This window comes from Tachysurus fulvidraco, chromosome 10, assembly GCF_022655615.1.
Source record: "Tachysurus fulvidraco isolate hzauxx_2018 chromosome 10, HZAU_PFXX_2.0, whole genome shotgun sequence".
NCBI classification, from domain to species: Eukaryota; Metazoa; Chordata; class Actinopteri; order Siluriformes; family Bagridae; genus Tachysurus; species Tachysurus fulvidraco.
This window is the reverse complement of record NC_062527.1, coordinates 20,475,907-20,547,995: the sequence shown is the minus strand read 5'-3', so window position 1 is coordinate 20,547,995 and position 72,089 is coordinate 20,475,907. Positions and strand designations below refer to the sequence as shown.

The window sequence follows — 72,089 nt, the reverse complement described above, 5'->3', positions numbered from 1 at the left end:
AATCATTTAACTCAAGTCCGAGTCAAATCTCAAGTCATGAATGTCGAGTCAAAGTCGAGTCGAGTCTTTTTTTTAATAATTGTCAAGCAAGTCTCAAGTCTCAAATTTGTGACATAAGTCTGACTCGAGTCAAGTCGAGTCCCCATCTCTGAATCATTTAACTCAAGTCCGAGTCAAATCTCAAGTCATGAATGTCGAGTCAAAGTTGAGTCGAGTCTTTTTTTAATATTTGTCAAGCAAGTCTCAAGTCTCAAATTTGCGACATAAGTCTGACTCGAGTCAAGTCGAGTCCCCATCTCTGAATCATTTAACTCAAGTCCGAGTCAAGTCTCAAGTCATGAATGTCAAGTCAAAGTCGAGTCAAGTTTTTTTTTTATATTTGTCAAGCAAGTCTCAAATTTGCGACTTAAGTCTGACTCGAGTCAAGTCATATGACTAGAGTCCCCCATCTCTGCAAAGAGGCTGTTAGAATGTCTATTAAAATAAACACATACAATGTTAACAAGATACTGCAAAGCATAAACTTCTGTTGTAAAGACATTTATGTGTCAATAAAATGTAGAGCTTTCTCTGTGACGACGCTTTATAACTGACACTAAGGACTCACCACATTATGTAACTCCGTGGTACACTGTCATAGAAAACTAGTCACCCCATTCTGACCACTCACTCACTCATTTTCTACCGTTTTATCCGAACTGCCTCGGGTCACGGGGTAGTCCACTATCTCAGGCGTCATCGGGCATCAAGGCAAAGTGCCAACCCATCACAGGGCACACACACACTACGGACAATTTTCCAGAGATGCCAATCAACCTACCATGCATGTCTTTGGACCGGGGGAGGAAACCGGAGTACCCGGAGGAAACCCCCGAGGAACGGGGAGAACATGCAAACTCCACACACACACAAGGCGGAGGCGGGAATCGAACCCCGACCCTGGCGATGTGAGGCGAACGTGCTAACCACTAAGCCACCGTGCCCCCCTCCCCCATTCTGACCAATCAGATTTAAACATTCAATGGAATATAAACAAAATTAAAGGAAGTGACTGAAATATTTTTTTCCCACTTCACGCTCCAGATCATAGAATAAACTGCCACAGAATAAACTGCCTTAGAACATAGAATAAATCATCTTTCAAGATAAAACAATCTCTCTGTCTCAAACGCATTTATTAACACATTCATGAACCATTTTTTGTCTGTGTCCCAGATTCGGGAGACAAACTGATGTTTTGATTCTTATTATCCAGTTCCTGGATTGATAATGTCCTGTAGTGCCAGTGGCGTTGTTGGATTAAATTCCAAACAATACATGAAACGATAAATCTCACATGTGGCATCTACAGTTTCTCCATTATTGTTTCTTGAGAAATTGACAGAGAGAAAAACGTTATCGGGTCAGTGAAAGCTGGGTTATATGTGGAACACCTGAGACACACTGGTGCATCTCCTTAATGCCCCTTTAACTAACAGATACATCTGAGTGGCATCGAGTCTGTGGTCCTTTCATTAACATAACATATTGGAAATTGGTGTCATGACCTTGGAGATGGGGACACACAGAGAGAGAGAGAGAAAGAGAGAGAGAGAGAGAGAGAGAGAGAGAGAGAGAGAGAGAGAGAGAGAGAGAGAGAGAGACTCATAATAGAGCAAATATTATAATAGTGTCCTGTTCAACAGTATTAAGCCTAAAGAGGATGGATTATTTATCCATAGTTCAAAGTAGCATGATAAGGCTGATCTAAAGTCTAATACCATTATTCATTCACTCATTCATTTCCTACCGCTTATCCGAACTTCTCGGGTCACGGGGAGCCTGTGCCTATCTCAGGCGTCATCGGGCATCGAGGCAGGATACACCCTGGACGGAGTGCCAACCCATCACAGGGCACACACACACTCTCATTCACTCACACACTCACACACTACGGACAATTTTCCAGAGATGCCAATCAACCTACCATGCATGTCTTTGGACCGAGGGAGGAAACCGGAGTACCCGGAGGAAACCCCCAAGGCACGGGGAGAACATGCAAACTCCACACACACAAGGCGGAGGTGGGAATCGAACCCCCAACCCTGGAGGTGTGAGGCAAACGTGCTAACCGCTAAATCACGATTGATTTACGTGCAAAGCCATTGCTAATAAACCTGTTTGATTTTTTATTATTTTCCATGTCTGGTTACATTTGTTAAATTCTTACAACCATTTTTGTTCTCTATAAGAAACAAAATAAACCTCTTGCTTGCTGTCTGTGTGTTCTAACTATGGCAAAACACCAGGCATTAGTTTAGTATTGGTGCCCTTTTAATTGCCAAGCATTTGTTGGCAGGAAATGAGCATCAGAAATAATGAACAAAAAGACTTCTAGCTCCAGTTTTTAACTAATCAACATTCTTTCAGCAAAACCAACATGGAAGAAAATACAGTTTCTTCTCTTTCTTTGTATCTATTCTGTAATAAGGAGATATATTCTGCAAATATCAGGAACTGCCAATCCTTGTGCTGGGTCTGATTCTCTTCTGGGAAATCCTGAATGTGTGGGTAGATGGAAGGTCTGACTGAGAGAAATATGCACACGAAAAGGAAAAGAAAGAAAATGCAAGAAAACATTGCAGAAATATCTCCACGGATGGAACATTAAGTAAAGTAGGTATTAAGTAGGTATTAGATCATTTTGCAGGTGTAGATTACAGTATATTGATTCATGTATGAGAAATGAATATTTTACTGAGCTTTCTCTCCATATTGTTATAAGAGAAATGGTGAAAGGGAAATGCAGAAATGTTTGGATGTACACAGAACATAATGTTTAAACATAAAAAATACAACCACACAACTTTCAAAGGTACACGTTACAAAAAAGTGTGGATTCTTCAACATGCTGAAATGCAAATTCTACATATATGAACCTATTATTGTGGTAGCGAAATCCAGTGGAATTTTGCCCTCTGGGCAAAATCTTGGTGGGTCTGCAGGCTCCCTCAAGGCGTTTCCTTCATTATTTAAACAATGTGGGCCACCTTGAGGCAGCTGGTTAGAGATACAGTATGAATACAGTGTGATATCCAGTTTATAAAATAAAGTGCTAATTCATTCATTTCAATATTAACTAAATTTGTAAAGTTCGTCGCGACTAACTTTGATGTTGGCTTTGACAAAGCAAGAATTTGCAAAGGTCGGTGGTTTTTGGAGGTGAGTGGACATAAGGATCCGTGTTGTTCCGTTCGTACGTTCATCAGTGTTACGTTTGGAGGCAAGTTGACAGAAAGCTAGGGTGCCAAAACATTTGGAGGCAAGTGGAGACAAGCATGTGACGTCATCCGAATACTCTTGAGGAAGTTCCCCACATTGGGCTGAGTGTCTTGAAATGTCACACACTGTGCTAATTTTTTATTTTCACGTGACGTCACATCATGTCATCAGAATACCAGTGAAGAGGTTCCCCTCATTGTTCTGAGTGTTTTGATATGTCACATGTCAATGTTGTAAAAAGTTTTTTTGATTTTGCATATGTTAGGGCCGGGGCTGCGAGACAACCGAAAGGCCAGTTGGTACACCAATTTAAAACTTTGTACAGAATATCACCCTAAAGGATCTGGCTTAGTTTGGTGTAGATAGTTCTAAAGCTTGCTGAGTTATAAACCTCCAAAAGTTTATAACTTTCTGAAGTACCGGAACTCGGATGGCTTAGAAAAGTAATAGCAATTTGTCGGATAGCAATATCTGAATTTGTTGTATGTGGCTCGAAAACCCTAGGAGGAGTTACTCTTCATAAATTTTTGTCTAAGCTTAAATAGGAAAACAGAATGTCGGCTTCGACAACGGCAACATAATTAAACTAGTTTTGTAAACTAGATTTGTAAAGACGAATGCAAGTATTCGCAAAGGCTGGTGCTTTTTGCAGGCGAGTGGAAATAAGGGTATTACTTTTGGAAGCAAGTAGACAGAAAGCTAGGGTGCCAAAACATTTGGAGGCAAGTGGAGATGAGCATGTGATGTCATCCGCATACTCTTGAGGAAGTTTCCCTCATTGGGCTAAGTGTTTTGATATGTCACATGTCCATGTTGTTCTAATTTTTTTTTTCATGTGACGTCACGTGACGTGACCAGAATACACATGAGGCAGTTCTCCTCATCGTGCTGAGTGTTTTGATATGTCACAAGTCCATGTTGTAGAAAGTTTTTTTGATTTTGTATATTTTAGGGGCCGGCTGCGGGACAACCGAAAGGCCAGTCTGTACACCAATTTAAACCTTGGTTCAGAGTATCACCCTAAAGGAGCTGGCCGAGTTTGGTGTAGATACTTCGAAAGCTTGCCGAGTTATAAACCTCCAAAATTTATAATAGGAGTCTATGGGGAAAAAAGGCCACTCTGAGACCCGGTACCGGAAGTACCGGTACTCGGATCGCTTAGAAAAGTAATAGCAACAAACTTCAGACCAGGGTCTACGACATATCCGAATTTGGTTCTTGTGGCTCGAAAGCCCTAGGAGGAGTATCTAAATAAGCAGGTTCTCCGTCCTTGCAATCTGGAACACTTACAGTTCAGTTTGATGCTATTTATGTTTATAAGGAAATATACAATAGGAAGTATCAAGTATCTACGTTTATCAGTGAGGTAATAATAACCTTTATATCTATAGAGAATGCTATGTGGCTTTAGTAGATACTAATCCCCCTGTCCTCAAGGTTATACTAAGATAACAAAGTATTCAAGCATGACCTATTACATAGTGACAGTAAAACATATCATACTCCCATCTATCTCTGATCTCAGAGAGAGAGAGGACTGATCATGGTTGATTAAGATGATGTGGCTATCTTATCCTTTCCATCATCTGCCCTTGCATTCTCTCGGATTCCTTCCTGGAAAATTCCAGTGAAGTGTGCACTCCTCTATTAGAATGCACTCAACCAAAAATAGCCAAGAGCGAGGATATGGTGGAGAAGGAAAATGACCGATAAGAGAATATATATTAAACTGGAGATGGCAAGATAAGGGCAAATATAGAGGTATAATATTCGTGGTGGTACAAGCCGTGTTTATTCGGCCGAGTGTCTATTTATCATTTGGAACTGTTGAGCTCGACATTTAGCAGGAGTGTGAGAAAAAAATTGACAGGGTCCAGCAAGTTAAAAATCGTGACAGGGAGTTTTTTATAAACAATTGTGTAAGTTATATTATTTTTCTATATCTATCTAAAGCCCTATTTGGACTGGATTAGTTCTACGTGGGGACGTGGAGTAATGCAATTTTACCTCAGGACGTCTGTAATATTAATTGGCCAATTCGCACGGGACAAGACATCTCAGTAAAACTAGCAGAAGTGGGAGGGGTAACTCGCTTTACGCACCACAGTAACCTCCTTGTCGTCATGTGCGTATGATGTCGCTTCCTGTTATCACGTGAGCAAACAGACAACATGGCACCTCCATGCTTGAAAAACGCGCCAAAAACTGCTTTTAAACAGGAAATGACGGAATTTTACCGTACATATTTACAGCGTGTCTATTCGGACGGGATTAGTATTACCTGAGGTCATTTTTCCGGACCTTTTTACCTTTTTACAGAAGGTAAAAGTCGCCGTAATCTTTACTGACATTGTCCGTAATGATTACTGAGATGGCGCATTCGGACGGGACTTAAATCACAGAGAAGCTCTGGTAATAATTACTTTAACCCCACGTCCCCACGTAAAACTAATCCCGTCCGAATAAAAAGATGCTAAAGATGTGTCAGGAAAACAATTATGAGAGTCGCATCTATCCATCCAACAATCCTTCCATTTTCTGTATTGCTTAACATACACACGGTCCCAAGGAACCTGAAGCTTTAAGGAACTTGCGGGACAAAGCAGGAGAACAACCTGGACAACGGGAGTCACACACATTCTAACACACATTAATTTACACAATACAGAGTGATAGTCAGCCTACAACATACAGTACAGTATGTCTTTGAGCTGGTGGAGGAAATCGGAAAACCCAGAGGAATTCTCTGAGAACATGAAATCTCCACCCACACAGGACAGAGGCACAAATCAAACCCTGGAAGTGTTTAATATTAGACCACCATGTATAAGTAACAAAACCCAATGGAATCCCAGTGAACACGTGTCAGATAAATAACTTTAAAACAGTAATAAAAGCTACAGAGTCTACAGCAGATAAATACTGTATGCCGTCTGTCACGGTGAGCTTTAACTACACTCGAAAGTATTATCTTAACATGCTTATAAAGTTAGATACTTTTGCATTCGAGTATAAATCCATAACATGTATAAAAACATACATTGTTCATTCACTCGACCTTGACTTCGCCTGGACACGTTTAACAATCATCATATGTTTGCATCGTTCGAAATTCAAGAAATAACAGAAGAAAATGTCTCTCGTTCTCTCATCTTTTATTTATTTATTTATTTAAGTTACATTGTGATATTGATTTTTGCTATCGATTTGTTTATCGGGGCGCACGGTGGCTTAGTGGTTAACACGTCCGCCTTACACCTCCAGGGTTGGAAGTTCGATTCCCACCTCCTCCTTGTGTGTGTGGAGTTTGCATGTTCTCCCCGTGCCTCGGGGGTTTCCTCCGGGTACTCTGGTTTCCTCCACCGGTCCAAAGACATGCATGGTAGGTTGATTGGCTTCTCTGGAAAATTGTCCATAGTGTGTGAGTGTGTGAGTGAATGAGAGAGTGTGTGTGTGCCCTGTGTTGGGTTTGCACTCTGTCCAGGGTGCCTTGATGCCCGATGATGTCTGAGATAGGCACAGGCTCCCTGTGACCCGAGGTAGTTCGGATAAGCGGTAGAAAATGAATGAATGATTTGTTTATTGATTTTTGTTCATCCGTGTTACTGAAATGGTTGCAGAGTAACTTCATTTAGTGCATTTAAAGAATGCTGTAAAGAACTCCATCCTGTTACTCAGCATGAAGCCGGTTGTTGCCTGAGATGGGTCATGTTTTTTTTTAGTTTATTTTGAGGTTAAATGCATTTTTTTTAGCTTCAGTGTTGAAAGAGTTATGTTATAAAGGTTAATGCCACCCAAATCTTTGGAATTACCCCCAATTTCTTATGCCACAATCTAAATTACATCCAGGTTAAGTGAATTGTTCAAAGTGCAAATTAGTACACGAGTAGAGTGCCATTTCAGTAATCTGTGTGTGTCAAACACAGAGAAAATGCCAGGGTTTAACTGCCAACTTTACACAGGTTAAAGACTTGTTCAAATAGCCAGAGCCACCCACTTGTCTGTTTGGATAGAGAAGTTGCTGTGATATAAAAAGGCCACTTGTGCTGCAGCTCTGAAGGGGCCGTTAGTCTTGCTGATGGACCCGCAGTCATGGGTAATGATGCGTTGTGTAGCACAGACTTGAATAAAGTGGATGCATCAGCAGTAGAGTCGGATGCGCTTCTGCTTCTCTATAAAGACAGGACGGGATGAGAAGGTTACTGCTTAGAAACTTGGGTTTATTCACCGTAACCTTACTGAGCCATATTCAGTGTCGTGTAGCATGTACAGAGTTAGTGAGGATATATGACTGTATAACACTGCTGATTGTATAAAGTTTTTAATTTTCATTCATTCATTCGTTCATTCATTCATTTTCTACCGTTTATCCGAACTTCTCGGGTCACAGGGAGCCTGTGCCTATCTCAGGCGTCATCGGGCATCGAGGCAGGATACACACTGGACGGAGTGCCAACCCATCGCAGGGCACACACACACACTCTCATTCACAAACACACTCACACACTACGGACAATTTTCCAGAAGTGCCGATCAACCTACCATGCATGTCTTTGGGTCGGGGGAGGAAACCGGAGTACCCGGAGGAAACCCCCGAGGCACGGGGAGAACATGCAAACTCCACACACACAAGGTGGAGGCGGGAATCGAACCCCTGACCCTGGAGGTGTGAGCCACCGTGCTTCCTTATTATTTTCAAAATTTATTGAAAAAATAAATAAATAAACACAATGCAAAATAGTATATGCTGGATAAGTGGTATAAGTTGCTGGGTGGGAGTCATATTCTGTCATCTTTACCTTTTAATGTCAGTGTAATTCAGATTTTTTACTGCATGTGACAAAATAAAGGATGTGATTTGCTTCTATTAATAAAGTGGTCGTAAGTCATTATTTGTGTTTTTTATTTGTATTAAGTCATTGTTTGTATGTCATGTGTGCCCCATGTTCATATCCATACTTCCGATTTTAAAGGCACGTGCTCATATTTAATATCGGTGGTCTAGACACTCAGAAAGCCGCCTCTCTATCGCCTCTACTCGAGAAAACTCTGAGACGCGAATTACATAAGAGCGTGATTTGAATCATTTGAATAGGGCACTCAGAAAATCAGCTAACAGTGAACACAAGTAACTTTCTCCAAGTAAATATTGACATAACATTCACATTGAAGAGACTGATTCATTCTGATCAGCAGAGAGGAGTAAGAAGATAAAGTTCTTCCTCTCATTATTTCCTCAGGAATTTATAACCTCGCCGTTTTCCCTGTCTGTCGTTGTCTCTAAATATACTGTAAATATACTGTATACTGTATACATCAGACAAAGGTTTTGTTTCGCTCTACATTTAGTATGAATGAGTGATTTTTACTGTTCTAGCTGAGATTCATTTATTAATCCATTTGTAAATGTAATAAAAACAGACTACTAATAATGACATATATCAGCTTCCTATATTCTCTGGTTTGGGAAATTACTTAGTCACAACATAATAAAGGTTGTCTTGTGCAACAGGGTGAAATGTCATATACAGTATGATGTCACGGTGGCGGTGAAACCCAGTGGAAACGGCAGCCTCTGAGCAGTTCTCCACAGTGAGCAGAACCACGCTGAGGCTGCGGGCTGCCTCGGGGTCTCGGCTTCACCATTTAATCGGTGTGGACAACTACGGGGCAGAGGGTTAGAGAGGAACTCCAACACAGAGCTCCAGTACGCTTCCCTGCCCGCTCTCTAGATAATAAAACAAAGTGCTAATTAAGACCCCGTCCCTGAAATCAATTACTTATTGTAATGCAAATACAGCATAATTGTTCCCTCTCTCTCTAATTCTGGGCTCTGTGAAATTTAAGGCTTCAGTTATTAACGATAGTGCTGGTACTCCTCAGGTGGGCAATTGAACCAGAAATGAACCAGCTGAGAATGGAAATCGGTCTCGGGATGGTCTTTAGGACAAAGTTAATGAGGAACTGGAGGAAGAGCAATAATGTGAACTAAAACTCAGTCCGAGGATATTTAGCACATCCCTCAAACTTTTTTTTCCCCCAACCTAATTACTAGTACTACTACAACCTAATTAGGAAAATGCTCTTGTTTAGGGACACGTTAATATGGAAACAATGAAGGATGAATTTTGTTCGTTTTTTTTTGTCGTCATTCGTTTATGATGGGGATTTGAGGCAGTCTGGTAAGTAAGTATTTTAAATTGTGGTAAGGTAAAATAGATATGGCTTGAACTTGAATATAACATAATATAATATAAAAAAATTAAGTTTAAATGGAAATTTGAACAATACAAATGGTGGAACACAGTATTGGAAACCATCAGAGAGACTTTGTCATTCTTTTCATTCAAAAAGAATGCAAAAAAAATGGCTTGTAGGGAGCCAAAACTGTGGGCACTAATTCTTTGTGTGTGTTTATATATTTATAATTATTTTTACATGAATTGTATTTGCTAACAGGATGCACGGTGGCTTAGTGGTTAGCACGTCCGCCTCACACCTCCTGGGTTGGGAGTTCGATTCCCACCTCCACCTTGTGTGTGTGGAGTTTGCATGTTCTCCCTGTGCCTCGGGGGTTTCCTCCGGGAACTCCGGTTTCTTCCCCCGGTCCAAAGACATGCATGGTAGGTTGACTGGCATCTCTGGAAAATTGTCCGTAGTGTGTGAGTGTGTGAGTGAATGAGAGTGTGTGTGTGCCCTGCGATGGGTTGGCACTCCGTCCAGGGTGTATCCTGCCTCGATGCCCGATGACATCTGAGCTCCCCGTGACCCGAGAAGTTCAGATAAGCGGATAATTGTGATTATTTTTCAGGTTGCCCATTTTACATATTAGCACTTTTGAGCAAACTCGGGTACATTTACATTATTGTAATGTTAATTAATGTACATTGTCCTCTTTTAAAGAAAGAAAGAAAGAAAGAACGAAAGAAAGAAAGAATAGCAGAGTTCATGATAATCATCTGTTCAGAGACATTGACATTGTAGATTTGGACCTAAGAGCTGCTGCTGTAATCAGAAAAACTGTCCAGTTCCCAGCCCGGGACTTGGATGAGGACAAATTGCTCATATTGAACATCCTGTAAATACACTGTGTACCGTTATGTCTGTAAAATCCCGATATCTGGTTTCACCCACTTGAGTTTGATTCCTCTAAAGATTTCATCCAGCATTGTATCTCAGACTGAAGTTGCTTTGTGACAGTGTCTATTGTTAAAAGATCTATACAAATAACCCGAACTGAAGAAATGAGTAACCATCAGTCTGGAGATGTCACTTCAATGCCACATGGAGGGATCATCGTCTGGGCATCATGAGTAATGAAGATCACTTCATGCGATGTAGAAATGATTGCATGATATCTCGGTGTCCGATCTAACCCAGAAAGGACTGGTGTAGGTTCTGACTTTTATTCCAAACAAGCAGAAGCAACACATCGGTCTATCGGATGCCAAGATCAACCAATCAGGTGTGGCTCCTGCATGCTTGGAATAAAACCTGCATGCTTGGAATAAAACACTGGAGCTTTGTGGATCATTTTGGTCACTAATGTAGAAAGCGATACTTGAGTAAAAGTACAAGTATCGTACTAGAAAAAGACTTCGGTAGAAGTGAAAGTCACCTTTTAGAATATTACTCAAGTAAAAGTCTTAAAGTATCTGATATTTACTGTACTTAAGTATCAAAAGTCATTTTCTGATATTTAATGTACTTAAGTATTTGAAGTAAAAGTAAAAAGTAAAATTTCAGTGATTTTCCGTAGGCATAAGAGGCACTAAATCCGGTAGGAAGAATCTTTCATTCCAATGTACAGAAACTTTCTTGCAAATACGGTCACTGGTGTATAACGTTATCTTCTTCACCCTGTTCACCGAGTTCACCACTATCGTCGGGGTGGTCGTCTACAGCAGTGGTCCCCATCCTTTTTTTCGCCGCGGACCGGTCAGTGTTTGATCATTTTACCGCGCCCCCTGGGGGTGGGTGGTGGCGGCTATACAATTAAATTAAAATAAATAATTTTAATTTAATTGTATTTAAACATGCCTTTTTAACTCACTACAACGCTAAATCAATGAGAACCCTGAGCTTGTTTCTTTACAACGAGACGGTTCCATCTGGGGTAACAGTAGACAATGACACCTGAAGTGTGTTGCTTATGTCCAGTTTATTCCTTTGTTTTGTTTTGGTTGCCATCACTGCAGAAATCCCCGCTTCACACAGATAGCATGTCGGAAATGGCGACAGGGATTTAAGTGCTGTGGTGACAATCTCAGGGTATTCCGCCATGTCTTTAGTTTCTAACTTTCTAACGACGTCTGTTTCGTGCTCATTTTTGCTAATTTGTGGGTTAAATTTGAGCAAACACAATATACACGTACACCAAGCACTGTTAAACATGACAAAGTACCGGTGAACAGAGAAAAGAGCGATACACACCTTCTCTCTCCACCAAAGCTACAACACCACTGCCGCTCGCAGCCGCTCAGCTCCAGACGTCACCTAAACCCGGCCCGATATCATGATATTTTGCGCATGCGCGGTATTGGTGCGGCTTTAGGTGTCGTCTCTCAGCTCCCGGTTAACCTCTCGTCCAAGGAAAGTCGCACAAACCCGAGAGAGATTCACCACACTAAATAAAATGGAAATAATTTAATGTTCCTTGGGCGGCCCGGTACCATTTGGTCTACGGACCGGTACCGGTCCGCGGCCTGGGGGTTGGGGACCACTGGTCTACGATAACGGGAGGTCCTCCAGCAGGCACTTCCATGGCGGTTTCAGTTGTGCTTCCTCCTCCTTTTCCAACATTATGCTGAAATAGAGTGTGCGGAGCAAAGTTTTAATGTAACGGAGTACAGATCCTTCGTTACTGTACTTAAGTAGAAATTTCACGTATCTGTACTTTACTTCGCTATTTAAATTTATGTCAACTTTCACTTTTACTCCACTACATTTCCGAGATAAAATGTATACTTTTACTCCGTTATAGTTCCACTAAGCGTCTTCGTTACGTAGCTGCGTAATGTAATCTAGGAGCAGTGATTGGCCAAACCTCCCTTATTACAGTCGCACACATTTCTTCTGATTTTATTTTGTAGTAACGACTAACGAAGATGCTTATTGGAAATATAACGGAGTAAAAGTATACATTTTATCTAGGAAATGTAGTGGAGTAAAAGTGAAAGGTGACATCAATTTAAATAGCGAAGTAAAGTACAGATACGTGACATTTCTACTTATTTCTACTTAAGTATTTGTACTCCGTTACATCACAACACTGTAAATAATGCAATATCCAGGAGAGACTTTGAATATACTAATCTACGATTCACCCCAGATATGAGCTTGCTGTCACTTCTGTTTATTATAATCACCTGTTTTCTGTTAGCCTTCATTTACACCTGTGCATTTATACGAGATCATTCAGCAGCTAGGTTTAAGAGGTTTTATTATGTCAGTGAGAATTTGGTTTGCTGGTTATTATTCCTCAATTTATCCACTTCACTCCTTCTCTTCATGGTGAGATTTATTGCTCTGTATTGAATAGCTAGCCTCAGCTCTAACCTCTGTCCTGCCTTTGCCCAGTCGTTCTGTTGATTTGGATCCCCATCTAACATCCAACGTTTTCCTCAGAACTGTGTAAAATGTATAACGTGTGTGATACGGTTCAAATCCAAGTTAGTAAAGCTCCTCTCAGCGTCGTACAATGCAAATTTACACAGCAGACATCGTATGTACTGTATTACAACCTTTAAGCAAAATCCAGACAGATTTCCTTCAGTTCATTAGTTGAATTCCTTTATTAACTTCCCACATTGAGAAAGTTCACAATATTTAGGAGCAAAGAGCTTGTGATCGAGCCTGTTTGACTATAATTATAATCTCATTCAGAACTTTGAATTACAAAAGCTCTGTCACAATGCACGTCTAGGTTTGTGTTAATGAATGTGAGTTTTATTCATGCCGTGTGAATTAGCTGCAGTGAGACGGCTCTAACACGGCCCTGTGATTTACCGAGGGCCGGCCGAGCGCCGGAGTTTAATGAGCACTCGGGGCGAACTTTTAATCAGCTTCCTCTTACAGCCAGGAAGAGCAGATGAAAGCACTCTTAAGTCTGTCTGTTCAATTAATCAGTTAAGTGACGGGTGGCAATTACACCCACACGCAGACGTATCGTATACATGCTGATACTGCTTTAATCTAGAAATATTAAGTGATGTTATAGTCAGCTGACGTACTGAACCGACATGTTAAGTTTTAACCACTTTCTGTTCTGACTGAGGTTCGGGTCGCAGGAAGCACACGACTCTGCAGTCTCTGCAAGATGGCTGTGGGCCAGTTAATGGAGCTCAGAAGCCAAAAAGCTCTTTGGATTTGATGTTTAGTGGCAAAATGGACAAACACGTTGCCTTCTTAATAATAAACTGCGCTTGCTGGGTGATTACAAAAAAGCTTTTATGGCTGATTCGGATTTCTGCCATTTCCTCATCTGCTGCAATCACCTTAAATATGATATGGGCCGAGCGGGACCAGGGGACTGAGGGACATTGGGGGGGGGGGGGATGAGCTTGCATTACATGATTTGTGACAAACTGACCATAATTTTGGAAAATTGAGCACTCATATTCCCCTTGATATATATCGTTTGCTCAACCGCTAAGGAAAGCCAGCAGGCTTTTGAAGAAATTAGTTTTAAAATGGTTCTTCTGGAGCTCTGGCTGTCACAACATATACTGTATAATATTTTGCTTTTAACCCCCTATCTACCATGTCCTGAACTTGTCCTGAACTTGGCAGCCACTTTGTTCTAGTACTTGTTTGGCTTGAAATATCACAGAACACGGAACTAAACGTTTTGACTCTATGCCATTATACACCATTTTAGTGCGTGCAGTCACGAGATGGCCTCAAATACAAAGGCTATTAAGAGACTTTTAAGACAAAATTGGTCTTGACAGAGCAGTGGGACATGTGTGGTGAATATCTAATATAACTTTACTGAGGCTGTATGAACTCACTCTGAGAACTATTGTGACACTAATGCATGAATTAGATCAACATTATCTTACTTAGTAAATAATGTCATTTTGTCTTTTATACTGAGCTAAATGGGATTCTGTCGATTTAATACTCGACCATCAGTAGTAGTACTAATTTGCGTACGCTTCCTGAAAAATCTTCCCTTAAAAGTAGTTGCCCGAGCCACTATACTGTATATAGTCTATGATATAAAAATGTCCCTTTCTACAGGAAGTAGTGTGCATTTATGCAAATAAGACAGACGGATCTTCAAACACCTTACACAATATTTTTAATTAGATGATATATGATATGGGGGGGGCACTGGCTTAGTGGTTAGCATGTTCGCCTCACACCTCCAGGGTTGGGGGTTCGATTCCCACCTCCGCCTTGTGTGTGTGGAGTTTGCATGTTCTCCCCGTGCCTCGGGGGTTTCCTCCGGGTACTCCGGTTTCCTCCCCCGGTCCAAAGACATGCATGGTAGGTTGATTGGCATCTCTGGAAAATTGTCCGTAGTGTGTGAGTGTGAATGAGAGTGTGTGTGTGCCCTGCGATGGGTTGGCACTCCGTCCAGGGTGTATCCTGCCTCGATGCCCGATGACGCCTGAGATAGGCACAGGCTCCCCGTCACCCGAGTAGTTCAGATAAAGCGGTAGAAAATGAACGAATGAATTAATGATATAGAGCTTTACAGACCATACAACTGTCACGATGAGACACGGTGAGACAAAGGTGAGTGAGGATCCAATTGCAGTTTAAAGTTTTAATAAACAAAACACAAATGAACAGGCAGGCAACACGGAACAAAACGGGGACACGGACACGCCACACACCAACAACGACTAACACCAGGGAAGTGAACAAACAGAGTAAATGTAGTAAACAGGAACCAATCACAAAGCGGAGACAATCAGAGACAAAGACAAAAGACCTGGGGAAGAGATGGAGTGCAATTAGTGTCCATGGTAACAAATGAGTGGGCGGAGCAAACAATTAACAGGGCAAGGCAGCAGACAGAAACAAAGGCAAACTCAGACAGACTCATTACTGACATTCAACAAACAAAACCCAGGCATTTTAAATGTATTCATTCCTTTTTGATTAAACTGCTTTATCTTGGTTCTGCTTGTAGTATGTCCAATGGCTTCATCTGGTTGCAGTAAGGGTGGAGAATCCTGCATGGATGCTGCACCATTTTTTGCCGGAACAGCATTTTCTAAGGCTTGAACGCTACATTTGTTTGCTACGAGCACAAAGTTGTGATGTTTCGGCTCCTGCCCTCTTACTGGGCTCAGAAGGGGTCAGTAATGGGAGAGCTGTCATTACCCTGCTTTTAGCACTGCCCTTTAAATGTTTTTTATCCATTCTTTCACCTACACCTACCAATTAAGACCAATTATCCTGCCATTACGGCCAGACGTGCCTTTTAATTCTGCTTTATTTCTGGTTGTTATTGTTGATCTTTTTGCCCTCCACACAAAACAGCATAATTTATTGTTTTCCATTACAGAACACCAGCAATTAATGGCAGCTTATGCCCCCCCCCCTCCGTACTCCATTTGTCAAGATCAAAGCCAAATGATAAATATGTCTAATTAGCGGGAGATAAAGATGATGACGTCACAGTAAGGGAGTTTGGGGTCTAAGCCACTAGGTGGGGCATCGGAAACATGAGTGCCAGCTTGACATCCTTAAGTTTAACATGTTAATCAGTATATTCACTACAGAAGAATTATAGACGATACCAGGCACACAGTGGACCCATGCCAGATCTATAATACCTCAATGCCTTCTTTAAAGAAATAGTTAGGACGTGTCCTAACCTAAGTATCTGTTAGAATAACTATTAACTATTACAATCCCATAGAGTGCCATTGCTAAAAATTGGCAGCACATTGTGAAGGCTCTTTTTTCAGCAGGGACTGGGAAATCTGTTTGATGGCAAGATGGATGGAGCCTAATATACAGAAAAAAACGTTCTAGTAAGCAAGAGATGAGCTTCAGATTGTGGAACTGAATGGTGAATGGTGTTGTTTATTGTACCTTACCCATGTACAATAGTGCTATTTTCTGATTGGCTATTGTGTAGCCTCTTTTTCTTTTTGATTGGCTGATACAGTAAGTGTCAGGCTTGACTAAGAGCTCCAGGGGAGACGCGCTTGATTCCTGCCCGGTTCCATATAGACAGCGGTGCAGACTGATACATTTAGGGCGCTGCGGCTTATTAAATATATGATTAATAGTCATAAAGTTTTTCTGCGTGAGAAATACGATGTGTGACTGGAGAACGTGAGAAAAGACCGAAATGCGAAGAAAATGGTCTTTATAGAACCTTAAAGGGTTCCATTGGCCACTTCATGTTCGGAGCCCGTATATGACAAAACAGCATTTTTGTATCTGCTTTTGCTAAGTAACATTTTACTCATTATAATAATATAAAAATATCTCAACTCTTGTTAGGGGACCAGCCTCATACACAAGGCTTCAGACCATTTTCCATAAATGGCTTCCATAAATACTATCTACAGTACCATCATGTGATGTCTGTATTCAAGCAGTAACCAGTAACCAGTAGGGCAAAGTGGCGTTATAGCACTTACTGAGAAGATTCATGATGCAAGATTTCCTTTAAATGTCCTGAACCCAGTCACACCGTACATAGAGTCCCTAGCCAAGCATGCCCTTTGTATGCATCCTACCTGGAAAAGCTTGCATGAAGTAACATGGAGTGAGTTCACATCTCTTTCACACTGATTCTCTATGGTGGTCCTGCAAGACTCAGTCATCAGGCCTCCTCTCCATTTCCCTATACTCAGTATATTTTGATGATGTACTTTCCTCACATTGCTTGTTTTACCTTAGTCCTTCTCAAGATATCCAAAACATCTTCTTCTTCTTTCCATCCAAAGAAGGTCGCTACCTATAATACCTCGGCAGGTTTGTCAGACATCTACGGTATCATTTGTATAGATTTTTCACTAAAGCTGAATCCCAGAGAGACTGAGCTGAGGTATATTTATTGTATGCTCAAACTTTGATATTGTCATCTCCACTGATGCCCCTTTACCACCGAGGCAGTTTGAGTGCAGGTTCGGAGCCTAATTTAGAACCAGTCTGTTTCGACCGCCAAAGCACCGGCTCTGAACCAGGAAAAGTGGTTCTTAAGTAGCACCAAAACATTGCTGGTCTAGACTTAAGAACCGCTTGCGTCAGGAGCTGGGGGCGGGGCTACTGTTACTTAAGGTACATTATCAAATGCGCTAACAGTAGCCCCGCCCCCAGCTCCTGACTCAAGCGGTTCTTAAGTCTAGACCAGCAATGTACTTAAGGTACATTAAGGTACATTATCAAATGTACCTTAAGTATACTAATGTTTAATACACTTTTACTTTACCGCGATATGATACATTATCAGCACACATGATAGTAGGTAGCTACATGCTAAGGCTAAATTTTTTTCTGTGTTAACGATAAAATAACGTTATGTACTTTATCGATTACAACCTCCGTTTATACAGATTACACGGAGCCGCACGTACACGTTTTATTCGCCGCGTTTGGATGCCAATGTAGGTTCGCAAAGCCATGAGCATTAACAGTAAAGCAACATCCGCCATTGTTGTTGTGCTTGTGTTTGCCGCTGCTGCGCTAACGTTGCTGGGACACGTGACACGTATACAGTGACGTCACACTCGGCGCTGTGATGCTCTCTAGCCGGTGGAAAGGCAAACCGGTTCTTGGAAGGTTCGCCAGTGGAACCAACTTTGAACCAGCACCAGCACTAGCTCTGAACCAGCACCCGGTTCTTTTTGGTGGAAAAGAGGCATGAGACCAACCTTGTCAAAATTTCTTCAAAATCTTGGTATGGAATTGGATGATTAGCTAGCATTCTCTGCACACATAACAAGTTTAACTTCGTAATGCAGGTTTATCTAAATTGCACGAACTGTTTCTTTCCTTTTGTTTGTTCAAATCTACACCTGCATTAGTATGAGTTTTTCCAAGTAGAAAGAAAGTCTCAGTGGATAAAAGCATCAGACAAATGCTGTAAATGTGGATGTTATTTGTCAACACAAGACACATAAGTAGCTTTCTGTTCCATTTAGAGAGCAGTCTGTTCGCTATAATTCACACGACAGCGTAGCTGATAGATCCAGGAAAGGAGATTGATAATGATTAAAGAAGGTAGTTGCTACAGCAGCAGCAGAGAGAAATGAAAAGGATGCAGAGGCAAGCAAATATCCTGTATTTTTCCTAGACCCAGCAAGCGACTAACTAGGACGACAAGCAGGACCTTTTCCATTTGAAATGACTAAGAACTACCATTATCATTTTCTGTCTTGCCTATCTTATGCAGGGTCTCAGAAAACCTGCAATCTATCCTGGGGTATGTGGGGTCCAAGGCAGCGCACACTCTGGATGGGGTGGCAACTAGAGGTCTTCACGGGTCCACTTGAATCCGAAAACCCGAGGTCCGACCCGAGACCTGAACAGGTTTGGGTCTAAAAGTTTCACGTGTACCTCGGTCACGGATCGGGTATAATAATAGCGGCGTCGGGTCTCGGGTAATTTAAAATGGATGTGTTTTTACTGAACGGAACCGAGAAGACCCGAACTACTGTATCTCGTGTGTGTGCATCGACTCGAGTCCTTTTCCAACCTCTCCTCTGTTTGCCAAGACCGCTTGCGACATGTGGGTGGTGACGTGTGACTGGCGGTAAGATACTTTTCGTTGAAACAGACATGTCAATCAATTTTGAATCCATGCTGTAGCGGTTACTTTAGTGTAGAGTTATGCAACATTTGGGTCCAGTCGGGTAAAAAAAAAAATTGCCGTCGGGTCGGACTCGGGTCTAATTTTTTCAGGTTTGTCTCGTGTCGGGTCTTTCTTAAAAAAAAAAAATAATGCACGTCGTGTTCGGGTAAAAAGTGATTCGGGTCACTTTGAGTCGGTTACATGCCAACCCATCGCAGGGAAAAATCGTGCACGCTCACTCATTCATACACAATTTAGAGATGTCAGTCAGCCTACAAGGCATGTGTTTGGGCTGGGGAAGGTATCCAGTGTACCTCAGAAAAGCCCTCAGAAGAAATGGGAGAACATGCAAGCTCCATGCACACAGGTCAATTGACAAATAAGTATCAAACCTCCCAACCCTAAAGGTGCAAAGCAAGCGTGAACATTCTTAAATGTCACAATTTTCATAAATCGGTTTAAAATTCCATTTTTATGCAGACGATACTCCGATCTATATTCATTTTAAACCTAATGAAACTGTGCTTATGGATTATTTTCTTTCTGAATGCATTTCTAAGATGAAATAATGGATTTCCTTTGCCTTAACAGTGAAAAGACTGAGATCATGCTTGTTGGTTCACACCACCGTCTACACAAAGCCGGGTCAGTCAAGCTAACTCTTGATGGTTCAAATGTGGAGATTCAAACAAAATCGAGGAATCTAGGGGTCATTTTTGATACCAATTTAACATTTGAACCACATATGCAAAATACGGTTAAAACGTCTTTCTTTCATCTCAGAAATATTGTCAGATTGCGACCAATGCTGTCGTTTTGTGCTGCTGAGAGACTGATCAACACTTTTGTTTTTTCCCGTATCGATTACTGTAATGTCTTGTTGGCCGGGGTGTCAAAAGCTACCTGAAACAAATTGCAGGTAGTGCAAAATTCGGCTGCTAGAATTCTAACTAGAACACAGTTAAGAGATCACATTACTCCTGTTTTGGAGTCCTTGCACTGGCTCGCCGTTAGGTTTAGGGTTGATTTTAAGATTTTGATGCTTACCTACATGGCTTAGTGGGTAGCACATTTGCCTCACACTTCCAGGGTTGGGGGTTCGATTCCCGCCTCCGTTTTGTGTGTATGGTGTTTGCATGTTCTCCCCATGCCTCGGTGGTTTCCTCCGGGTACTCCGGTTTCCTCCCCCGGTCCAAAGACATGCATGGTAGGTTGATTGGCATCTCTGGAAAATTATCCATAGTGTGTGAGTGTGTGAGTGAATGAGAGTGTGTGTGTGCCCCGCGTTGGGTTGGCACTCCGTCCAGGGTGTATCCTGCCTCGATGCCTGATGATGTCTGAGATAAACAAAACACAGGCTCCCCGTGACCCGAGAAGTTCGAATAAGCGGTAGAAAATGAATGAATGAATGAATGAATGAATGAATGCTTACCTACAAGGACTTACATGGGTTGGCTCCTCAATATCTGACCGAGACGATGGGAGATAAGGCTTTCTGTCACTGAGCTGATCAACAGTCATCAAAAAAAAGAAAGCCATCTTCCCACCCAGTATGCAGGAGCATTATAATCGTGGCTTCAGAATAAAATAGTTAGCAAGCTCGAATGTTTGTATAAGTATATTGTAAAATTTAATTAAGAAGAAAGAGACTTTTTACCCCAAAAGGATTCCTAAAAGCATATTGGTTTAGCAGGACTGCTCTGGGCTATTCTCCTTTGCTGAAATGTAAGCAATAGCCAGGCTAGTAAAAAAAAAAAAAAAAAAAACCTTAAGGAAGACTGAAGCAGGTTAGCGTCAGCATGTGTGTCTTTTTCTCCCTCACTCACTACCCGAAGCAACATTTCCAGCACCAGAGCGCCTTCATCCTTCCGTGCATATCTAATCATAGCTCAGGAACTGCTATGTAAGGAATTCTGTTCACTATTAACAATGAAGAACGAGAGCTTCAGCCGTTCTCACAGAGCTTAAACTCATCACTTAATTAGTGCCAAGTGTAGGGAGAATAAAGAAACTCATATTAAAGTGAATGAAAAGATTTGAAGAATTTAGTGCATGATGAGGAATAGCGGCAGCAATATATTTCTTATACATTTACTCAAGACATCGCAATTACAGAGAAAAAACATATTTCTGTTAACTTACATGGACACCCTATATATATTCTTTGTCTCATAAACATACCTTCAGGCTAATTTCGTTCAAGAATTATTTTGTCTTCCAAAATAAGGAAATCCAGTTGATTTGTTGCAGAGCAAAATAAATCATCACCTACAGTGCTCTTTGGAGAAAAGTAAAGAGCCATATGGTTCTATATACAATGATTATTGGCCCATATTCAAAGATAGATGAAGGAATGGAAGGAAAGAATGATGGATGAATGGGTGGAATGAGGATAGAAGGAAGGATTCATGGATGGTAGAAAGAAAGGATAGAAGGAAGGAAGGAAGGAAGGAAGGAAGGAAGGAAGGAAGGATGGATGGAGGGATAGAAGGCAAGAATGATGGATGAATGAATGGAAGGAGGATAGAAGGAATGATACATGGATGGAAGAAAGGAAGGAAGGAAGGATGAAAGGAAGGAAGGAAGGAAGGTAGGATGGAGGGATATAAGGCAAGAATGATGGATGAATGGGTGGAAGGAGGATAGAAGGAAGGATACATGGATGGAAGAAAGAAAGGAAGGAAGGAAGGAAGGAAGGAAGGAAGGAAGGAAGGAAGGAGGGATAGAAGGCAAGAATGATGGATGAATGAATGGAAGGAGGATAGAAGGAATGATACATGGATGGAAGAAAGAAAGGAAGGAAGGCAGGAAGGATGAAAGGAAGGAAGGAAGGAAGTTAGGATGGAGGGATATAAGGCAAGAATGATGGATGAATGAATGGAAGGAGGACAAGATGGATGGATGGATGGATGGATGGATGGATATATAGATGGAAAGATAGCATTAATTCCGATGTTTTAGCAACAGCATATGAAATAAGGTACACATGATCATGCTGAAGACTAGAGGTGATTGACCGGCCGCCTGCTCTCTCCAGAGACAATAATGTTTGTAATTTGTCACAGTGAGACGGCTGATAATGAATCCATTTTCTTCATGCATATATTAATCACTTTAATTATGGGATGCGAGACCGACTTACATCAGCAGAGATTCGGAGATGCTTTAGAAAGTCCTAGATTTCTTTTTTTCCCCTAACTGTCTCTCTGCTACCTTTAACAGTCTCTATATAATCTCTGTTTATACTGAGCAGCCTGGAACTTCGGCTCAAGGTTACCGAACAGCCCATTCTATTTCTGCTCTATTCTCAGAACGATTTGTTACGCTTCTGCAAAATCTGAGGCTTTCAGATGATCTGCAGTGAGAAGAGAAGAGAAGAGAAGAGAAGAGAAGAGAAGAGAAGAGAAGAGAAGAGAAGAGAAGAGAAGAGAAGAGACAGGTACTCGATTGGCTGCTGTCTCAGCTGTGCAGATACTCTGAAGCATTCATACGAAGCACAATGAGATGGTAATTAACAAAAAAAAAAAAACATGCCCGTCAACTCTCTCTCCGTTTTTCACTGCGTAAATAATGGCTTCTGTTTAAACGATGGATCCGGTAATGTGGTCTATCCTGAGGGGGTCTGGTATTTGACAATGGAATATAGCGAAATGAATCAATAGTTGAGAGAGATGCAAGCACTTGTGAAGCCTCCATGTCCTTTGTGTGTGAGGAAACAAAAAAAGGACAAGAGCGTTCTATTGTAGCTCAGAAGTGAAAGTGTTGCCTACAGCAGTGTTGAGCATCATTGTTAAAGCAACAACAAAAAGCCTCTAAATTCAGCAGTACACAATAAACATTCCCGGTTGTGTTTAAAGCTCCATCTGTTGTGCCGGTAACAGCTTGTGGTGCTCACTTCTTGGTGTTGATCAGATAATCTTTATCCTGGTCCTCACATATGGTGACGAGATACAGTATGGGTAGTGGTCGTAAGAGTAACCTCAGGTGAAATATGACTCCTCCACAGAGTTCCTGGGATTATTCTTCATGAGGATTCTGGGCTTGATAATGCTACAGTGCACGATCGAGCTTGATCAGACACTGAGGCATATGCTACTCGGACCTGCTGGAAAGATATGGGGGGTATGTCGTAGTCTAGTGTTTATGGTTAAGTGTAGGGCTACCAATCAGAAGGTTGTGAGTTCTATTCTTACATTCACCAAGCTGTCACTGCTGGGCCCCTGAGCAAGGCCCTTTAACCCTCAATTGCTCTGTTGTATAAAAATGAGATAAAATGTAAGTCGCTCTGGATAAGGGTGTCCGCTAAATGCTGTAAATAAATAAATAAATAAATAAATAAATAAGATCTCACACTTGGCTTGGGGAAATCTGCTGAACTTTTAAGGGTGTCAAAAATTAGGCATGAGATTGTAAGCACTAATTTTGCTGGAATTAGACATCTAACTTTTTAAAAAAAAAGGGAAAAGGAGAGAGAGAAAAAAAGAAAATTGTTATTATTATCTGAAAACAAGCTTTCTTCCAATCATATTGAACACTGGATTCTTATGGATTTATTTTTTTTAGATCTCTCTCTCTCTCTCTCTCTCTCTCTCTCTCTCTCTCTCTCTCTCTCTCTCTCTCTCTCTCTCTCTCTCTCTCTCTCTCTCTGTTTTTGTGCACAATTAAACATATTTCTAATTGTTTTCTTTCTTAAAAGTAAATAAATAAATAAATAAATAATCTTTGTCAATTGACATTTTTTTATTTGGCATTTTTCTTTTAATTTAAAAATTAGAGAGGTTTTCATGTTGTATTTTCTCAGAGACCCCCCCCCCCCCGTTCATTTCAGTTTCTCTGCACAGTAAGAAGAGCATTCAGACTTCTGAACCATTGCAGATCTTCAGCTCTACAAATCATGATCAGAGTACTGTATGTTTTTTAAGGTCCTACACACTGTAGTTAACAGACCTTCTTGGTGTGCTTGCAGAAAACATTGTGCTTTTCCAAAAATGACTCAGCTGAAAGTGGACGTTTGATGATGCTTACGCTCTGAAAAGCCGCAACCTGTAAATGTACAAGGACGAAGGGATAAAGAGAAAGGCATTAGGATGTGCCTTCACAAACATGAACAGGCTTACTGATTTTACGCCTTATTGATCAGCCCATCACTTTTACTTTCTTATGGATTTTGTATCTGTGTTCCTCTCTCTCTCTCTGTGTCTCTTTGTCTTTCTCTCAATTTCTCTCTCACTCCCTTGTTTTCTCTCTTCCATAACTAATCACATGTAAATTGTAATGGTGAGCCCTTCCCACTCCTCACACTACTACAGCAGAGGTGCTGAACGGACAGCGACACTTCAGTACCTCTTACATATGTTGTGGATGGCAACAGAGCACATGGCTGTGGAGAGGGGCGTCAATAACTCACCAAGAACGAAGCAGCTGATTAGAGCGGCGCTATTACCTCTTCACCTTCCGGTAGAAAAGAGGAGAGGAGAGAGGGGTACAGCATTTCAGCAGGAGGCAGGGGTTCGGCTGCACACAGACTCATTAATGGTATAGATGGATGATGCACCCTAAGTCTGCTGAGACCCCCTGGCCTCCTGGGTCCTGCATCATTCCATCTTCTACCCTGCAGAAGCTGCACCCCATCGAGCAAGAAAGCTAATAGCTAAAAAGCAACTTAATTTATACTTCTGCCTAAGGGTTACACCTTTCACAGATTTTTTGTACTTTGATAAACCTGCTCTTCAGTCTACATATATATGAGGAGCTCTTTTCCAAAACGGTATAAATGCATTTTAATAGTTTTTATGAAAATGACTTTTTTTTTTTTTTACCTAGACCCACACATTTTGTTTATATTCAATTTATCCTGTTAAAATGGTCTGTTGGCTGAACAGTCTGAACATGTTAAACAGTGATTGTTAAATGAAACAACAATTTTGTTGAATATAAATTCAAAGTTTCTTTTTATTTTTTTCCAAAACGGTATAAATCCATAATTTATTTTAAAAATGTTTATTTATTTATTTATTTATTTATTTATTTATTTATTTATTTATTTATTTATTTATTTTAAATAGAGACATAAACCAAATAAAAATTATAATAAAATAAATAGTAACATAAAATAAATAGTAAAAAAATAAATATTTTCAATTTCAGGTTTCAATATTGTCCACCACATAAAACAAATAATTTAAAAATAACACACATACAAACAACACTGATTAAATAAATATACAACAATGTTAACGATACATTCCAATCACTTAGTAACACATTTAAGCTAAACTGTAGAAAAAGTAACGATAGTAATGATAACAATATTCAACAGGCAACTTAATACATTAAATAAAGTAATACATTCAAAGTTAAAAACACTCATTTTGAAGACTGCGCACATACAATCATCTCTCCACACAGCCACCATGTTGGATTACGTCGAGCGCTCACCGAATTCTGATTGGTCGAGAGGACATATAGCGTTTAGGCAAAAAACAGGTTTGGCGCTTATCGCGGTTTGGAAAAAACTGCATCTTGCAGTACATTTTAAACAAGGAAATATAGCGTTCTGGCATGACACATTGATGGAGCAGTATATAGGTTCACAACACAGCAAAATGACATGACAAACTCGTTTTTTTTTTCATATGTGAAGAGCTCTTTTCCAAAACGTGATAAACGCCAAAATAAAACTATATATATAAATATATATGTGTGTATTATGTATATATTTGTTAAAAGAAAAAAGTAATGGAGAGAGGAAAGAAAGAAAGAAAGAAAGAAAGAAAGAAAGAAAGAAAGAAAGAAAGAAAGAAAGAAAGAAAGAAAGAAAGAAAGAAAGAAAGAAAGAAAGAAAGACAGGAATGGCGTGGATCTACTTGGACTCGGTGATTAACAGTGATGAAAGCAGTATTGTTCCTTTATCAGAAGGAGCATCTGCTCTAACGTCATGCTGTTCATCAAGGTTCCTCTTCATGTAAATTATCTCCACATCAGTGAAATTCTAATAAAAAGTGAGTGATTGCTTCAGTCCTGAAAGCTCTGTCTCCTTTTTTTGCTCTTTGGATTTGTCCTTTATCGAGTTGCTCCAGCATCCTGCAGTACAAAAGCGAGTGAATGCACTTTTGTTGCACTTCTGTCTCTGTCGTTCACAAAAGACAAAGTGAGATAGTTCCTTTATTCACCGAGACTAGACCTCGGACATGGGACTGGGTAGAAAAGGATTGAAGAGGTAGAGAGAGAGAGAGAGAGAGAGAGAGAGAGAGAGAGAGAGAGAGAGAGAGAGAGAGAGAGAGAGAGAGAGAGAGAGAGAGAGAGGGAGAGAGAAAGAGAGGGAGCGAGAGAGAGGTTTTTTTTATCCACTTCATCATTTTGTGCTACATGATTTCTGCTTTAACATGAAGATGGAAATGACCATCTCAGCTGAAGCCCCATCTACTTCACCCTTTTACACGCATGTAGCCTTTAGGCTTCCCTTTAAGCAATACAGGAAACATCACAGGAAGTAACTCTGAAGTCTGTGAAGCTGGAGGCAACCAGGCTGAAGTGCACAGGTTCAAAGTGGACATTAACTCATGATTCTATCAAAATGTGGCTGTGTTTCACGTCCTGTCATAAGGTGGGATTTGGGGCACAGAAATAATTACAAAGCCTTGTCCATACCTAGAAAAAAATACATTACCGTGACAACCTCTTTCTAACATCCATGAAGGAATGATTAAATGTGGCTGCAGCTTTTTTCCCCAAGCATACTAAAGCAGTGATTACAGTACTAAACAACTCTCTATTTACACAGATGTGGTCTTCTCATTGCCCTCCGTTACAAAGCTGTACCCAGAACAGGATACATTTATCTCATTTTTCTTACAATACAAAGCCATGCATGTTGCGTAATTATCTCATTATTTTGTGACGCAAAGCGGTGGCCACGACATATTTATCTTCTTATCTTGTGATACAAAGTCGTGCCATGATCATGACCGTCATTTCTTTCCTTTATATTACGACATCATGGCTATGACATTATTATCTCATTTCTCTGTGTTATGACATCATGGTTATGATATAATTATCTCGTTCCATTGTACTTCAAAATCACGAATGTGACATACAGTAATTACCTCATTCTCTCCTCATACAAACTCATGACATCATGGTTATGATATAATTATCTTGTTCCCTTCTGGTACGAAATCATAGCCACACCATTCTGTAATTATTGGTTCATTGATATGAAACCATTGGCATGACCTAAATATCTTGTCCCCTGCTCTGACATAATTACCATGAATTATCATGAGTTAACTCATTTCCTGCACAACGACATCATGGTCATGACATAATTCTCTCGTTCTGTTGAATTTAAAATCACGAACGTGACATAATTACCTCATTCTCTCCTGATACAAAATCACAGCCACAACATTGGCTGCAATTCTTGTTCTTTCGATATGAAGCCGTTGGCATAACATAATGATCTTGCCTCCTCCACTGTGACATCATGACCATAACATACTGTAACTATCTCAATCTCTGGCATTTTGAATTCATGACAATGACATAATTATCTCATTCCCTTGTATGATGAAGTCACAACTGATATATAATTATCTCATTCCATTGTATGATGAAGTCACAACTGATATATAATTATATCATTCCCTTGTATGATGAAGTCACAACTGATATATAATTATCTCATTCCCTTGTATGATGAAGTCACAACTGATATATAATTATCTCATTCCCTTGTATGATGAAGTCACAACTGATATATAATTATCTCATTCCCTTGTATGATGAAGTCACAACTGATATATAATTATCTCATTCCATTGTATGATGAGGTCACAACTGATATATGATTATCTCATTCCCTTGTATGATGAAGTCACAACTGATATATAATGATCTCATTCCCTTGTATGATGAAGTCACGATTATGATATAATTATCTCATTCCCTTGTATGATGAAGTCACAATTATGATATACAATGATCTCATTCCCTTGTATGATGAAGTCACAACTGATATATAATTATCTCATTCCCTTGCTTGCTGACATCATGGCAATGACATAACTCTCTCATTCCATTAGGACACAGTTGGCCACAACATATTGTTTGCCTCATCATCGCCATGACGTAAGTATCCTGATCCCATAAAAATTCTACCTATGATCTTAGAATTATAAGATTATCATCAAAGTTTAGTATCTATAGTATTTTTTCCTGCTTACTATAATTATTTATCCACCCAATTAATAACCAGATTCTCTGTATGCCTTTATAACAACCAGGTTTCTCTCACGATCATGATCGTGATCCACTACAGAACAAACCGAACTCTCCTGCTGCCTACACTGTTATGTAGTAACACACTTTGCCTTCTTTACTTTCTAGCCCACGGGACATGTGGCAGAAGATCCGGCATTCACATTTAATATATTTGTCGATATAAAATATAACAGGACAAACAGGATACAGAGATACAGCAGATAAAATACAAAGTGCTGATACTGGAGACCAGTAGTGCCATAAATACAGCAGAATCTCTGTACCGAAAAGTTTAATCGGTGCTTTAACGTGTCTGTTATTAATACGTGTGAATGGCGCCGTTCTTCAGCACCGCACTGTAAATGTGACACTTACAGCCACTCGGTTATGTTTATGCTCGCAAACACACACGGTGCTCAGTCTGGCGTATAGGAGAGTGTGTAAGGCGGTGATGGATTGAAGGAGGACAGATGGCATAAAGTGTACAATATCACACAGTGCTGAGGCCAGTGCACATGAACACAAGACAAACGATGGTGTATTATCACTTCTGTTGTATTGAATAAGAAAACACGCACACACACGCACACACACACACACACACACACACACACACACACACAAAATCCTGACTGTAAACCACTTCAGAAATAAACTGATGCGATTATCACTAAACAGTTCAATATTCCTCATGAATATTTCTTCATTAAGCTTTCATTTATACATCAATCGGTCCTTTCCTTGTCGGATAATTGCCAGGGTTCGCTTCGACAATTCTCTTCAGGGACACCAGGGGGCGATCCGGCAGTGTTTTATGTTTGTGTGCCATATGTACCTAGCCTTAATTCCGTCCCCGCCTCGGCACACTTGATCCTTATGTTTCTCTGGCTACTTTTCTTACTTACTTATGTCTGTGTGTGCATTTTTATGGTAGCCTGGCGTGTGGTAGCCTAACGGTTATGGTGTTGGGCTACCAATCGGAAGCTTGTGAGTTTGATCCCAGGTCCACCAAGTCACTGTTGGGCCCTTAAGCAAGGCCCTTAACACTCAATTGCTCATTTGTATAGAAATGAGATAATGTACGTCGCTCTGGATAAGGGGCGTCTGCTAAATGCTGTCAGTGTACTAAATCCTCATCGTCTTTTGTCTCCGGGTCTCGTTTCCTGTTTTTCGGTTATGGGTTTTTTTTTTGTTTTTGTGTATATATCTACAGTATATCTGTAGTTCCTGTTGCTATATATGCATCTGGGTCTGATCTTGTTCCTGTTTCCTGACAGGCACTAAACATCACATCTCTCTAATTTATTTATAGCATACGTCACACTCATAGATCATGTGTTATAATCCTAACTGAATAAACGTGACGTATTTCCGTACGTCTTTCCTTCTTTTAAAATACTTCCTTCTTGGATAATGTAGCATGGAGAGAAAATAGACTTAAAGGAAAAGGAGTAAACCACAAGATCAAAACTGCTAATGCTGCTACGGTACAGCGCTACTTTCAGTGTTGATTATTGGGAAGAAGCAAAAAAATCCTTGATGTATTTAGTTTCTGGGTGAAAGTCAGAGAAATAGGAAGTGCTCCCAGTCTCCTAAGTCCTTTAACAGCTCACTTGCCAAAAATGAAGGTACTTCATTTTGCTAACATTTGCTTCTAGCTGCTAGTCAGACTAAAGAATGCAGACTCATGTCTCCTGGCATGCTACGCTACGCCTGGCCCTGCTGGAGCCCTATTAGCATGCTAATCACAATCAGTGGAGGAAAACATGCACTCATGCAAAGACAACTTTGCATTGCATTAGGAAATTGCTTGTGAAGACATTTTTATTCAAGCTTAACTATAGCGTAGCTTCCAAAGCCACGAGAGGGCAATAGGACTTTACTGTGCAATCGGTGATACAAGACGTCCGGCTGCTTTGTACGGCGGTGAATGATCTTATAGACGTTTGTGGGAAACGGGAGGACTCTAACAACACACTGCAACTATTATAACATTTGAATTCAGCCTTGCAAACGATGTCATTCCCAGCAGACATACGTTCGAGTGCGAGTGCGTGCAAATGAGCCCCAGCAGTGACTCGTGAGGGATTCGTGAATTAAAAATGAAATGCTTACCACACAAATATGTTTACCGCCGGAGAATTAAGCATTCAGACACGGAAATGCGAAGGGAAAGGAAAGGATATGGATTCGATCCCGCTGGGTTCGATAGAAATATCCGTCAATCGATACGACACACGTTTCGGACGTGTGCGAGTCAAAGGATGTTATACCACAGAGCTCCTGAGAAGAGTTTGTTAATGTGCAGCAAAATCTGAGAGTAAGAATAAAAAAAAAAACATTTAATCAGGGCATCACGGACCTCCGGGAACGGGGGATCAATTTCAATCTCCACACTGTGTTGGTGTTCTCTCAGTTCTTCTGGTGTTTCCTCAGAGTTTTCCGGTTTCCTCCGCAGAACAAACACGATTGTTCTAGGTCGATTGAAAACTTTAAACTGTCTGTACAGTATGTGTGTGACGTGTTAGCACATCGTCCAGCGTCTCGTCCGGCTCGTACCCCGAGTCCTCTAGGGATAGACTCCAGGTTCCTCTGAACCGTGTGTAGGTTCCTCACATAACAAATAATGGATGAATTGTAGTGACATTTTCTGTGAGAAAACGATCGTCTTCATGTTCAGGTTTCTAGAAGGAGTCTTCGTAAAGTTCAGGTCTACCATTTTTTTTCCTAAAAAAAAAACAAAACAAACAAAAAACAGAAAATGAGAATAAAAAAATAAATAAATAAAAAAATCCTGGCAAGAGAAGAACTGTTCATTACTGTAAAAATGTAATATTAAATATACTATATAATAGATAAAAAGTCAAATTATTTTTTAATCATTATTTAATTAATAACCCAAAATATTAATCTGCAAAATCTGCAAATTAGTGTTTAAATAGTGAAAATAAAACACTTTTATTAAAAATAATCAACGGTAGCTCCGGACCATTCGACGCTTCTTTCTCTGCATCACGTTTTTACACTTTTCACTCTGAATCCATCCACACGCCAGGTTTATCTTTTTATAATATTTATATTTATTATTATTATTTTTTTTTTTTCCATAAAATTGCATCCACCGGCAGAGCCACTTTTCTGATGAGACGATATGCAGTGAAGATGCCATGATGGGTTCACCGTGAAGTCAGGATTGAATAGAAAATAGCTTTCACAACATAAAAATTGTATTTTTTTTTTTTATAAACTAGAAAAAAAAAAGAATTCAGGTTCAATTTGTCAAAGCAGCGGTACAGATAAGAGCTAGCAGCTGCAGGAACAGAGGACCGTTCGGCGTCTAATGTGCTGCGATCGAGATTTTTAATGAGTTTGCACTTCGATCTTCTCTAATTTGATGCATCTTTTGTGCCGGGGTCTCTAGGGGCCTCAGCGTGATGATACTGTAATGGCATTTCCATTATAGACTCTGTAAATCTCTGCTCTTTTCTTCACCGAGTGTGGGAATCCTGCTGAAAAAGCGGCAAAGGAATCACGTGGAGAAGATAATGAAGTGCAGGAGATTTGAGCAAATTGTGGATAAGAAATGCTTTTTAACACGATCCCGACTTAAGACCTCACATCGGGAAGGGATTAGCTAATAGAGACAGTCATGTGAGCGATGACTGATGAGTGCTTCTGTCTTTCTCTCCTGGATTCTTCTCACTCATTTGTGACTGTGGGCTTAAAAAAAAAAGGTCTTTATTTCTGCAGTGCTGCATTTCTGTGAATGGAAGCTTTGATGGTAGAGAAGATATCTATACTGTAGCGTGTTTGTATGTACTGTACATTCACCGGTTTTACCTTCTCATTTGTGCGATTATAAGATCTGCCGATCATCAGCACAGTACAGGACATCATGCAGATATGAGTAAAAGATGGTGACTTAACGTTCACGTCGAACAGAATGGAGAAAATCATCTCCGTGACTTGAACCGTGTGTGTGACTGGTGACTGTTGTGTCTATTGAGTACTTGTGTTCAGGTCTGATTCCCAGCCAGAGTTTCTGGCCTGCCCTGATCCTGCCTCCACCTTGATGACATCATCACCGGTGTTCCTGTTAAAAGAAGAAGAAGAAGAAGAAGAAGAAGAAGAAGAAGAAGAAGAAGAAGAAGAAGAAGAAGGGAAGCACAGTGGAGAATGGTAGAAGTGGTGTGGTGTGTTCGGAGTAGATTGGTTGTAGTCAGTGTTGTGCTACAGTAGTTACTAAGGAATAGTAACTAATAAGAGTTACTAGTTACTTCATTCAAAAAGTAACTCAATTACTTTGTTGATTACTTACACCAAAAAGTAACGCATTACTTTTAAAAGTAACTTCTTGGTTACTTTTTTAAGGAAATAATGAGCATATTTCCACTTTGAGAAACTCGTCTTGCTCTCGCCTCGACTCGCCGTTACTGCCACACATACTCGAATAAACGGAAACATCCCCGCAGCGCGGCGTCTCCGTGGTTACAGGTCGGCATCCACCTATCGTACAATGCGTCGCTGCTGTAAAGAGGTTAGTCTGGTGGCTACACTTTAGCCTAAATGAATTCATTTAAAAAAGTAACGAACAAACGCACCGTTTGGTAACAATAACAAGTTACTTTATTTAAAAAGTAATGCGTTAGAGTATTAGTTACTGTCAAAAGTAACTGTGTTACAGTAACTAGTACTAGTAACGCGTTAATGCACAACACTGGGAAAATCTGATAGGAATGACATTAAAAAGGTTTGCTATAATTATTTTACAACATAATAAACTGACATCGGAGATTTACGTAAATGTTAAATAAGAAACAGAAGTAACGTGAATCCGACCAATCAGAATGGAGAATGCAGCAGCACTGCGGTATAAACAAATATACCTGCCGACGATCATGCTACAAAGTTAATGCCAGCTCCATTATTGCAGTACATTAAGGTTGGAAAACATAAGATCGAAGCGAATGGATAGTGTTAGAGTATTAGTTACAGTCAAAAGTAACTGCGTTACAGTAACTAGACACTGTACCAGCTCCCAACGTCCTCTGTGGGACGAAGCCTTCGGACGTCCACTGAGCCGAGGCCGACTCTAAGAATCCTGAGACATCTCCAGTTAGACTCTGTGATACTAAGGAGATCCGAAGTCCTTGATCCTTACACCAATACAACATTTAACTGACTGTATATTACAATCACACCCCCAGTGTCACCCATATGAGGATGAGGTTCCACCTTGAGTCCGGTTCCTCTCAAGGTTTCTTCCTTTACCAATTTAAGGTAAGAGTTTTTCCTTGCCACTGCTGCCTGAGTCACCTCAGACTTGCTCATTGGGGATAAATACATACAGATTGTGAACTATATATATCTAATAATAATCTAGAATTTTTTATTCTGTCAATTCTTTTACTTTTATTATTCGTTATTTCCTTTATTATTAATTATGTTTACCTTCTGCTCTATGTTTATGTTCTGTAAAGCTTTGAGACAATGTCTATTGTAAGAGGCGCTATACAAATGAATTGAATACTGCACAACACTGGTTGTAATAGTGATCGTTGTGTTGAGGTTTCTGTGCCTGTTTTCCCATGTCTCTGAGTCTGGTTTCCTCTTTGGATCTGTCAGCTTTGTGTGTATTGTTATAACCACTACTCACTCTAGGCTTGAGTTATACATCTAAAAGAAAGATCCATGAAGGTGCCTTGAATACTGCGATGAATACATTGGTATAAATAAGAGAGAATAATCATAAATTCATGCTTAGGCTCAGAAATCCATGCTTCACACCGACAAAGGCACATTTACAAATGCACCAAATAAAGACAAGAAGAAGAAAAAAAAAATCCGACATAAAAATAACAATAAGCAACAATAAATGAAGGAATACATAAATAAATAAATGAATTGGGTGGAGGGACGCAAACACGAGGCGAATGGGACAAACGGAGATGGAAATGAGAGGAATGTAGCTGCTGTGACGTAAGGGATAAAGAACTCATCTCACATCGAATGTAACTGTAAACGAATAAAAAGCGTGATGTTATTTTTGTTTTAATATACAGTATAATTATTACAGTTAAACAGTTACACAGTAGTAGGGACACGGTGGCTTAGTGGTTAGCACGTTCGCCTCACACCTCCAGGGTTGGGGGTTCGATTCCCGCCTCCACCTTGTGTGTGTGGAGTATGCATGTTCTCCCCGTGCCTCGGGGGTTTCCTCCGGGTACTCCGGTTTCCTCCCCCGGTCCAAAGACATGCATCGTAGGTTGATTGGCATCTCTGGAAAATTGTCCGTAGTGTGTGAGTGTGTGAGTGAATGAGAGTGTGTGTGTGTGCCCTGTGATGGGTTGGCACTCCGTCCAGGGTGTATCCTGCCTCGATGCCCGATGACGCCTGAGATAGGCACAGGCTCCCCGTGACCCGAGAAGTTCGGATTTATTTATTCCGGCAATTTACGCTAATCGATCGAAAGGAGAAAAGACGAACATTCACCTAAAGTTGAAGCGAGAAGCAGGGCAGCGTCGTCATTAGTAGCAACTTGATTTCGATTAGAACTGAAACTCATCTAAAAGACTATTCATCTCCACCGAACATCTACTCACCTTCCTCTGATATACCTGAGCTTCAGATATTCTGATACGGGTTTAAAATGACAGAACAGCTGCTGGGAATTTTTAATTTCACCTAAATTAAGTTTGAAATAGATCGCACTTTTCTTTTTGCTATTCAAGTTTCGACGAAGTCACCGCTGACCTCAAGTTTTTTCCACCTAGCAGCATATTAGAAGGTAAATAGCTTCTTGTGATTCATACGGCGGTGTCTAAATAAATACCGCATATCTTCTCTGCCCAGACATTCTAATCACATTTTGGTATCAAGTGAATCATTATTAATTGTCTCAGTCCGACTAGTCCAGGATTTTATTCAAAATAAAATCAATAACCTCATCTGTGGCATGAATTTGTTCTGCTGCTGGAGAGAACCAGCGTGCAGCTTGTCGGGATCAATTTACAGCTTTTTAGACGCTTGTGATTGGTCCTGAGGGAAATTGAAATTGGGAAGATCGATCCATCGGGCATATCTCCTTTTACACACACACACACACACACACACACACACACACACACACACACACACACACACACACACACACACTTGTCATGATCAGGATGGACTTGTTTAATATGGCAGGTGCACTTTTGTGCTTTTCCAGCTTAACTACTTTGCTCAGCTCCAACTCTTTTCCTCCTCATTAGATCCTGTTGTAGAGGTTGCTGTGTCAAGTTCTTCTCATGAATAGCGGCTCCAAGATTTGTGGATTTGTCTAGAGCTGCCGGTGTGTCGTCAGAATCTATGAGCTTTAATGAGAGACTGGAGCTGGAGGACACAGAGCTTGTTTGCTGAAACGGTGGGTTTATGGAACATCAGTCATAGAAAGTGGCAGTAAAGTAGAGACGAGCAGGAAGAGATGGATTGCTTCTAAGTAATTTGGTCTATATTTCTATATTTCTGTAAAGCTTTGAGACGATGTCCGCTGTGAAATCTGCTACACAAATAAAATAAATTTAAGTTAATTAAATTCAATTAAATATGGTACGCTTTTGTTTATTTTTCAGCACATTTTGAGTTGGCACATCATTTTTATGATGTTAATTCAGGCATAATTATTTTTTATTTTTTTTATTATCCAAATAATAGGTTATTATCAAAAATTATTATTTAAATAGTTTTTTTTTATTAAAAACCTATATTAAAAAAGAAATCGATTAATTATTGAATTAACCTTTATGTTTTTAGAATTAATTATTTTTATTTGTTATTTAAAATGATTATTCACATTTTGTAAACAATGATTTATAAAATTATAAATTATAAAATTTATATTAAATTATAAAATTTAATAAAGGACCTAAATTATTATTTAAGTTCTTAATTTATAAACTTAATATTTTAGAAACTTTCAAACCATCACCGACACCAACAGTAATGTGACAGTAACAGTATCACACTGAGTAGAATGAGATGATGATGATGATGATGATGATGTTGACGATGATGACGATGATACCTTGCACCAAGATGCACAGAAAAATAAGTCATAATGGAAAACGACAGAAAACTTTAACCACTGTTTTATTTTGCCCCACAGTGGACACCAAGAGACTTGAAAGACTGCTAGTACTGACAACATCCCTGAGCAGGTGATCAAGTGACATCTTAATATCTCCCTGAGCCAGTTGCAACCCTGTGCCAAAGATATTACCTGTCCCCTGATCTTACCATACAGAGAGGATATGGAACAATGAAATCTATCTCTCTATTTCTGGGGAAAAGGCTTAATAGCCTGAAGTTCACCTCGACCATAACGCTATGTGCTTAGCCAAGAAATCTCAGTTGCATTGTCACTTCCTGTAGAGTATAATGAGAACAACTTCCCCCTTCTCAACTTTTAAAACGTATTCAACACCTAGGGTTAGGGTTAGGGTTAGGATTAGGGTTAGGGTTAGAATAGAATAGAATAGAATAGAGGGGGGCACGGTGGCTTAGTGGTTAGCACGTTCGCCTCACACCTCCAGAGTTGGGGGTTCGATTCCCACCTCCGTTTTGTGTGTGTGGAGTTTTCATGTTCTCCCCGTGCCTCGGGGGTTTCCTCCGGGTACTCCGGTTTCCTCCCCCGGTCCAAAGACATGCATGGTAGGTTGTTTGGCATCTCTGGAAAATTGTCCGTAGTGTGTGAGTGTGTGAGTGAATAAGTGTGTGTGCCCCCTGTGATGGGTTGGCACTCCGTCCAGGGTGTATCCTGCCTCGATGCCCGATGACGCCTGAGATAGGCACAGGCTCCCCGTGACCTGAGAAGTTCGGATTAGCTGTAGAAAATGAGTGAAGAATAGAATAGAACAGAATAGAATAGAATAGAATAGAATAGAATAGAATAGAATAGAATAGCTATTCCACCAATGAATTTTGGAGGAAACAGGAGAACCCAGTGGAAATCCACTGTGAAGACGTGCAAAACTCTAGAGAGGCCAGAGGCAGCAGCACTACACTCTGCACTGCCATGTTCTCTTGTCATAGCTACAGTAGTTACTATGCACTATCCTGTGCATTTGTGTATCAAGGTCCACAGTGTTGCTTTAGTAAGGTTGAAATAATGAAATAAAATAAAAAATGCGTCTTTAATAATCATGATCATGAATGTTCACATTGGCACACATTACTGATTCACGTTACGGTGCAGGTGACACTGATCAGGTTCCCGTGATGGACACTGAGTGTGTAAATGTTCTGCCTTCACACATCCTCCCCACGATGCCTCAGATCCTGACGAGCTTTTGAAGAGTCTCTGTGTTAGTGTGTGTCTGAAAAGCCCGGCTCTGATACACGAGCTCGCCTTTCTGTTTGAAGCCGAAGAAACAACAAAGTCTCTGCAGTGTCACAGCTCTGAGGCTCAGTAACCGAGTCTGTGTGAAATGTGAGACACAAACATGTGGAGATCAGAACATCTGGCTTTGCACTCCTGCGTCTTTGTGTCTCGTATCCCTGTTTTCTCCTAAAGTTCTGTAGCCCATGCCAAAAGCTTGTGAAGTTTGCAAAGCTAAAATCTCAAGACTTGAACTTGAATCAGAACTGGAATATTGAGAATCTGCTTGTCGGTAGACTTTCATGAGAATGTGCTGAAAAGTGCTTGGTGAAAATAAGCAAGAAGTTTGGCACTAAATAACAAACCTTCCTGAGTCTTCCTTCACACACTGACAAACACATGATGTCTAAGAAGAAGCAGCCTCGATTTGTCACATATACGTTACAGCACAGAGAAATGCTCCTATTTTGCATAACCAAGTGTAACATTATTTGTTGTGTTCTGTTAACAAATGCAAACTTGTGATTAAGTTTATTTTGTATTCATACAGTAGAAGGGCCTTTTGTGTCCATCCCATTTCATATACAAGTTGTATATGTATTGTATACCGTACAAGTAACAATATTGTAAATGACCAATACAATCTGGCTCTGTTAAAATCTTTAATGGAATCGTTTTTAATCTTTAATGGAATCTGTTAAAACTGAGTGCTTCTTATAGCATTGTTTGGGGGCGTTGATCTCGTTTGCATAGCCCGCGTCAGGTAATTTCCATATGAATGGTGCGCACGCGGTAGGTGGGATCACATTAGCGCTGATAAGGAAAACTGTACCTCTCTTTACTTACATACAGATTACACAAAAAGACAATATTTGCTTTCGATTTAAAAGTAGACATTTCAGGCTTTCATTAGACATATGTATCATGTCCGTGTGATAACTATAGGCGGAGTTATCAGTTCATGTCTGTAACGTGTTTCAGGAAGATGGTCAAGGAGACAGAGATGTCTGAATGCACACCCTGGGTATTTTCTTTACTTGCCAAAAGCACAGCGTTTTGTTGTTATTATGAAGGCAGTCAAAAAAAGTAGACACTTCACAGTTTCGAATGATGTATTACATGTGTGTGTATGATTACGAATGATGGAGTATTTTATGTGGATTTCACGTCGAAGAGGAAAAAATGCGCCAAAGACGCGCCGGCATGCCTGTCGACCCCAGAGGGTTAAAGCATAATACGGACAATGGATGGAAACTGGGATGGCTTATTTGAGTTGGAAGAATGTAGCTACCTTATTTAAGTGTCTGTCGATGGAGATGCTTTAAGTACACGGAGAAGATTCGACTCAACACGGATAAACACAAACAAGACTTCTTTACAAGAATTAAGCTTCGCGTTAGTTCTGGCAGGCTACGTCATCAAGCGTGCATCAGCTTGTAATCAGCTGTCCATGACGTGCACCAATCCGGTTACGTCATCGATATTACCCGACCATTTAAATTCCCATTCATTGAGCCGCTTTCTAGCGCATTGCTGCTGCTGCTGCGACTTAAACTCCCTCCTCCAACCCCTACTCCACCATGCCGGAACCTGTGTTCGTTGTACCAGTTTACGTCTTAAATCTCCACTTATTTTTCTCTTTCTCTCCATCTCTCTCTAATTATGTAATTATTTATTTATCCATTTATTCGTTTTTTTTTTCATTTGCAAAAAAAAAAAAATAAACAAAAAAACTTCTATGCATGATTAATGGTTCTGTTATATGGGGGGGGGGGGGGTCCTATTCTATTTTCTAGTTGCTGCTCTACCCGCTCGGCCCAAGCTCTACCGACCGAAGTCGTTCATTAATAGAAGTGCAATGTACTCTCAGTACTGTAGTCATTCCATATTTATTTTGTGTTATTTTTTATACACTGAAACATCATGTGTCTTATATTTTGTGACGATCCACTTTTCCCACTATATCTGCCAGGATTTTGTTATCGATGTTGCCAGCTGCAAATACACATTACCGAGTCATGGCATATTTAATTGCTGTATGGAAAGGTGTGTGATTGTTTCTTGCAAACAAGATTCATGAAAAGCTGAAGACAGGTTGAAGATAGTTTTGATTCAAAATTGCCTCAACCTTGTTATATGAAAACACAAGGCAACGGTGACGATTATAATGCATACGAGGAATATCGGAAGAGACAATTTTGCGATTTAGCATTATTTCATCACTTTTTTGAAGCTTGCCAAGTCCTGTAGTTAAGTGAAAATGGCTTTTTCAGCACAAGGTCATAAAGATAATCTAAAAGCTGCCAGACTGATAACTTATCTCCTGCAGTACCTGGAAAGATGTTTAAACAGATATGTCCTATTGAATGAAAACCGACTTAATGTAATGCCGACTTATGCTGAAGTATCTGTTTTGGCTTCTGGGTGAAGCTTGGGTAATATTTTTCATCTCTCTCTTCTTCTTCTCTCTCTCTCTCTCTCTCTCTCTCTCTCTGCACTGACCCTGTAGATGACAGAAGAAACATTTTGCCCTGGATGAATAAGCGATAAGAAGGAAAGTGCTGTGGCGAAATCATTTTAAACAAATGAGCTTTCATACGATTGTTTTTTTTTTTCACATAAAGCAATTTTTTTTTATTATTTTATTGAATCATTAACCCTAAAGCAAAGCATTACAATTCCAAATAATGCAGCAGGAGTTTGGTGTAAGACCTTCTGAAACAAGACAGAGTTGATCTTTCGTATATAAATGTGTTTGCGGTAACTCTGATCTACGAGCCGACGTAGGGTCTATGACTACGTTACTCGAGCTGGAGCGTCGGACTTTCTCTGATCTTTCTGAGCAGACACGGAAGGAATTAAAGGGAGACGTTGAAGATCCCTTGCACATATATGATATTGATTTCCACACCACCATCTACTTTCTCCCTTCTTCAGCCTTTTGGCAGGTGAAGGACCAATGCCAATATATATATATATATATATATATATATATATATATATATATATATATATATATATATATATATATATTTTTTTTTTTTTGACAGCTCTGGAAATTCACTTATCATTTGTTCATAGGTGAAATAGTTTGGGGAGGAATTACATGTTTAAATACTTTAATAATTAATGGGATCGTCCTGCTGTAGCTCAGGATACAGTAGAATACAGGGCAAGTCGTGGCCTAATGGTTAGAGAGTCTGACTCGTAATCCCAAGATTTGAGTCTCGGGCCGGCCACGACTGAGGTGCCCTTGAGCAAGGCACCGAACCCCCCAACTGCTCCCCGGGCGCCGCAGCATAAATGGCTGCCCACTGCTCCGGGTGTGTGTTCACGGTGTGTGTGTGTTCACTGCTGTGTGTGTGCACTTTGGATGGGTCAAATGCAGAGAACGAATTTTGAGTATGGGTCACCGTAGTTAGCTGTATGTCACGTCACTTCACTTTAAATATCTGGGTGACAACCAGATCACTCAGATTTGGGAAAAACAAGACAGAAAAATGATCCTTATGTCATATTTAACTTGTAAAAACATGTGTCAGTGATTCTCAAGAAGTCATCTGGTATAAGGATGATGAAGAAAAGTTTTAACTAAGCATCAAGAGTTACAAAATGTCCAGGCTGTTTTCAGATGCCTGGAATTTTATTTCATTAATATGTACACAGGGCACGGTGGCTTAGTTGGTAGAATAGTCGCCTCACACCTCCAGGGTTGGGGGTTCGATTCCCGCCTCCACCTTGTGTGTGTGGAGTTTGCATGTTCTCCCCGTGCCTCGAAGGTTTCCTCCGGGTACTCTGGTTTCCTCCCCCAGTCCAAAGACATGCATGGTAGGTTGATTGGCATCTCTGGAAAATTGTCTGTAGTGTGTGAGTGTGTGAGTAAATGAGAGTGTGTGTGCCCTGTGATGGGTTGGCACTCCGTCCAGGGTGTATCCTGCCTCGATGCCTGAGATAGGCACAGGCTCCCCGTGACCCGAGGTAATTCAGATAAGCGGTAGAAAATGAATGAATACAACGAACCTCCTGTGCAGTGGAAATGTTCCATGGAGACCCCTCCAAACTGACCAAGAACCATTTAAGAACCTTTATTTTTAAGATTGTACAGTATATCCTTCCTTTGGTTCCCTAAAGAACCTTTCAGTAGAACCATTTCTTAGAGCCATACATTTTTAGTCTAAATAACATTTTGTTCACAATGAACCTCTTGTGCAGTGCAAATGTTTGATGGATATTAAAGGTTCTATTAAAGTTTCTTTATAGAACCCACCACCCTGACCAAGAACCATTAAAGAACCTTTATTTTTAAGAGTGAACGGTATATAAAATAAGTTAAAGAAGCATTTTATATAGAACAATTTCTTTTAAGAGTGTAGAATCCTAAAGCAAACGGTTCCTTCTTTTGGGTCCCCAAAGATGATGGTACTTAAAAGAATCTTTTTTTTTTTTCTTAGTGCCATAAAGAACTTTTTTTACTACAAAGAACCTTCTGTGCAATGAAAAGGTTCACTGATCGTTAAATGTTCTTTAGAGAACCATCGACCGTGACTAAGAACCACTTAAGAACCTAAACACCTTTAATTAGACAGATTTAGTAGGTTTGATATACATCATTCTAAATGATGCCTACATTACACACAAACACTCACTCTCACTCATTTTCTACCGCTTATCCAAACTTCTCGGGTCACGGGGAGCCTGTGCCTATCTCAGGCGTCATCGGGCATCAAGGCAGGATACACCCTGGACGGAGTGCCAACCCATCACAGGGCACACACACACTCTCATTCACTCACACACACACTCACACACTACGGACAATTTTCCAGAGATGCCAATCAACCTACCATGCATGTCTTTGGACCGGGGGAGGAAACCGGAGTACCCGGAGGAAACCCCCGAGGCACGGGGAGAACATGCAAACTCCACACACAAGGCGGAGGCAGGTGTGAGGCGAACGTGCTAACCGCTAAGCCACCATGCCCTCCTTAAACACTTATCACTTATCAACATTAATGTATTTTGCCTTAAGTGCTTATTATATTCCATACAGAGGGATCATGTACACAAATACATCCTTGTCAATCCTGACGATTTCAAATGCTTTGGCATTTGGGATTTTAATCCACTATTAGCTTTTATTCCATGTCGACTGTTGCTTTCTCTGAGCCCAGTGGCATTTAAGAAATACACCCTTTCTTCTGTACGTCCTCCTCTTTTCTGTGTCATTTGATAAATGAGTACAATTACTTCCAAAGGCTTGTGAGCTGAAACATGGCAAAAAACACTCTTCCACAAAAGTCTGTAGTTCCTTTAGTAAACGTGTGCTTTTTGTTTGCCAGAGAGACCCGATCAGGAACTACAGGGACCTTTTTCCCTGCATGATTACAAAACTCTGCATTCGCAAAGATCAACACAAAATTCATGCAAACACCACAATATTCAGAAATGCTTGCAATCTTTCTAAACAAACAGAGATTTTGTGCAGATTTGAACTGAGGCGTGTTGTGTGACGTTTTTTGCAGCAAAAAAATTAAAATAACTAGATTTGTAAAGTTTGTCGTGACAAACGATGTTGGCTTTGACGGTGCATTTTGGAGGCGAGTGGACAGAAAGTTTGTGAAAGCTACTGGACCGCTAGGGTGCCAATACTTTTGAAGGTGAGCAGACATGAGCATGTGACGTTACCATAATACCCGTCAGGCAGTTTCCCCACATTGTGATGAGTGTTTTGATATGTCACATGTCCGTGTTGTGCAAATTTTTAATTTTCACGTGACGTGAATACAAATAAATAAATAATCTTCCAAATTAAAAAGAAAAAACGACCAACTGATACAAAGCTATTAGTAAAGAATATATCTGTATGCTGTCCGACACGTGCACACATCCTGTACACATGGTGTGGAGGTCCATGTTGGAGTGGAAGATCTCGAGTGTCCTTCACGCGAGCCCTGACTCAACCCCACTGAACACCTTTGGGATGATCTGGAACTGATCCGACTCTGATCTCTCTAATGATCTTGTTGGTGAATGAATTTAACCCAAAACCCCCAAAGATATGTTCAACATCTGGTGGAAAACCTTTTTCCCAAGGAAGGGAAAAGTGGAGCTCATTATAATGGCTGAAATGAGATGTTCAACAAAGCACATAGGGGTGGAATGATCAGGGGTGCACAAACTTTTGTCCATGTAGTATTATGGTCCATCGTTTCAAATGATGAGCAATTTTTTCTTCTGTTCAGCACGTCTGGCTGAATCTGATCAGTCCTCTGCTTTGTGTTTGTAATGTTCGATGTTTCAGAATGTCCAGAAAGTCCTTTATCTTGTTTTCAGTTTCTTCACGTTTCTCTTTCTTCCTGGTTTTCTTTTAGGACTAATGAAGGCTGTGATGTAGAGGGCTGCATTGGGATTGGGCTCCTGCGGGACCCAACGCAAATCTGGCGGGAGTGGGCGGTTTCACCTTTGCCCTGGGCGTGTGTGGGCGGTCAGAAAATTTAGCGGCAGATCCGCGGGCCCCGGTGGGATTTGGCGTGTGGCCTAATAATAAGAATGGAGTCAATACATGAGGTTGAGAAGAAGATTAAAGGCTGTTTACTTGACAAAAGCAAAGCAAGGCAAGTCAGACATCTGGACACAATTCTAAATTGTCACAGAAAAAAAATTCAACTTCGTAAGTTGCAATAAATGCGCTAAAGTGTTAATTTACAACGGACATAAATCTGGCCCGTCCGGCCCGAGGCGACATACCTGCACAGTTCTCAGTGGTCAAAGCAAGCTGTCATTCTCCAATAAAGCACTTACTGCTCACGTTAAGCAAGATACTATGGAAAAATGTGTCGCACTTTAAAAAATGAGGTGCCGCTAGTCGTGGTTTTGTTAAAACGGTTAATGTTTTATAATAAAAAAAAACAAATGTTTTTGTCAGGTGTGTTGCTTTGGTTTGGTATTCATTTATCTTATTTAAATACAACCATGTTTAATTCTGTTATTCTGGACATTAGCCTGAACTAATAATTAGTCTGATCATTTGTATACAATCAAAATTTTCACAAGCTCTCGAGAAAAAATCCGCGGGAGTGGGCGGGAGTGGACACAAACATTGCGGGTGCGGGTGGGAGTGGGAGTGGAACACGCAGCTTGTGGACGCGGGCGGTCCTGGGCAGAAATTCAGCGGGAGCGAGAGGGGTGCGGGTTTATAAAAACAGTCCCTCGGAGGGCTCTAATGTGAGCTGAGTTTGCTAACATAACAGTAGACGGCTTTGAACTGTACTCTGTATCTCTTAAGATTAACATTCAGACTCCAACCTCAATGCATCCAAGAAGCATCGGTCGCTTTCTTAAGTAAACTAATCCCTGACGTACTGTATCACCTCTCCATGTCTACACTTATACTAACTTTTTTACCTCTACTGTGCTCTTGTATTTATTTATTTATTGATTTATTTACATTTTATAGACAGATGACTGTTTGACATGATGTGGACGTTTAGGGTGGGCTTTGTGTTTTTTTTTTTTTATAATAATGATAATAATATTTTATTATTTAATTAATCTACTTTATTCAAATCATTATTCATTATTTCAAAATATCAGTCAAATAGTTGTATTAAAATATTTAAATGAAACATATATTTATTATTCAAATTAGTATTTTTTTAAATATTTAATATATCTTCATTTAATATATTTAATAATGTATTTAATATTCATTCATTCATTCATTTTCTACCGCTTATCCGAACCTCTCGGGTCCCGGGGAGCCTGTGCCTATCTCAGGCGTCATCGGGCATCGAGGCAGGATACACCCTGGACGGAGTGCCAACCCATCACAGGGCACACACACACTCTCATTCACTCACACACTCACACACTACGGACAATTTTCCAGAGATGCCAATCAACCTACCATGCATGTCTTTGGACTGGGGGAGGAAACCGGAGTACCCGGAGGAAACCCCCGAGGCACGGGGAGAACATGCAAACTCCACACACACAAGGCGGAGGCGGGAATCGAACCCCCAACCCTGGAAGTGTGAGGCAAACGTGCTAACCACTAAGCCACCGTGCCCCCCTATATTTTATATAATATTTAATATTTTTTAATATTTAATATATCTTTACTTAAATTCATTATGTAATTTTTTGTATTATGCAAAGAATAATTTATTATATAAAATGATTATATAATATTATTAATATATATATATATTATTAATATAATATTATGTATTATATAATATAATGTTATTTATATAAATATTTGCATTATTTATATTATTCAAATAAAGCTTTTTTAGTATTTTATTATGTTTTTATTATTACTCAAATTATGTCATTTGAATATAATTAAAATTCAAATTTTAATAAATGATTTGAATCATAATATTCAAATTCTGACTTTTATATTTTGTATTTATTTCTATTTATTTCAAATGATTATTCCAATATATTTATTATTCCATAATACTTTTGCCTAATTTTTTATTATTCAAATAAGCTCATTATTATTGAGAATAATAAACTGTAATCAAATAAAAACATTTTTGTAATAATGTAAATGTAATGTAATACAAAGCTATTTTATATATTATATGGTTTCTGTAGTGATATTTAACGTTAGATGTTCTTCTAACTGTTGTTCCTGCATCTCAGTTGAATCCTAACTTTTTAAATAGAAATAAAGCTTCTCCTTTCATTAAAATTTGAAAATTGAGCTGTTTCCATTTTACCTCAAATTCAGGCCTCCTCGATGACAGCTTGATGTGATAATGACAGCACTTTGGTGTTCCTGCTGCGTAATGACATCATCCATCAATAACGACTCCTCCTGACTGCATCAATCTCTTCACCGAAGTGCTCGGCGTCAGGCCTGAGCCTCTCTGGCATGCTGGGTCTGTTGGTTCATCCTCTTTTGCTCCTCCATATCACCTTTCTCATTCTTTTCCCCCTCCTCGTCAGACTGCTCGTCTTCCTCAGCGTCTTCTAGGGGACAGATCTCCACACGTTCCCCACATGATCAATAAGTACACCTCACAAAGCTCCTTGTTTTTTTCTTTTTTTTACCTACTTACTCGGTTCTCTCGTCTTTCAGTCTTTTCATGAGCCGGGCTCATTCTTCTCAACCGAATACTTTCATCCCTCAAAATCATCACTGAAGAAGGCTTTAAGCTCCGCCCACTGGACAAGATCACGTCATATCTCTGAAAACCTTCTTTTTCCTTCCTGATGTACTGTATATCAGCATTTCTATGTGATATATGTATACATACACATTTGCTTATAACAAAAATAATGTTATTTTTTGTTTGTTTTGTTTTATTAAACAACGATTTGTTCAGTAAAAGTCTTTACTTTGTGACGATGTTTTAGTTTTATTGTGTATGCAGATGTATGCAGGTTGAACTCGATGAAGGCTCATTTTGTAAATAAAAAGAAATGTTTTAGAAAAAAAAACTCTAAAGTGCAGAGAACACGTTCAGTTACGCAGCAATGTAAAGATAACAAGCCTTGCAAAGAAAAGCGTTGGTGCTTGGACCCCTAAAAAGCAAAGCAAAGCAAAATAAAAAAAAAGAAAGAAAGAAGAGAACAGCTTTGCCCTCCAGCACTGATTGTGATGTTGGCCATGTTGTTTAAGTTCAGGTTTGATGCACAGCTAAACTCTAAATACAGGCTGAAATGGATATTTATGCAGATAAATAAATAAATAAAATGACATACAGCGTTTGCAGTGAGGAAGATAACATCAGCGCCAAGCAAAGGTCAGGTGTGTTATTAAAGTATGAGGATTTATGGTAGAGTCTGAGCTCTCTCTCTCTCTCTCTCTCTCTCTCTCTTTCTCTCTCTCTCTCTCTTTCTCTCTCTCTCTCTCTCTCTGTCTCTTCTCTCTCTCTCTCTCTCTCTCTCCCCGTCTCTTTCTCTGTCTCTCTCTCTCTTTCTCTCTGTCTCTTCTCTCTCTATTTCTATCTCTATGTCTCTCTCTCTCTATTTTTATCTGTCTCTCACTGGCAGCCTCTCTCTCTCTCTGCCTCTCTCTTTCTTTCTCTGTCTCTTCTCTCTCTTTCTCTCTCTCTGTCACTCTGTCTCTCTTTAACTCTCTGTCACTTCTCTCTCTCTGTCTCTCTCCATGTTTTTATCTCCCTCTCACTGTCAGCCTCTCTCTCTCTCTCTCTCTCTCTCTCTCTCTCTCTCTCTCTCTCTCTCTCTCTCTCTCTCTCTCTCTCACACACACACACACACACACACACACTACTGGAGCACAGAGACTTTTCACCAGATGGCCATACTGTCTCAAAGAAACCTCTCACCTGTAGAAGACAAAAGCGCTTCTCATGCCTCTGATGTGTAATAATGATCAGGGTTAATTTCCAGGTAACGAGTCTAACCAGTCAGAATCAGGCTTTAGGTATTCGCTCTCCGCTGTCTTACCTTCTGTCCCAGCATCAGACCAATCCCTGCGTCTCTCCCTGTGTCCCGCAGCCCAGATCCAGAGCGCAGTGTCTGGATTGTGGAAGAATTTCAGCTACACTGAAGCTGTGGTGTATCACCTGTGTGTGAACTGTGTCATATAACACTTATCCTTCATGTCTTTCTCACACATCCGCCAGCTCACATCTCCCTGCCGCATGATCAATGACGGCCTCGCAGCTTATTAATAACAGAGGAAATGAAAAGGGCAGGAAGTGCAAGATGAGTTCATGAGTTTACCTTCTTACGCTGATCCTGATGAATGAATCTGGAACTAAGACAGTAAGTCATTCAGTGCTAACGAGGAGAAACATTACTGTAGAGACAGTTCATTCTCCACTCTGTTGATGTGTCAGTGAACAAAACATAATCCTTTGAAATCTTTTTTTAGTCAAAAATAATAATAATACATTCACAGTGCTGATAAATTCTTGATTCCCATTGGTCAGGACGTCTTGAATACTTTCCTGATGTCACAACCAGAGGAGGAAGGAGACAGACCCGTATGCAGGATAGCTTCAAATGAATGGGGTTTAATAAGTAATGAAGACACTTTATTGATGACGACACTTAACAATGACTAGACATGACGAAGGGTAACGTAACTAATGATTCCGCGCTGCACTCGGCAACAGTGTCAGTGCTGTGGCATAACAACAGTGTCAGTGCTGTGGCATAACAACAGTGTCAGTGCTGTGGCATAACAACAGTGTCAGTGCTGTGGCATAACAACAGTGTCAGTGCTGTGGCATCTCAACAGTGTCAGTGTGGTGGCATAACAACAGTGTCAGTGCTGTGGCATAACAACAGTGTCAGTGCTGTGGCATAACAACAGTGTCAGTGCTGTGGCATCTCAACAGTGTAAGTGCTGTGGCATAACAACAGTGTCAGTGCTGTGGCATAACAACAGTGTCAGTGCTGTGGTATAACAACAGTGTCAGTGCTGTGGTATAACAACAGTGTCAGTGCTGTGGCATAACAACAGTGTAAGTGCTGTGGTATAACAACAGTGTAAGTGCTGTGGCATCTCAACAGTGTCAGTGCTGTGGCATAACAACAGTGTCAGTGCTGTGGCATAACAACAGTGTAAGTGCTGTGGTATAACAACAGTGTAAGTGCTGTGGCATCTCAACAGTGTCAGTGCTGTGGTATAACAACAGTGTCAGTGCTGTGGCATAACAACAGTGTAAGTGCTGTGGTATAACAACAGTGTAAGTGCTGTGGCATCTCAACAGTGTCAGTGCTGTGGCATAACAACAGTGTCAGTGCTGTGGCATAACAACAGTGTCAGTGCTGTGGCATAACAACAGTGTCAGTGCTGTGGCATAACAACAGTGTCAGTGCTGTGGCATAACAACAGTGTAAGTGCTGTGGTATAACAACAGCGTCAGTGCTGTGGTATAACAACAGTGTCAGTGCTGTGGCATAACAACAGTGTCAGTGCTGTGGCATAACAACAGTGTCAGTGCTGTGGCATAACAACAGTGTCAGTGCTGTGGCATAACAACAGTGTCAGTGCTGTGGCATAACAACAGTGTCAGTGCTGTGGCATAACACCAGTGTCAGTGCTGTGGCATAACAACAGTGTCAGTGCTGTGGCATAACAACAGTGTCAGTGCTGTGGCATAACAACAGTGTCAGTGCTGTGGCATAACAACAGTGTCAGTGCTGTGGCATAACAACAGTGTCAGTGCTGTGGTATAACAACAGTGTCAGTGCTGTGGCATAACAACAGTGTAAGTGCTGTGGTATAACAACAGTGTAAGTGCTGTGGCATAACAACAGTGTCAGTGCTGTGGCATCTCAACAGTGTCAGTGCTGTGGCATAACAACAGTGTCAGTGCTGTGGCATCTCAACAGTGTCAGTGCTGTGGCATAACAACAGTGTCAGTGCTGTGGCATCTCAACAGTGTCAGTGCTGTGGCATAACAACAGTGTCAGTGCTGTGGCATAACAACAGTGTCAGTGCTGTGGCATAACAACAGTGTCAGTGTGGTGGCATAACAACAGTGTCAGTGCTGTGGCATCTCAACAGCGTCAGTGCTGTGGCATAACAACAGTGTCAGTGCTGTGGTATAACAACAGTGTAAGTGCTGTGGCATAACAACAGTGTCAGTGCTGTGGTATAACAACAGTGTCAGTGCTGTGGCATAACAACAGTGTCAGTGCTGTGGCATAACAACAGTGTAAGTGCTGTGGTATAACAACAGCGTCAGTGCTGTGGCATAACAACAGTGTAAGTGCTGTGGTATAACAACAGCGTCAGTGCTGTGGCATAACAACAGTGTCAGTGCTGTGGCATAACAACAGTGTCAGTGCGGTGGCATAACAACAGTGTAAGTGCTGTGGTATAACAACAGCGTCAGTGCTGTGGCATAACAACAGTGTAAGTGCTGTGGTATAACAACAGCGTCAGTGCTGTGGCATAACAACAGTGTCAGTGCTGTGGCATAACAACAGTGTCAGTGCTGTGGCATAACAACAGTGTCAGTGCTGTGGCATAACAACAGTGGCAGTGATGAAGCATAACAAGCTGCATTTTGTGTTTGTCACAGTAACTTCAAGAGAAAGTGAGAAAGTTTGTTGTACATGTTTATATCGACTAAGCTGATAGCAGGAACTAATGCTTTACAGATTTTCCACAATGTTGAGGTAACTATAAGTGAATAAATATGAAATGACAATTGTTTCGTTTTGCTGACAAATCACTGTAACACAGAGTAAAAGGAATAAAACACGTCCATATGTAATATTATTTAAAATCAATCAGCTTCAATGCAGATATCAGTAATTTTATTTTACCACCTCATCCTCATCACACCTTCCTGGGTACTGGGGCAGAGTTTTGGGGTATTTACGCAGCTCCTTTGCTTATAATTTTTTGAATAAGTACACACACGTTCACCAAATCCCAATTTGTGCTTAAAAGACTATAATATTTTAAGTCTACAAAGCTGTTTAGATCATTTTCCAATGAAATGTTGCGAAACGAAGCTCCTGTTTAGACAACTTCACAAAACAGAGGTTGTGTTAGAATACGCCCAGAGGAGGTGTGCTTTTCAGGAGAAAATCGATGCTTTGTGAAAGCTAATGTGCTGTCTGGATGCGAGCCAAGTGTTCATCTATTGTTCACCTGCCTTTGGAATAATAATCGAGCGGAACAATAATCAACAACACGTCAACCCGCCATTTACACAGCAGTCCGTTGGGCTTTATTGTTAGGCTGAAGGGGGGATTTGTTTAGGCCGGCGCTGATCGGGTCTGATTCTGAAACTACAGATTAGTCCAAGCTGAATACATTGAAAGAAAAATTTTGAAAAAAAAAAAAACAAAGGAAATTTAGCATGTGCTATGAGATATTTTCTTTATTCCTGAATGCTGACAGATTTCTGTTTAGGTAATAATGTATAATTATATGTTTTGAGACTATTGTTGTGTCCTTTTAGTCCTATCAATAAATCGCAGTGCTTTGAACATTACTGAAAACAAACAGAAAAATGTATAATGAAAAAGTCCACCATACGACTGAATACTGGAGAATTTAAATCTAAAAATAAAACAGATTAAAAAACTGTTGATTGATAACATTTTCCAGCGTCGGTGCGGTACTGGTTACTCTCTGAAAGTTGCACACTAAATTCCGTTGTATCGTTTAAAACAACCGTCACGCTTACCTCGCACTTTTCCCCACCACACCACCAGAGGGCACTGTACATATTTTTGATCATCTTCTGTTGTGTTTTTGCATTTCCCCTGATAAAGGGATGCACTTATTTCCAGGGATTTCAGAACAGCATAACAGATGTTGCGTCATCGGGTAGGCGTGGCCTATTTGATAATCTAACCCTAACCCTAACTGTAGTTTTTGGTTGTTTATTTGTTTTGGAAAATATATTAACTGTAAGATAATAAAGCATAATAGATATAAAATATAAAATCTACCTGTATGACTGTTTTGTCCTTCATTATCCATCGTAGTTATGTTCTTTTTTTTTTTGAAAGAGGGCGCTTTTCCAAGACCACCAGAAACACGCCCACTTTGCGTCGTGGTAACGAAACCCTTGGGATTTAGTGAATGCCTTTCTTTACACTCCGTTGTTTCATCACTTCCTGTTTGGTGGTTTGTCTTCCATAGATTTTTTAGAGCTATTGCTTTTGCCAGCTTTAGTTATTTATTTTTTTTTTGCACTGTTACATTTGTATATGCATTACAAATCAATGGCAATGGTAAAGTGTCTCACCTTACTTATTTACAACCCTGGTGATCTAGTAACAGTCCATGAGCTTATCCTATATCCTATCCTATATTCTGTCCTGATGATGTTTTCTTTTTCAGTTCGGTTTCCTCCTCAATTGGGTGATTTTTAACCAAATCCACACAAAAATAAAACAAAGTTTTATTTCTTCACACAGCTGGGTTCAGTGTCAGGAACAGACAGTTTTGGTGCTCAAGAGTCCAACTGCAGCAGCTCAGCATGACTGAGACTTGAACCCTAAACCTTCTGAGCAGAGGTCCAGCGTCTCAACCGGTGAATCTTATATTTATATATTTATATTTACAGCATTTAGCAGACACCCTTATCCAGAGTGACTTACAACTGAGCAACTGAGGGTAAAGGGCCTTGCTCAAGGGCCCAGCAGTGGCAGCTTGGTGGACGAACCCATGACCTTCCGATCAGTAGCCTAACACCTTAACCACTGAGCTACCACATCCCACAATCTTCAGAGCTCAGAGCCTCTAAGACAACTGTGAATAAAGTGCAACTAAAGCTATTTTCAGCCAAAGGTTTCCTCAGTTGAATCGACCATTTTATACTGAAAGTTGGCTGTTTGATCAAAGATACCAGCAATTAGAAAAGAAGAGAGAATGAGAGAACGATGGATCTCATTAAAGCTGTAGAAGTCAATCCTACTTCCTGTTTCTTTATGTGTAATACAACCATCTTACCTTCACATTTACATTTACGGCATTTGGCAGACTCCTTTATCCAGAGTGACTTACAAAGTGCTTTGAAGTCTCGATCAATAAATACATCCTGACACTTGGTTCACTAGATCACGGACTACGAAGACCATCAATCTAAAAACTCTGCTTGTTTAAATATTTCAGGAATCAGTAGGTCTTTCGAAGAAAGCCAGTGAGTGACTCAGCTGTTTCGGTGGCATTCACTTCACATTCAATTCCAGGGGTTTCGTTACCACGACGTAAAGTAGGCGTGTTTCTGGAGGTCTTGGAAAAACGCCCTCTTTCAAAACAAGAGCATACCTACGATGGAAAATGAAAGACAAAACATTCATACAGGTAGATTTTATATTTTATATCTATTATGCTTTATTATCTTACAGTTAAGCTATTTTCGACAACTATAAACAACCAAAAACTACAGTTAGGGTTAGGGTTAGGATTAGATTATCAAATAGGCAACGCCTACCCGATGATGCAATATCTGTTACGCTGTTCTGAAATCCCTGGAAATAAGTGCATCCCCTGTTCAGACATCTAGCTAAAGTTTATTCCACCAGAAGACTCTTCATGCTTCTTCCTCTAACCCTTACCCTGAAAGATGGTGGAGGATCTGAGGCAGTGTTATGGAGTCTGGGGTGTGGTGAGTACTTCCAGAACAAACAAATCACTTGTATAAAAGATCCAACAATAGGATACAACTAGGAAAATAACACCAACGAACACATGTTTTTTCCAGTGAGGTTTTATCCTGCTTAACCCTTTTTACCAGTATACAGTACCAGCAGAACAGAAAAGGACTATAGACAAACAGACAGACAGACAGATAGACAGACACTTTATCATTTCTAAAAGTAAAGGGTCACTACTGCTATATTGAACTGCTATATCGTAAATCACTTCCATAAGGCAGCTTCTCCAGAAGAGATCTTCGCTCTGGATTTCTCCAACATTAGCTGTCTTGTTTAACTTGTTCAGTCCATTGGCCCGCTCATAAACACTTTATCTCTGTGCTCAGCTGCATTGAGAATAGAGAGGACAACTTACCCCCGGTTTGTGCATCTGTCCTCTTTAGATAAACGGTGACACATTAACACTGCTGTGCTTAGAGAGAATAATTGGTTTCACTAGGACGGAGAACCCGTTTTATCTCCATCCCACTATACTATTGGTAACAGTAGGCCATCAGAGATGTGGCTCCAATCGTGACATATTGGTTGCAAGTCCCTGAATTCAAATGATAGTCGATAAGGAGACTCCGTATAACACTCAGGTATTACTTACCGCTTTGTAGCTGTTTGTCTTTCACCTCAGCCGAGGCTGTCCTTAGACTATAAGAAGCTGGAGATTCCTCTGTTTGTCTTCTGCCATGTTCAGCAGCTTGGATTTGTTAGTCAGATGAAGTTCAAGCCGTGTGAAGAGATTAGCATAGCATGCACGTTCCCCAAAACATCTCCACTGGCATTGTCTGAACTCTATTTATAGTCGGGCTCAGGATCTTTGCCCAGAATCTCTTTAATCTTCCCCTCATGGTATAATTATTTTGTCTTGTCTTGGATCACAGCTGATTTTCTCTTGAATTATTCCTACCCAGAGCATTTTCTGATCCTGTGCCACGGCAGGACTTCATCTTACTGACAATCCCAGGGTTTGTATTTACAACCTGCTGTCACAAGCACAGACTTTTATTCACTCCATCCACTCCACTCAGGGAAAAAATAACATACACACGATTATACATGGGAGCTAAAAAGAACATTACCTGGCATTGTGGGTAATACAATAGAGAAGATAAGGATTCGAAATGCTAAGCTATGCAGTTTTTTTTTTTTTTAAGTTATCATTATAAAGTTTCGAGGTTTTTTTCAGTTCAGTTCAGTCGACAGGAGATTGATGATCCAGTGCAAACAAGCAGACAAAGCTACATCTTTATGTAAGCAGAGGCAAACTGCCGGTTTATTTGGGCATGAACTCAAGGAGGTAGCTGACCAAGACGTTGTTTGTCCAAGTAGATGACAGAGCCTTTAGTACGGAAGGAGATAAAGTCAGGGCATAAAGACTATCGGCACACACTTCTTCTGAATCAAACCATTTTTCATCATCTCAGAGCCAAAGCAATCTCAGATAAAAGAATAACGAATGTTTTACTTGAGAAAAAAAAAGAATCATTAAATCAAGGCTTTTCCCTTGATTTCTGTAATTAGCATCTAATCTGTATATCGTCGCTGTCAGGTGGAAACCTCCTATGTCCAAATTTTGTCAATTTAATTTTTTTTCACATATCGATGCTATTGGTCAGTCCCCACGTGGGTCTGTTATTTTTTACAAGTTATTAACCAATCTAAAGTCTTGAAAATAGCTTGAGCGTGGCTCAACGTGGCTCAACATGACCGCAGACTTTATCGAACACTGCCAGCAGCAGCAACGTCTGTGTCCGTACCGTTCTTATCGATGACGGTATAATCTCGTATCTCCCTGCTCCCGAGTCATAAAGCTTGTATCTCTGATAAAACGTGACTTTGGAAAAAATGTTGTGTTAATGTTAACACAACAATATATGATAGCAATATAAGGTATAATAACAACTTTAACAATACAATGTTTCATAACTCAAAAAAATACGGCCCTTTTTTAATTTCCTGAAAAATAATGATTCTGGAGATACGAGGATTCCTCCCGACAGCGACAATATTCCGATATTATTCTGCTTATTCCTGGCTTCCTACATTACCCACAATCACCCTCACTTCGTTTTATCCGAAGAGAGAGATGCAGCGGCACTTTAGTGCATAAGTCCTTGATTTTAGTAGACCAGCTTCCAAATATTCGGCTTTGAAGCTAATTCCACGTTAGGGGGTCTGTCACCACGGAGAGGGCTTCGGAAGCCATCAGATAGCGCTCTACTACCACCATAGCTCCATCTATGAAAAAAATAAATAAATTTAAAAAAATGGAGCTCAACTGGTTAAGGCTCAGGGTTGTTGATCAGAGGATCACAGTTCAAGGCCCATCACAGCCAAGCTGCCACTGCTGGGCCCATGAGCAAAGCCCTCAACCCTCCCTGCTCCATGGGTGCTGTATCATAGCTGCCCCTGCACTCTGACCCCATCCTCCTTAGTTGGGTATGTGAAGAAAAGAATTCCACTGTGCTGTAATGTATATGTGGCGATAATAAAGGCTTCTATGCCCTGTTCTATTCTATTCTATTTATGTCAAATTTCTCATTAATATGATGCTGATAGTAATTGGAAAATGGTGAGACACAAATGTATGCCGCTAAATGTTATTTTAACTCCACCAGCAATAATGACATCTCTATGTGACACCGGAGCAGTACGTTGTCAAAGCCATAACAAAGACACAGCACAAAGCAACCAATCACTAAACACATCAGCGATATGTCACTATAAACACATTTAAGGACTGTTTCTTTTAATCTAAGCAGATGATCAAAAACATTGTTGTGTCTGTGTGTGTTTTGTCCATCACTTGGTTGTCTTATTAGTCAAAACAACAACAAAAAAAAAAAGTCACCAAAGGTTAATTTTCTGGAACAGAAGTGCTCGTGAAACAGTTTCTGATCAGTCCTCACTGGCTGTTATGCTTTAAAACCAATTACAACTATAAGATAATTGCATGCAGTTAGGTGTGAAATTGCAGCAAGTTATTTTTACTGTCACGCATCACTAATTTTAATGACTTTTCATTTAACATGCTACAAAAGATAAAAACTTTTTTTTTTTTAACGTTATTTTGCATGTACATTCATTAAGCCAAACATACCATTAAGTCAAGTAACACGATAGTCGGAAGATATTTACATCCGGACAGGAAATATCTTTTCATGCGTGACGTTTCTGGTTACGTTTTGGCATTAATTCTATAGTCCAGCGTGATACATCATCGGTGCGCATTCCAACTTCCTGTCTGACTCGGAGGAGCTTAATGACGTGTCATATGGAAGAAATGTTGCATTGGAGCTTTTACTATTGCTAATTAACCTCAAAAACGTTTGTGAATACAAAAGTGTTATTCTGATTCACCAGATAATGTGTTCTAAATGGATATCCTCTATTTATTTTATATATATTATGTATTTTATGTCATACAATCACACCACAGATATTATTTTAGATTTCAGGCAGCTCCTAAGAATGTTGAGCAAAAAAAAAAGTCTAAAAACGCTAAGGCGTTTCTGGGTTGTTTTATTTATTTATTTATTTATTTATTTATTTATTTATTTATTTATTTATTTATTTATTTACTTTTCAAAGCACTTGATGAGGCTGTTTGATTTCCTACAGCTGTATTAAGAATCTAACACAACATCATATAGGGAAGTCGTGGCCTGATGGTTAGAGAGTCTGACTCCTAACACTAAGGTTGTGGGTTCGAGTCTCTGGCCGGCAATACCACGACTGAGGTGCCCTTGAGCAAGGCACCGAACCCCCCCAACTGCTCCCCGGGCGCCGCAGAGTAAATGGCTGCCCACTGCTCCAGTGTGTGTGTGTGTGTGTGTGTGTGTGTGTGTGTGTGTGTGTGTGTGTGTGTGTGTTCACTGCTGTGTGTGTGCACTTTGGATGGGTTAAACGCAGAGAACAAATTCTGGGTCACCATACTTGGCCGTATGTCACGTCACACGACACTTAAAGATATGTATCTATTTCTGCTTAAATATAAATTCATATCCCAGTCCCTCATAGAGCTCTGTAAATACTCAAAAGCAAAAAAATATTTGTATTAGTTCATTGCTATTCGGTTACATCGCTAATCCCTTATCCCTACACTACACATACTGTATATACAGAATGAGGAAGCCCTCTGCTCCATTGCATGGCAGCGTGAAGAAATGCTTATGTTATTCTCTATTTATTTTAGAAAAATGAGGTAAGGAGCTCAACAAGGCACGGTGAATGGTGTATACATTACGTATAAATGCCCCCTCCCCATTCTCTGTAAGCCTCGAGTATCTCTGAGAAATGGGGGGAGAAAAATGATTTTTCTTTCTTTTCCTCTCCCTATTACTTGTTAGATTTGATACAAATTGATCCCAGAAGAGAATGAACATTAGGGAGCAGAATTCTGCCCTCGTGCTTCCTCCGGGGTTTTTAAATTTTTGCATAGCGCAGCTCTTAATAACATATTGAGGCAATCTGTCATGCAGCGTGAGACTAGATCACCTCCTGACTCTACACACACACACACACACACACACACACACACACACACACACACACACACACACACAAAATGAGAGACGATTGTCAACCCAAAAAAACTCCTTATTGAAACGTGTAAAGTGTCCAGTTGCCTAAAACACCTTATTTCAGACAAATAGTCCTGTCAGAATGTGAAAAGTCTGTGGTGTTGCTTATCGGTCTGATTAAAACTCGCCTTACGAAGGAAAGCAGAGTGCAAAACACCTCCTGCTGAGAGAGAGAAAAAGACAGAGAGAGAGAGAGAGAGAGAGAGAGAGAGAGAGAGAGAGAGAGAGAGAGAGAGAGAGAGAGAGGCATGGACTAATCCACTTAGCAATTCACATCAATAACAGCAGGGAAGCTTGTTTCAGAAGAGGCAGATACATTTTAAAGGAGAAAATGGATGCCAGAATGTACTGAGGAAGTCTCACTTAAGCCAGGAAGCAACACAGTATTAGGACGAGCTGCTAGGAAAATAATAAACAACAGGCATCCATATACAGAGCAACTTAATTTTATATAGATTTATACAGCTGAGGGCCTTGCTCAGGGGCCCAAGAATGGCCCTGGTATTCAAACTCATGACCTTCTAATCAATAGTCCAAAACCTGAACCACAAAGTATAACCAAAAAGTAACGTTATTAATGCATTAGAGCAGTGGTCCCCATCCCCCGGTCCGTGGACCGGTACCGGTCCGTGGACCAAATGGTACTGGGCCGCCCAAGGAACATTAAATTATTTCCATTTTATTTACTGTGGTGTATTTCTCTCGGGTTTGTGCGACTTTCCATGAACGAGAGGTTAACCGGGAGCTGAGAGACGTCAACTAAAGCCGCACCGATACCGCGCATGCGCAAAATATTGTGATATCGGGCCGCGTTTAGGTGACGTCTGGAGCTGAGCGGCTGCAAGCGGCAGTGGTGTTGTAGCTTTGGTGGAGAGAGAAGGTGTGTATCGCTCTTCTCTCTGTTCACCGCTACTTTGTCATGTTTAACAGTGCTTGGTGTACGTGTATATTGTGTTTGCTCAAATTTAACCCACAAATTAGCAAAAATGAGCACGAAACAGACGTCGTTAGAAAGTTAGAAACTCTGCCGGTGTTCTGGATTAAAGTCATGGTGGAATACCCTGAGATTGTCACCACAGCACTTACATCCCTATCGCCATTTCCGACATGCTATCTGTGTGAAGCGGGGATTTCTGCAGTGACGGCAACCGAAACAAAACAACGGAATAAACTGGACATAAATAACACACTTCGGGTGTCATTGTCTCCTATTACCCCAGATGGAACCGTCTCGTTGTAAAGAAACAAGCTCAGGGTTCTCATTGATTTAGCGTTGTAGTGAGTTAAAAAGGCATGTTTAAATACAATTAAATTAAAATTTTTAATTCTAATTTAATTGTATAGCCGCCACTAGTGTAAAAGTGTGATTTACAGCTGTAGGACTGTCAGAGCTGCTGTTAGAGATGATTTAATCAACCTGTTGTGAACATTTGTCAGAATGGAGAGGCTGAGATAGATGCAGTTGCAGGTGAGGCAGCTTTAAGAAGTCAAATAATGTAGAAAAGGCAAAGTCAAGGTTGATAGAACAAACACAACAAACTGGGTTAAGCACAAACATGGGGAACTCTTCGAATTTAAATTCAAATTTTATTTGGTCTACACAATCGTTTAGGGTAAGATGTGTAGTGACATGCTTTTAGACCGTCTGTGATATAAGACGTAGAATAAAACCAAATAAAAAGAAAAGACAACAGAATACGAATGTAAAAGCATGAATACATCATTGCAATCAAATAAAAATAGTTCTAATATAATAAAATCAAATTAAAATGTAAATTACTCTGTTATTATTAATATTATTATTATTATTATTATTATTATTATGTGTTTATTTTGTTTTATCCTGTTTTATTTAGATATCTAATGTGCTGCAGTGTGATGGTCTGGCGCGGGGGGGGGGGGGGGTCAATAATCGTCAGGTGGTTTATTAAAAGGAAAAGAAAAAAAATCACAAATTAATTCACAAATAAAAATGTAACTAGATGAAATAACACTGGAATATACTTACATCCTAAAAAATATAAATATGTACAATATAAATAGAAAGAAATGAAGAAGTGTGCAATATGTTCTGTGTAAAAAAAATAAAATAAAATAAAATAAACATGAATAGATAGATAGATAGATAGATAGATAGATAGATAGATAGATAGATAGATAGATAGATAGATAGATAGATAGATAAACAAACAAACAAACAAACAAACAAATAAATAAATAACTAAATAAATAAATAAATAAATAAAGTAAGTAACTCCTGCTTAAGGATTTGAAAGTAGAAAAACTTTGTAGAAAATCTGTAAAAACAATAGGGGTGGTGTTTTGTGTGTGTGTGTGTGTGTGTGTGTGTGTGTGTGTGTGTGTGTGTGTGTGTGTGTGTGTGTGTGTGTGTGTGTGTGTGTGTGTGTTTGTGTGCGTGTGTGTGAGTGTGTGTGTGTGTGTGTGTGTGTGTGTGTGTGTGTGTGTGTGTGTGTGTGTGTGTGATAGGAGTTTGGGCTTTGAGGTTTTGGTAAACATGACACCAATCAGTTCTCAGAACTGAACAGTGTTATTTAATAATGGTATTTAATCTAAATCCACTCAAATATGTCATACATACGTGTCTAGGCGTAATTGTCTGGTTTAGTGGTTCAAGACTGTGTGTTTTGGGTGAGTGTAATAATGTAAAGTCAGGACATATGGCTTTAGAACAAGAAGAAGCTCCCTCTCACACACACACACACACACACACACACACACACACACACACACACACACACACACACACACACACACAAAGAGAAACAGAACATTGAGTTTTCCAGCTTGAATAATTAGAGGACCCATGTTGTGATACAGCTTTGGCAAAGCTAATGGGCTGGAAAATAAAGCAAGCGATATCCCACTGCTAATATGAAAAAAGAAGGCAATTCTTTCCAATTTGCTAGCAAAAGCCAAGATAATGGTTAGAGACGGACCTGAATCCAACAGACAGAGATGTCACCCAGATACGGCTTCATCTGAACATCGGGTTATTTCAACACCGCCGCTCAAATCGACGCAGATGAAGCCTACGGGACAAAACTCATATCTGCCTGCAGGGTTAATTGCTACACAATTGTAGTGATGTGCTGAAAGATATTTGTTAAAGCTACAAAGCACAACTTGAAGCCAAATCTCATACACACCATGCTATTCTTCTCATTTTGAACACAATACTCCACTTCAGGAAAAGGCTCGATGATCCGAGTCAGGGGAATTAGCGATGAAAACACGGAGAAGTGTGCGGGAAATCATCGGCTGGGTCTGTAATGAGCTTCAGAGATGAACGTTTATGACAAATTTTAGTCACCGCAGGCCGTGAAGTGAAGTGAAGTAAAGTGGAGGAAGAGACCATTCTGACAGATGGAAAGAGAAACAAAGAAGAAGAATTCGAAGAAAAGCTGAGTTCTCTCAGGGCGTAGCACGGGATTATATTCAGTGTGTTTTTATCATACAGTATGTGTGTTTCTTTTAAACAGCCGATGAGGCCTTGATTTTTAGTCTATTTTAAATTAATTGAGCGAGTTTACTATGATGTACTCTGGTCTTTTGGGGTCCTGAGCACAATGTTTCATCTGATCCAAACATTCATTCATTCATTCGTTCATTCATTCATTCATTCATTCATTTTCTACCGCTTATCCGAACTTCTCGGGTCACGGGGAGCCTGTGCCTATCTCAGGCGTCATCGGGCATCGAGGCAGGATACACCCTGGACGGAGTGCCAACCCATCACAGGGCACACACTCTCATTCACTCACACACTCACACACTACGGACAATTTTCCAGAGATTCCAATCAACCTACCATGCATGTCTTTGGACCGGGGGAGGAAACCGGAGTACCCGGAGGAAACCCCCGAGGCACGAGGAGAACATGCAAACTCGACACACACAAGGCGGAGGCGGGAATCGAACCCCCGACCCTGGAGGTATGAGGCAAACGTGCTAACCACTAAGCCCTGATCCAAACAAAAAGGACTAAAAGTAGAAACTAGGAACAATTTCATTATCATCAGTTTCCACCTAATTCTATACTCATCAATTATCGCATCAATTACCTTCATATCCTCATTTAACACATCCATATATCTCCTCTTTGTCCTTCCTCTTGACCTCTTACCTGGCAGCTCCATCTCCAACATCCTTCTACCAGTATAACCAGCTCCCTCCTCTGTACATGTCCAAACCATCTCAATCTAGTCTCTCTGTCTTTGTCCCCAAAACAGCCAACCTGACTTGTCCTTCTGATGTGCTCGTTCCTAATCCTGTCCATCCTCGTCACTCCTAAAGAGAACCTCAAAACCCTCAGCTCTGCTACTTCCATCTCTACCTCATGTCTTTTCCTCACTGCTACAGTCTTTAACACAGTTGGTAGTCCAACACCTTAATCACGAGGGAAAAACATCCCCATTGTGTACGGTTTCCTTTAACCCTTTTTACCAGTACACTGCTGTTCTATTGCCCCAGCAGAAAGGAAATGGACTTTTGGAACGTTCTGAAAAACATCCTAAACGTTGAGTTTCATACCACTTTTCCACCAAAAAGGAACCGGGTGCTGGTTCAGAGCTCGTGCTGGTGCTGGTTCAAAGTTGGTTCCACTGGCGAACTTTCTAAGAACCGGTTTGCCTTTCCACCGGCTAGAGAGCATCACAGCGCCGAGTGTGACGTCACTGTATACGTGTCGCGTTACACAGCAACGTTAGCGCAGCAGCAGCAAACACAAACACAACAACAATGGCGGATGTTGCTTTACTGTTAATGCTCATGGCTTTGTGAACCTACATTGGCATCCAAACACGGCGAATCCGAAGTGTACGTGCGGCTCCGTGTAATCTGTATAAACGGAGGTTGTAATCGAGAAAGTACATAACGTTATTTTATCGTTAACACAGAAAAAAGTTAGCCTTAGCATGTAGCTACCTACTATCATGTGTGCTGATAATGTATCATATTGCGGTAAAGTAAAAGTGTATTAAACATAAGTACATTATCAAATGTGCTAACAGTCCACAGCCACAGCCCCAGCCCCGCCCCCAGCCCCTGACACAAGCGGTTCTTAAGTCTAGACCAGCAACGTTTTGGTGCTACTTAAGAAGCACTTTTCCTGGTTCAGAGCCGGCGCTTTGGCTGTCGAAAAAGAAATAACTGTTTCTAAATTAGGCTCCAAACCAGCACTCAAACTGCCTCGGGGGAAAAGAGGCATCAGTGTGAGACGTGTGTTTTTCTCTCTGTAGATAAACGTACACCGAATTTTAGTAGTTGAAGATAAACACCTTCAAATTTTAGGTGATTATGAACAAACACTCGGAGAGAAGGAACAAGTTTGGTATCCACATTTACTTTGAAGATACAATATCACTTGTTTTTTTTTTCCACATAAATGTTTGTTTTTCTGGAACTTTTCTATCAAATAAATCCCCATTAGTATTCTAGAGAGAAACAGAATTACTGATAAAACACTAAAATTTTAAATTCCCAAGTGTCTACTTTCATACGAGCTTCACGTAAACACCACCGTGGAGTGAGACATGACAAAGACGTTCGGTATCGTACACGAGCACAACGAACACAACAGGCGTAAACACCTATAACTGATCGAATCGTTTTCACCCCAGTTAAGTTCTAGACCTTCATAACATCATAGCAAACGTCTTTAATAATAGATTAACAGATAACATCTTCAGTGAAGGTTGAAAGAAACGTCTTACACGATCTGAACCATTTCTGAGAACGAGCGGAAGCTTCAGAAAATCCTTTCATCAGGTTGATCATATTCAAGGAACAGCTTCTGAAACACTTCAGACGTATCCTTAAGGTCCTTGTGATAAATGACTGCATGTTAATAGAGTTTTTTTTTTAATCATTTGAAATAAACAGACTGTAAACACGCTAACGTTCTTGGCTTCCAAAGCCATGAACGATGCTTACATCAGTATTCCCACAGAAGCTTGGCTTTACTCGTTAAATGCCACTCGAGGCCAACAGATGGGTCATGCAACATGGATTGTCCAGCTTCCTGTTGGAAAGCTCAGACAGACAGACGAGAGCGAGAACAAGCAGACGGGAAGAGTTGCTCGTTTTTGGTCGTAGTGCCGCATTCTGTTGTTCCCAAATGCTGGTGGTGTTTTAAGTCGTTTCATTGATAAAATATTCATTGGCTTTGATTTTAAATGTCCACATCTTTTGAGTCCTTCCTTTTTTTCTCTCTCCATTGTACAACAACAACGATAATAATAATAATAATAATAATAATAATAATAATAATAATAATGATAACGATAATAATAATGATACTACTACTACTACTAATACTACTAATAATACTACTAATAATAATACAAGTTTATACAGCACTAAGGCCAGCTCTTCTTTTTTCCTCTTCTTTTTCTTCCTCTTCTTCCTCTTCTTTTTATTTTTTCTTCTTCTTTTTTCTGGAAAATCAACCAAATTCACATATTTATTTATTTAATCAAACTTTTTCATCATTATTGTGTTGTTTATCATTTTTTCTAACAGAATTAATTGAATTATTTAATATCATTAATTCATTTTCCATTTCTTTCTTTCTTTCTTTCTTTCTTTCTTTCTTTCTTTCTTTCTTTCTTAAATTCTTTAAAATTAATTTCTTCTTCTCCAATTCAATTCAATTCAAGTTTATCTGTATAGCGCTTTTTACAATGAGCTTCATCTCAAAGCAGCTTTACAGAACATAAACATAGAACAGAAGGTAAACATAAGGAGAAAAAAAAATTATATAGTAAAAAAATTAAGATATATATAGTTCACAGTATGTACAGTATGTATGTATGTGTGTATGTATGTATGTATTTATCCCCAATGAGCAAGTCTGAGGTGACTCAGGCAGCAGTGGCAAGGAAAAACTCCCTTAAATTGGTAAGGAAGAAACCTTGAGAGGAACCGGACTCAAAGGGGAACCCATCCTCATATGGGTGACACTGGGGGTGAGATTACAGATATACAGTCAAACAAATGTTGAATTGGTGTAAAGATCTCATGGAGTTCAGATCTCCTCTTGGTATCATAGAGTCCAACTGGAGCTGGTAGATCTGTAGATGTCTCAGGATATTCATAGAGTCAGCCTCATCTCAGTGGAGGTCCAAAATCTTCATCGCACGAAAGACGATCGGAGCTGGTACAATGTCTGGATGCCTCGGGATGGGTTCTTCTTCTTCTTCTTTACAAATTGAGAACAGAAAATTCCAACATACTTTCAATTTATTTCAACAAAAACATCACTGTCTTGTTAATAAACTGTCTGTATTTTAGAGAACAGTGAAACGTCTCCGTCTGAATTGTTGAACTGTTTCCTCAGTTTTTAATTATTTCTCACATCGAATCGACTCTTTCATCTTTTCTAAAATACATCGTTTGTAAATACATCGTTCCAAAACATTTTGCGGCTTTATCTTCACCGACTCCAAAAGTAATGACACCCATTTCACCTTATGCGTAACCATGACGATGTGTTTCAGTCGATAAATCCAGCACTTTATGCCCCTTTTCCCCCGAGACAGTTTGAGTGCAGGTTCGGAGCCTAATTTAGAACCAGTTCTATCTTTTTCAACCGCCAAAGCACCGGTTCTGAACCAGGAAAAGTGGTTCTTAAGTAGCACCAAAACGTTGCTGGTCTAGACTTAAGAACCGCTTACATCAGGGGCTGTGGGCGGGGCTACTGTAGTGCATTTGTTATTCAATCAATCAATCAATCAATCAATCAATCAATCAAATTTTATTTATAGAGCACCTTACAACAGCCAAAAGGAGCACAAGGTGCTTTCCAGTAAAACAACAATAAAAAACAAAATAAATAGAATCAATAAGAACACAATGAACATAAAATAGCAGTTGAAACCGGGTCTATGCGTTAAAAGCTTGTATGAATAAATATGTCTTCAACTGCATTTTAAAAACACTCAGCACAGTGATGGATCATAAATGTGCTGGAAGTGCGTTCTACAGCTTTGGTCCCTTCATGGCAAATGACCGGCCTCCAAACTTCTCATATTTGTATTTGGGAATGACCAGAGAGGTATGTCCAGAGGAGCGGAGAGATCTGGCTGGTTGGTAGACTTTTATTAACTCTGTGAGGTAGGCTGGGGCCAGACCATTGATGGCCTTAAACACACAGAGAAAGAAGGACCTTATACTCCACCCTAAACTGCACCGGAAGCCAGTGAAGCGAGTGGAGGGCAGGGCTGATGTGTGAGAGTTTGGAGGTGTACCTTAAGGATACTAATGTTTAATACACTTTTACTTTACCGCAATATGATCAGTTATCAGCACACATGATAGTAGGTAGCTACATGCTACGGCTAACTTTTTTCTGTGTTACGTAAACATTATTTTATCATTTTCTTGATTACAAACTCTGTTTATACAGATTACACGGAGCTGCACGTACACGTTGGACTCGCCACGTTTGGATGCCAATGTCGGTTCACAAAGCCATGAGCATTAACAGTAAAGCAACATCCGCCATTGTTGTTGTGTTTGTGTTTGTCTCAGCTGCGCTAAAGTACAGTAAACATAGGAAACGTGACACGTATACAGTGATGTCAGACTCGGCTCTGTGATGGCTCTCTAGCCGATGGAAAGGCAAACCGGTTCTTAGAAGGTTCACCAGTGGAACCAACTTTGAACCAGCACTAGCGCTAGCTCTGAACCAGCACCCGGTTCTTTTTGGTGGAAAGGAGCATTTGGGATGTTGGTGAAATGGGAGATTTGGAGCACGAGTAACTGTGTAACGGACAAATCTGCACCAACGTGGACATGATAAATGTCTCATATCGTAATATTGGTAACCTGTGAGTGTCCATCAGCATGTTAGCTGTCAGTAAAACCTTTATCTTATCCTTCAGTAATCTATTTCAGCTGCCCACTGAACTGCATTTCATATTACCTTTCATTCTTATGATAAAATACTTTAGAAAGCTATTGCGATGTTTGCACACACGATGCTTTGCCTTTCAATAGCTTATATAAACCCCACACCACATGTCTTTTTTTGCCCTTTCTCTATCTCTCTCTTTCTCTCTCTCTTTTTCTTTATTTCTATAGACTCAAGAAGTGTCTCTCTTTACAATAATCGGTTTAGATTCACTCCTTTGAATGACTGCATCCGTTTTTTTTATCCCAGCGTGAAACCCTGACATTAAGAGCGCTCTGCTTATAGAAGTGACTCACGATTCTGTATCAACAAGCAAACATTAGATGTCTTAAACAGGGAAAAAATTGAAAGGTAGGTAAAAATGATTCGGATTTCAAACACAAAGGATTATTTGTGTGCCAAAAGCTTTCTATTATCTGTTGTTTTGATTTGTTTGTTTGCTTTGTTAATGTTTTACATTTATTTCCATGTGCAGGAAGAGCCTTCCTGAATAAGAGTGAATAAGATTATAAACTGTATTTAATGTCCACAGCCATATCTTAGCATAATGGAAGATATTATCCGTATACCACTCTTTTTTTTTCCCTCTAAAAAATAAAATAATCAAAAATGGCATAGTGGGAGAAACATACAGTGCAGTCAGAGTCTGATCTCAGTTTGATCCAATTTCAAATAGATTTATCTAAACATATGATGTTCTGTGAAGCTGCTCTGAGACCATGTCCATTGTTAAAATTGCTATGGAAATAAAATTGAATTTGACAATCAGAGTAAATGTAGTGATAAATAATAAAGTTGTGTGTTTTAATCTATTTATTTATTTATTTATTTATTTATTTATTCATTTATTTATTTATTTACTCGCTCATTCACATTATTATTTATTTTATTATACCTCAATTTATTTATTCTACTTTGTATTATATAAATTATTTATTTTTATTGATCTTATTGCACAATCTCACTGTTTTGCCAGTGATCTATATTCATACGTATTTATAAAAAGATACATAATGATCTGCACAAGCAGAGGGAAAAATATCTAAAACAAAAAAGAAAAGAAAAAATAAAAACAAAAATGTTATATATATATACTGTATATATTTAAAATTTATTTATTTATTTATTTTTTCCATTTTTTTAAATAAATAAATTTTTCTTTTCATCACACTGACAGTCAAAGCATTTCACTACATTTATTGTCTGTGGTTGTCTGTGTGACTAATAAAATAATAATTTGGTTAGAATTTAAACAAGAGTGAACCGAGTCTCAGTACGTTTTTGTTATAAAAGATTTATTCTTAGTAGAATTGGAGAGAAAGAGACAGAAAGTGAATGAGAGAGAGAGAAAGAGAGAGTGAGATGGAGAGAGGCATTTCCTCACATTTTCCTCCAGTGGAAATGCCGTACCTATTTTTGTTTTTTCTACATCTTGTATATTTTGTGAGGACTGTGTGGGCAGGACATTAAATATTCAGGAGATCAGTTGCTGTGACACTGCACGAGGCCAGACCTCAGGCTGTCTATTAGCAAAACACATCTCGGTGAATGACAGAGGCAATTAACCAGGTTAGGATCTCACCCGCTAAAATATTTAATGCAGAGTAGGTGTGGAGTGGAAACAGGGATACGATTCAACCTGGACACATTATTATGCATGAGATTCAGACTTTCACCCAGATTTTTTTTTTTTTGTATAGTAATAGTTTGGATCAGTTGTAAGTGCAAGAAATATTGTTGTTTTTTTTTTGTTGTTGTTGTTCGTGAGTCATTCTTCGAAAAGCTGAGTCTGATCTCCTTAATTGTTTTGCAGAGACATGGGTCTAAAACATTTTAAAGTGTTTGAAACGTAAAAATGTCAAAGTTTCCCAATGGTTATTGAGACTTTAACAGGAAAAGCCTCTTTACTCTTTGTAAAGAATTGAATTATATATATATCCTTCTCCCATTCCCACCTTTCCACACCAGTTCCCTATTCTTCCCTTAGTACCTCCACTGTTTATACCTTGTGTGTTTTTTTGACTCCCCCTCCTTTATCTCCAGGTTTTTCCTACTGTTTCCAGCTCCTGGATTCATGTTTTTGGTATTGTGTTCGTAATCACGTATTTCAGTCATCTATTTTTTTATTTTTTCACAGTGTTTCTATATGTTTGTAGTTCTGTTCCCCAGTTTGTTTTGCTATCTCTGCATTCGGGTCTGACTTTTGTTCCTGTCGATGCAACCGTTCCCTGACACACAATTATTAGTCAAATGATTATTAGTCACTTTTACATTGAAAGAAAAAATGTTAACTGATGGGATTTGTAAAGTCATTGGTCCTTTTCTTCAATTAATAAACCTTTGCTAAATTTAAAATCACATAATTACTTAAGAATTATAGAAATAACTATTTTGCATGCCCCATTCAGTAATTTTATTTATTTATTAATTAATTAATTAATTTATTTATTTATTTTTTTGTTTGTTTGTTTGTTTATTCATTTATTTTTAAATACATTTATTTATTTAATGTAAATCGAAAGTTCTATTTCTGCAGGACTACGGCGGTTATTTGGTTTATTTTGGCAGAAAATGGTTCACAAAGGCCAAATCACAGCACAGCAATTTCGCTGTGTTCCTGTAGAGTCCCTTTTCAGAATCAATTCTGATTCCAGCCAGAGTTGACTCAGAGTTGATTCAGAGTCGATTCAGAGTTGATTTCTGTCTACACTGGGACCATGCTGGAGCTCAAATATCTAGATTTTTTGATCCATAACCTAACATGATGCCTGTGTTCTCATCTAAAGGTCCAGGCACCAGGGTTACATACATTTGATTCTTACATTAAGGTCCTAAGATCCTGTGGCACTCCTTTTTTTTGTATGAACAGGTTTTTTATACTCTTTTTATACTCCTTATCAGACACCAAACCAATACCAGAGCTACTGATGAGTCAGAGCTTCATGTCCCAGCATGCACCACTCTGCGTGACGTCTGCTCTGAGCTCACAGGTTGCATTCTTTCATGAAGCTTGCGAAGTGAGAAAAATAAATGGCCTTACATAGCGATCAGACCGGAAGGGTGTAACTGTGTCTTTAGGGGGCACTGTAACACTTTCTGATTCTCTCTCTCTCTCTCTCTCTCTCTCTCTCTCTCTCTCTCTCTCTCTCTCTCACTCTTTCTTATGTCGTCCTTCTTTTTAATTCCTGTCTCCACTTTCATTCCTCTGCTTCTTTACTTCTACCTTCTCATCATCTTTTCACATTGTGCTTATCGCTCTCACCTTTTCCCCAAAGTCCACCCACTTCCAGTTTCTAATTTATTCTCTTTCTCTTTTCCCACACACACACACACACACACACACACACGCACACACTCACCCCCACGCGCACACAAACGCACACACTCACCCACACACACACACACACACTCACCCACACACACACACACACACACCCTACAGGCCATGCCTGTATCTGACCTGTTTCTGCTCTCTTTATTTCCCATGCTTCTTTGAGCATTTAGGTCTCTAATGCTTCCTCTGCAGCATGAGCCTGTGTGCTTATTCAGTCAAAACACTAATCATGACAATTAGCTGTCTAAATCCTGACATCTTCTAAAACCTCCACATTTTAATCTTATTACAGAATAAGTCACTTATTTATGACAGTTAATGTTAAAGCATATCAGAGTGTCTATAAATTATCTAAATTAAAAAAAAAAAATCCGAATCATATGTAAATAAATATACTGTGTGTAAAAATCACACAAGAACAATCACAAATAAGTAGACGAAGGAAAAAGAAGGAATTGTATGTAAAATGCATAAATAAATGAAATATATGTAGAAAATCATACATGTAAATATATGAATGTGCATAAAAATCATGTACTGCATATAAATCAATTTCAGGTAAAAGTCAGTCATACCATTGTAAATAAATGAATTGTGTGAACAGAAATTCCATAAATAGATGAAATTCGTGTAAATGAATTGTATGTAAATATCAAATAGATATTTTTTTTGTAAACATCACAACTTTATGTAGAAATCATACGTAAATAAATAAATTGTGTCTAATAATCACATAAACAGGTGAATTGTGAGTAAAAAATGAAATAGTTTTTTTTGTTTGTTTAAAAATTCTGTGTAACTAAAAGAATTGTGTGTAAACTTCACATATAAGTAGTCAAACCTTGTGTAGAAATCATATTTAGATAAATCAGTTGTGTCTAAATCCATGAACGTCGTGTAGTAAATGTATAAATAGTTAACTGGATGACTGGAGTAGAGAACACATGCTCATAAATGAATAAACATGCTGTAAATTAATTTTAGGTCAAATTCTATTTGACTAAAAGAATTGTGTGTAAAACTCACATAGACATAGATAAACCGTGTGTAGAAATCCTATGTAAATAAATGAATTGTGAGTAAAAATCATGTCAATGAATCGATCACATGGAACTAAAGGAAGTGTGAGTGATATCACGTAAAGAAATGAATTGTGCGTGGAAAAAAAAAATCGTTTAACAATCACATGCTAATATCCTGGAGAAATCCAGTGATCGAGAACCCAGACGAATCACATTTCACAGATGAATCACGTGATTCATCACATGTGACGTTTCTCTTTAGGAATCATCCATATTTTAAAATACGCTGATTAAATTAAAAACATTAAAGTCCCGGTATGCTGAACCTGAGATGAAAACATGACTGATCTTGTCACGGCGGGACAAAGGCGAATGAGGATCCAAATGCAGAAAGAGATTTAATGACAAAAAACAAGAAAACAGACAGACAGACAGACAGACAGACAGACAGAC

At 39.7% G+C, this 72,089-nt stretch overlaps 1 long non-coding RNA gene across 1 annotated transcript; it reads right to left on the bottom strand.

The window, feature by feature from the left end:
- Nucleotides 1-35,452: 35,452 nt before the first annotated feature.
- LOC125145795 lies at nt 35,453-36,950 on the bottom strand. The gene is made up of 2 exons (XR_007144256.1): nt 36,892-36,950; nt 35,453-35,837 (listed from the first exon to the last, which is right to left on the bottom strand). It is a non-coding gene; the product is annotated as an uncharacterized LOC125145795 (long non-coding RNA).
- Between the last annotated feature and the right edge of the window lie 35,139 nt (nt 36,951-72,089).